A 72,089-nucleotide genomic window follows, 5' to 3' on the forward strand; every position below is an offset into this window, starting at 1 on the left:
CACCTGAGCCATGAACCAGAACACACTAGCAAATCACTAGCTAACACTGCAGATGGAACAGGCGAATTATTTTCTATTTTCCTATGAAATGTGACTTCCAGCTTCGGGCTGAAGGAGGAAGAATTTAAGGAATTCACCTCTCGCAACACTGAATTATACTGATGCTGATTTGGCTCAAAATGCCAGAAGACAAAAGGAGAAATAATGAGCCAGAGGACTTGCAACCAAACACTCATTTAGTCTAAAGGGAAACAGCAGTGGGTGCACAGTGAAAAATGTTAACATCTAATTAGATACCATTTTCCACTGAAAGACCACGAACAAAATCAGTTTATATATCTTTTACAATGGTGAATTGGAGCATAAGGGAAACAAACTTCTCCCTCACCTTCGCTGTAGGGAACTAAAGCTGCCACGTGGCTGTTACCTCCTCATTACACTGAAGTCCAAAGTGGGAGGTGAAAAGGCAGAGGAGGATTTTTCCAAATGTTTCTCAAGTTAAGACATATCACATACTGGTGGCCCAGAGTACAAATGGGAATGTCCAAGCTGGGAGCAATGAAAAGCCACTAATCCCTACGGATCCTACACAGACCCTATTTGCCCCCTTCCTGTTTTTGATACTGTGCTGCCAGGTTTTTGGGAGCTATTCTACACAGCAACAATACCCCAAAACCCCACAAAAAACATAAACCACAGAGTCTCCTGTATAAGGACAAAGTCACCTAATATAACACTAGCTGTTGACAGTGAGCCAGAGCGACTGGATTTTTTTTTTTCATTTGAATGGAAAAAGCTGCAAGCCAGACATAAAATATAATATATTACAGTCATTTACATGTTCCGAAATGTCCTTCACTCATGGTACCTCAAATGCTTCAGAGAAACAGATTCAGATGTAAACCAAAAAAAAGAAATCATAATTTTAAGAACATTAGAAAAGAGAAATAAATCATTTTCTTCCAGCCGAGAGTTCTGGAGACCTAGATTTTCCCTGTAAAACAGTGATCCTCAGGGTGGTACAAATTCTTCAGTTGCTCAAGTGCCTTCAGCAAACAGGGATGAATCCCCCGCCTTGGAGCACTCAGAACAACACCAGGCCATCCCCCGGCCAGGCCACTGTTGTGGTTTCCAGTTTCTGGTAATCTTTGCAATAGTTTCAAGTTTCTGGAAATCTTTCCAATACTGACATTTTCATGGTAGGGAATGGTCTACGGAGGTAAGTATGAGCACATCCTTACGAACTCTGTGCTTTTATCAGGAACTCTTGCTACTGTGCAAATAAATTGGATGTATTTGGACATAAGGTCTAATTTGGTGTTGTTTTGTGAGGGGCTTTGCTTTTGTATGGCACATTCTACATCTGTTTCCCTGGAATGAATAAACTGTCTGTCCTTTCTGCCTTCATCTGCAAACCAAAATCCGTCTGCTGTGTTTCCATTGCATTTAATTTACATTTAATCTGATGAAATTCTGTGAGGCCCTGACCTGCAGAAATCAGCACTGAGCCCTAACACTGAAGTTTCAACAGCTGTGGCAAGGAGAGCTTTCAAAATATCTCCTTTGTGCCCCCTTCCCAACCCTACAGCCCCTCAAACGTCAAAAGGTAACCCACAGAAATGGCTTTGGCAAAAGATACAGGCAGAGACTGAAAGTTGGACTGGGTTTTATGTGCAAAATATCTGGGGTTTATCTGTTTTATCCAACAAAAGATTGTGAATGGGCCTCAAAATGGGTGCAAAAGTAACTCATTTCTACTTAAAGCCGCTATATATTTTTGGAGCAGGGTAAAAAGGTCTCATATAAACAAGAATGAGACCTACCAGGGCAATCTATAATCCTCTATTACAGGAAGGCATACATCCTTTGAAGTCACCAATGTTGCATGCACTTGTGTTGCGACTCTGCTTTCAGAAATTCACTTTCACAGCTGAATCAAATGTTTGGTAAATGTGTTCAGACTGTAAACATTTTGTGTTGACAAAGATAACATAAATTTTCATCAAAGCAGCTCAGTCATGAGCTGTTTGTGAAACCAGATAGTCTAAAACCAACCCTTTTCCAAATTTTTGGTTTCTGGACAACGTTGTTTACAACCTTTTACAGCTGTTCTTTGTTTTTTTTTTAAATTCTGAAGTTTATCACACTACATGCTGTAAAACCCATAATCATATTTTTCTCAGAGTTTTCTCATGGGTCGCCTTCAGCATCTCATATAAATGAACGATGTTTTTCAAGTCTTCTTCCCCTCAACAATCAGATTTAATACATGTGTTTATTGATGCATTTCTGTCCTTGGAAGAGAAATGGGATATACAATAATTGTGCACCATCTGGAAAGTGTACAGCCCGGGTAAACTGGCAACGGATTTCTTTCACTCGCAGCTGCACAACCTAGTGAAATTTAGGCTCCCTCCTTGCAGCCCAGCTCCTCCCAGTGCTTGCCTGAGACTGGACACCCTCAGAAGGGACAAAAGATGGGCAAGGGAAGGCAGCCTGTCTGCAGAGACGTGAGCATGTCTGACGTGTTTTCAGAAAGCTTTTAGGGTGCCTGTGTGTGAAAATTTAGGAACGTGGCAGAGGCCTGGTAAAATACAGGTGTGACGAATACTTCTCATAGCAGATAATGTGTGGAAAACTTTGGAGCTCCAAAGATTTACAAATGTGCATCAGGTCATACCCAGAGGATGCGAACACCAGGAGGACCAGCTTAAGGTCTAAGTCGTCATTTGCATGGGACTTCGGAGGAGTGTGGAGTTTGTCCGTGAAGAGGCGGGGATCGTGGGCTGTCAAGGGGCCCCCTGAGGACCAGACGGAGGACGGGGTGCAGCACAGCAGCACGGGGCTTGTCACTGCAGCCTCGACTGCACCTTATGCTTTTGTCTTGCCTGTTACCTTTTTTCCCAATCCACATGCATAGTGCTGTCTGAACCTCTGCTGTGTCACCAGCAAGTGAATCTCTCTTTGCTGTACATTAAAAAGCCTGTCTATTGTCATGGGTCTGTGTTATGGGGCACACAGAGGAGCAGCAGGTACCCCCAGAGGAGACTTGTCTCAGGAAACAGACACCACAGTGTGGACAGGGAAGCCAAGTACCATCTTCAGAAGTTCCCCAGGTTGCCAAAGATGTGTTTTCATCACATAGCGAACAGGCAGTACTTTATTCCTCTGCTGAAATATTCCCAACACATTAGCATGCCTAATGCTCCCTTTTTGACCTGAAGGTCTTCTAATTATGCCTAACTTCTGTGGAAGTAAAAATTGTAATACCTGCATTTACAATATCTTGACCATGTCTTGGAGGACAAAATAGACAGCCTGTTTGCATTAGCCTGCATAAAATTGTTGGGCAAACAGGATGGTGTTGTGAGCAGCAAACCTCATCCCCAGTAATGTGGGCATACGATCCAGAAAAAAACAGTTCTTGCATTGTCATCTATCCCACCTGCCATGGAAAAAGGCAGCTGGAGCCTTGCACTTCCTAAAAAAACTATATAATGCCATCTGCAGTAAAGTCAGAGTTTGTAAGCAACCTTGCAAGACATCTTGGAGACAGGTCTCAGTCAGTCCTAGTCTCCGGTCCTGGCAACATCCTTGGGTTAAGGGCATTGCGGCAGGACACACACAGCTGTAACCTGTGAGCCTTGATCTTCATCTGCAGGGATTACCGACTACAGTCATGGATCTATCATTCATGAGGGTGCAGAGACTCTTTTTAATAGTAGCACACCCACAAAGGCATTGAGGAAAACAGAAAACAAGATTTAATCAGTGAAAACAGCTGGTTACTTGTGTGGTCAGGGAGGAGGCAGAAGGCGCTTGTTCTGCCTGTAGGGCTGCTCCAAAAAGTACCTACAAAGCTTCCGGCTGAGAGATGCTCAACCAAAACATGTATCTTGTTCTGACGCTTCTAAAGAGCTGCTTATTTGTTAAATAAAACAAAGTAGTTAAACCCTTCCCAATCCACAGTAATGCTTCACGTGCTGCAACTCGAGTGTTGCTGCCTTTCGGCTGGGAAGGGCTGGACCTCATTCAGTGAACTCAGACTACAGCCCTGCTGTTTTTGTGTCTGGCTCTTTGCAAGAGCAGCCTGCCTGTCACTGATGTGTGATGCCCCCGAGCCTTTCACAGTACTGCAAACAGCACACTTGCCACTAATCATCTGAGGAGTCAACCCACCTGCGTGGGGTTAGAGAAATTTTGTAAGGCTGCTCATGAAGGTCTCTGTTGCTCCATTTCCCCCCCGCCCCCCATGCCTAATGTCTCTCCCCACCAGTCTGATCTCTGGACCTGCCCTTGGTGAGGCTACTAAGCTCCACAGTGGAGGCTGCACTGTGAAGTGCTTCACCAATGCACCGACAACACCTGGCCAGGCAATACTCCACCATTTTCTCTATTGCATGTGTAGAGCCTTCCTTACCTCCATGCTTTGATCGGCTATGCCCTGCTCAGCACTTCAAAGAGGGGAGCAAGCAGAAGTACCACTAGCTGCAGAAAAGAGGAAAGGGCATGTAGCCCACCTCCGGTCTTTCCAGTCCTCACTGCTGGGACAGGGCCAAGAGAGCAGCGAAGGCTATGAGATTGCAGCTGGTAATTTTGCTATCAACAGGTGTTGGGGAAACTTGGATGAATGTACTGTTGGTACTAACAAGATACTATTGGAGTGGAAATACGTTGCCCATCGCTTCTTAATCTTGAGCAAGTGACTGATGCCAGAAATGAAGGAAGGAATATGTGACTATGGACAGTGCTGTTAAATCTTTATCTGGACTGGAAACCAGTTTCCTTTAGTGAAGCACTGCACTAGCTCACATGCCTCTTGAAAATGGCATGAGGAAAGAGGCTAAACACTGCAGTTCACTTTGTTATTTTTCATGAAGACAGACAGTAAAGTTGATTTATAATTTACTGATCTGGTTTTGAGGTCCTATGGTACCCCAGGACCCCAGTTTACAGAAGCCAAAAAGCTTGATCTCCCATCTCCTGGGCATACTTTTCTCTAGAGGTAGTAGTCCCTACAGAAATAATCCAGTTGCTTTGTTCTATTTGACAGTTTTACAGCTGCATAAATAACATGAAGTGACCTTAATATGAACCATGCTGGCATCCTGCCCTCTCCTGCCTCAGGTCAGAACGGAGGTGGCATGAAGTTCACAGCTTAGGAAAACATTCCTGTGAACATGCTCGCAGCTTAAAATCAGTCAAGATTAACGGCCCTTTGTTTGTTGGGGGTTCTTTAAAAATGTGTTTTCCAATACAAAAATAGGTTCTTTGTAAGTAAAATCTATTTATGCAACTAAAAAAAAGAAAAAGAAACATATTTTGAAATTGCCCTATATGGACATATTTTAAGAAGAAATTTCTCCTTCCTTTCCTGGAATGACTTTTTCTTTAGAAATTTAAGCTGCCTGCAGTAATACTACACCAAGTGGCTGAAATCCACTCAGAATGCAATGCTTTAATAGTGCAAACATTTTTTTCTTTGATTTTGTTGATTTATGGAATATTTTTAAATTATCTTAATCTGGACTGGCAGTAAGACATTTTCCTAGTACTTTGGATGTTTTTTAGCTGGAGAACTGAAACACAGAAGCACAGAATAGTTGACGCTGGAAGGCACTTCTGGAGGTCCCCCCAGTCCAAACCCTCTGCTCAAAGCAGAGTCAGTTCAAGCAGGTTGCTTAGAACTTTTTTCTTATCTATTGTAAATAACTTTGCTTAGAACACATCTTTTTTATACATATAAAGGTAATTGGGAAAATCAAAATGAATTCATCAAGCCAGAATAGATTCACGTAATAATGAAGTAGAAAGCCAGTCAATACCCTGCTTTCATACACCTGATTTCTCCTTTAAGCACAACGCTGGGCATTTTTTTCTTGTAGACTGCTGTTGCAGTTACAGAAACTTTTCTTTTCTTTGGAGTGCAGACTTAAATACCCAGTAACACCTTGTTCACTGGTCAGCTTTCTCAGACATATGGGCCGCAATTTCAGTAATTTTCTGTGCTGCTAGTGTTGCATAAAAAAAATGATACTAGGCTGTGCATTGCATATAGGTGGCATGTTGAAGGACTAACTCTAGTCAGACATGTAGGGAACCAGGGAGCAGATTTCCACAATCTCTCTGGCCAATGCAGCATTCTACTGGCCACCTTAAACTGTGGGTTCAAAAAATCCCTGTGGCGTGAGGCAACCCAGATACTGCAGAACATGCCAAAATGGGGTAATAGAAAGTCAATTAAGTCTGGTTTTGATTCTGCTCTAGGTTCTGTGGTGTAACCTAGAAGCAGAAGTTTCACAGTATCAAAGTGCTGGTTTTAAACAGATCTGCAGAAAGCTGCCATGCTTATACTCCATTTCAAAGTGTCCTGAAAACACTGGAATTCTGCCACTGACTTCACTAAGAACAGAAACTGTCACTTTAGAGACTGTATTAGAGCCTCTTTGTTTCTCTGATGCTGTCATGAATATTGAAAGGGGAAGTCATTTCTACAAAATCCATTGAAAATTTCATTAAACAGGGAGAGAAGTTATTGTTTGGATAACTGTGAAGATTTTAATTTGTCCAAACAAAACGCAGGGGGCATGCAGAATGTCAGATTGCAGTACTTGGGATCTATCCTTGAAATCCCACCTGCTGAGGTCATAGTTCCAATTCTGTTTATTAAGTCAACCATGCATTATAAAATAGTATTAATTCATTGCTATGCCATATGTCATCTTGTGAGATTTTTGATCCTCCTGCATTTGAGTGTCAGATACATTCCAAAAATACTGAAATAAGAGAAAATAAGATTTCCCAATGTTATTCACTTTCATATGATTTGTTTTATTCTTTTTTCTACTGTCATTACTCTAAGATAGCACACTTTAAAATATTAAGTTTTAAGGACAACTAACATTTTTAGAATGTTGTCAACAACATTTGTCTCTGGAAATAACTAGAAAGAAATCAAAATCATGAAAATTTTGCTTCCATTTAGCATGTAGTCTTTGCCATCTGCATCATTGGTTTTGTACACATTTTTCATATCGTATTTATCTTCAGGAAGGTAAGAAATGGGTTTCTGACATAATCATAATATAGCAACAGACCAGAGCTGGGGCATATTGATATAGCATCTTTTTGCAAATGTAAAATAAATACATTCCCTGTGCTCAGAACATCGGGAGGGAGGCCTAAAGGGAAATAAATCTGCAGAAGTCATAATTTTCCTTTCGATTATTATTTTAGAAGGACAGATTTGGCAGTGCCCTATTCCTTGAAGAAAAGGGACAACCTGAAATTCACACAGATAGCCCCAAATCTGCCTTCAGCCCACAGAAAGAAGCCCACCCTACCTGATGTAGTGCCCTTGAACTCCACCAGGACTGTAGGTCTGAAGCATCACCTCTGGGAGGAAGTTCTATCCACCTGTTGGCTGGCAAAACATGGTCATACCAAAGGGTGATTGTGCCTGGCGTTTGAGTAGGCATAAAACATATAACAGAAAAGTATGAAGGTGAGGTGACAGGTGAGGAAACCTTTGAGGTCCAGGCCACTGATAAAAAAAGCAAGAGAAAAGCCATACATAGATTAAAAGAGGGAAAGAGCACTGTTCTTGTTAGTGAGATCAGTGAACAAATTGCATACCATCTGCAATGCAGAGATACAAATAGCTCACAGAAAATAGCCTGATCTAAGGAATAAGCTTCTGAACAGATTATGGAAGTACAGTTTTACCAATTGTAAACAGGATTTTGCAGGATTGACATAGTGATCTTCCATTTAATACTAAGAGGAATAATAACAGTCAGGGAAGATGGCTGTGCTGTGGTTTGGCTGGCTGCAGAAACAGTGTTGGACACTGTGGGACAGCCAGCCACATCTGTCCCCCTTGTCAGGAGGGAAGCCACAGCTATGCAGATCTTTGTAGCATTCAGTTAGAAGTGGCAAAATGAAAAGTGCCAGGAGAGATGCCTGAAATGTTGCAGGAAAGTCATTATTTACTCCAGTCAGGATCAAATTAAAGGTCACACTGGCAAGAGAAGAAAATGTTTTGTTGAAGCAAATGTTAAAACACAGAAACACCTGGCAGCTTGTCACATTTCACCGAAGCATCTGAGTGGGCAAGTGAGTTCGTAGCATAAGTTGAAAGGATGCCTGCTCTGATAACTGCCTCGATGGCAATAGCAGCGGCTGGATGGGGATGCAGATCCTTGCAGAGAGACTGTGGGCATGCTTACTCCTCACCCTTTCATCCTAGAAAGAAAAAGGAGAATGAAAAATTAAGAAACTGAGTGAGAGATAAAAGAGATGGCAGATAAAGCCTTGAGGTAGCAGATAAACCTCCGAGCAAGAACTGAACAGCTGCACACACGCTTTACACAGAGCCAAATCTAGAATGAAGAAAAAAATGAAGGGAAATAGCCCATATCTTTCAGTGGAAGTTTGTTGGACTGCAAATAACATTTGAGGATAATGCTTAACAGATGGTAACTTAATGGGAAGGGAGGCAGGAGGCAATTTACAGTGTATGAACTGTTCTACGAAATATCAGGGCAAAAGAAAGCGCTGAAGGGGTTAGTGGTAACTAGCAGATGATACAGAAAGTGAAGAAGTAGTGGCCTGCTTGAGGTAACAGGAGCTGTAGTGGCTGGATATGTTCTGGGAAAGTGTGACAGCGTGCTCCCTTCCCAAATGCTCCACCCCAACCTGACCTTTTCCCATAACCCTGCTTAAGCAATAACCACCACAGGTGGTCTTGATGGATGCATCTGGTCAAAGTGGATTTGGGGGAGACAGATAACACCACAATAGACAAGGGCTAATTTGTGATAACACGCTCACCTAACCACAGTGCTGGTCAATGTCCAACTCAAGCCAAATTGGAAGGAACTAACATCTGCAGTCAGTATGCAAATATGACTATGAGTCAATCATCTTACTTCAAAAATAGTGAACAGCCCAAGAGCCCTTTGAGCTCTCCTGCACAGCAGCAGGCTGCATGCCAGGATCTCCTCTTCAGTAGGAATACCTCTCAGTGTTATTCCTCAAGGCTGAGAGATTCCTTGCCGCAACAGATTCTTGGTAAGTGATTAACAGCATGACAACCTTTGAAATCTTAGCTAAGTGATACATAGGATTAATTGCACATACGTAATCCTTCAGACATAAACCATTGACCAAGTCTGGTTTGACCAGTCTGACTTGACCAAGTCAAGTCTGGTCAGACCAAGTCTGACCAGCTGCACCTAGCCTCCTCTCTGAGGAGGAGTTTAGAAAGCAAGGGGGTCCTTTCTGAACCTCGTGAATCAATGGGAAGGTCTCCCTGACAGTTTTGTCTGACCCTGTCCTCTATGCAGAAAATAACCAAGTGTACCTGGCCATCGAATCTTGTTAAACCACTGTTGCATTTACCATTGGACTTTGTTAACTCACTATTTTATATCAAGAAAGCATATTGTTGCTTCTCTCTTGCAAGTGAAGTGCGCTAATCTTTCTGCAACAGCAAGGGATAAGAGAAGATATGCACTGACAATAATGTATATGAGAAAAGGGGCAAGATTTACAGAGGGATAGAGGACATTAACAGAGGTGCAAGGTCAATGCACAGACAACCAGTAAAGCCATAACAGAAGAACTGTCTGTAGGAGAGCTCCAGAGTCCTGTATCTGCATCCCAGCAAAAGGAATGTTAGAAATCAGAAGAACTATATGGGGATGAACCTATGTGTTAAGAAAAGGAAAGAAATCTTATTTCCACTACTTTGAAATTGCCAATGTAAAGGAGCAAATAAGAAAAGGGTGATACTGCAGTCACTGAGAAAGTAAATATACAAAAGGCAGGCAGCTACATGCTACCATTATATCCCTCTGAAACACCTCTAGTCTCCCTTCAGCTGCCCCTTGATACTACGCTGTTTTGGCTGTTGGGCACATACATAACTGCATGAGGCCATCACAGTACTGAGGAACTTGGAGTGTTCGGTCACACTTAACTCATGGCAGGATCAGTAGACCAGGACCTCCACTGGTCTTACCTGTAGATCCAGTCTCCTGAGGGAAGGGGGAAAGGACCATGAATCACAGTCTCTCATTTCCCAGCAAGGTGTTCTCAGCACACAATGATAAGATGTGCTTAGGTAGGGAACTTTGCTATTAGGCCTTCTCCGTTTGTATGAATACATGAACCCCTACTTACTGGACCAGGAAAGGCAAATCTAAGCCATTTGCCAGGGCACTAAATTAGGAGTGAACGTTAGCAAATGAACATTTGAATATAAAACAAAACCAGAAATCTTTCTGGGGTAGCTTAACTCAAGGATTACGCTCTAATAAGAGAAAGTGTACGTACAGGTTTTGAGCTGAAGTGAGCACCACTGTAATGCCTAATGCCTGCAAAGGAAGCCTAAGTACTACTAAACTAGAGTGACAGCGTCCAACCATGAGCAGCCCTCTCCCCGAAATAACTGAGCAGCATCTATGCTCTGTATGCAATACATCAGGAGAACAAGGTAGCGTCCACAGAAACCAGCCTATAGAGTCAATAGACGATGTAGCAAGTATTGAATCTGGATGTGTACCATGCCCAGGTTGAAACAGCAGCAGCTTGAATCCAGGAGTCACAGCTCTGATTCTTCTCCTGGAAGCCCTATTGATGTGTTTTCAGGCCATAGGTGAAGAAGAATAAGGAACTCCCTTTTTAACTCAGAGTCCAGAGATTAAGGTAGTTTATTAAGAGGTGATAGCCTGCCTCACCTTCCTTTCTGCAAGACAGCATTTCAACAATCTGGAGAAGAATGGCTACTATGAAAAAGGAAATGGGTAAAATACAGAATTATTGTGGAAAACAGGCTGGGTTTATTTAACTTTAAAAAATTGAAATAAATATCTGGGAGGCTGTTTATTTGGCAAAGCAAAACATTATGAAATTAATTAGAATGAATTTAAAAGCAGCAAGAACTATCAAGCTGGAGTCAAGCTGAAAAGACAAAAAATGTAAAAAGAAGCATTTCATAAAATTAATTCCTTATGTCTGTAGCTAAGAATATTTTACTGCATCTGTTGTATTCTTTTCAGCAGTTATTTTGCTAAATGTAGAAGGAAAATAGTAAGCCCCAGTGTGTGGTATTAATATGTAACTCATACATTTTAATGGGTCTGTGTTTGTTTCAATGCATCGACAAAACTCCTTCTAATAAGTGCTTGTGTTAATGGGGGTAATGCAAACATATTAAAGGCCCTATAGACCTCCAAGCAATGAAGCCTTGAAAATGACACAATTGAGGTACTAAAGCCTGAGTTTAATGGTGTTAGACTTGTCATATAGATTCTCCTAAAACCCAGAACTAACTTGTCCTTATTAAAATGCCAAATATGGTTGCTAGAGCAGTTTAAGTTATAATGCCAGTCTGAAAATAACTAAAAAGTGGTGTCTATTAACAGAGCTACTTCTCAGTAATGACTTGTAACTATTCACCTGCTTACTGAAAACTTTTTACTATTTTTTTTCTCCTTTGGCTCTGCAGTTCCTGAGCAGCCAAGCAGATTAGGTGGATGCCACTTTGTCATGGGCATATTCAGCAGAATTGTTGTGAGCAAGGAATTCACAGTTGCCACTAATGTCCTAGCCTAGCCTGCTGAAACTTTGTAAATGCTGGAGGTGAGCTGGAACAATGTATAAAAAGGAAGTACAGTCTGTGACTGAGCATGACTATAAATAGCTAAAAAAAAAAAAGGTCTTTAAGCAGCTTGCTTCTATATGTCAACTGCAAAACTAGCTGAACTGTTAAAATGGATTGCTTGTGTTAGAAAGGTTATACTTTCTGGTGAGAAACCCACTTCAATTCACTAACAAAAATCAAGACTTACTATTAAATGCCATCACATGCATGATCTTATTTGTTAACCTAAAGAAGGCCCTATGCATTGTAGCCTGGCAATTTAGCTAGACGGTGACCGTGGACCCATCGTGGAAAAGGTCTTATGGTTTTATAATAGAAAATAAGGCATTGTCAAGTTGTTATGAAAGTGCATACAGTGTCCAAGGTATATTAGACAATTTGTGTAACAAAACTGTAGAACTTTCTCAAAATGGATAAAAGGACAAGCAAGGTAACAGCTTACAGACAGTTTAAATCTGGTAGTCTTTAAAATTAAAGAAAGACTTCTAATAACAAATGAAAAGTTACTCCTCATTTGCACAGAATCACAGAATCACAGAATGGTAGGGTTGGAAGGGACCTCTGGAGATCATCTAGTCCAACCCCCCTGCCAGAGCAGGGTCACCTACAGCAGGTTGCACAGGAATGCCTCCAGGCGGGTTTGGAATGTCTCCAGAGTTGGAGACTCCACCACCTCTCTGGGCAGCCTGTTCCAGTGCTCTGCCACCCGCAAAGTAAAGAAGTTCCTCCTCATGTTTACGTGGAACTTCCTATGCTCAAGTTTGTGCCCATTACCTCTTGTCCTGTCGCTGGGCACCACTGAAAAGAGCCTGGCCTCATCCTCCTGACACCTACCTTTTAAGTATTTAGAAGTGTTGATAACGTCCCCCCCAGCTGTCTTTTTTCCACACTGAAGAGACCCAAATCCCTCAGTCTTTCTTCACAAGAGAGGTGTTCCAGTCCCCTAATCATCTTGGTAGCCCTTTGCTGCACCCTCTCCAGCAGTTCCCCGTCCTTCTTGAACTGGGGAGCCCAGAACTGGACACAGTACTCCAGATCCGGCCTCACCAAGGCAGAGTAGAGGAGGAGGATGACCTCCCTCAACCTGCTGGCCACACTCTTCTTGATGCACCCCAGGATGCCACTGGCCTTCTTGGCCACAAGGGCACATTGTTGGCTCATGGTCATCCTGTTGTCAACCAGGACTCCCAGGTCTCTTTCCACCAAGCTGCTCTCCAGCAGGTCAGCCCCCAACCTGTACTGGTGCATGGGGTTGTTCCTCCCCAGGTGCAGCAGCCTACACTTGCCCTTGTTGAATTTCATAAGGTTTATCTCTGCCCAACTCTCCAGCTTGTCTAGGTCTCTCTGTATTGTATTTGTACTTGTATTTGCAAATAAACATGGGACTACTGTACGTCTCCACACAGGATGTAAGGGAGCAGAAGTGCTGGTGCAGGCTGTGTATACCAAGGGGCGGCTGAAGGTTGGCCAGCCTGGCATAACCCAGCTGCGGACAGGCCACTTCTCCTGGAGTGGAGCCGTCATTTGCCTTTGCTCATTGTGCCACACAACCCTAAGGACTCAGAGACTGACGTCTACCCCCATTACATGTTCCTCTTATGAGTAATTTTCCCCCATTTTTCTTCAATTGCTGTGTTGTTTGTTGTATTTTGTTTTATTCAATGCCAGAAAATTGCTTTAGGTTTTGGGACCTAAAACCACTTGCACGGAAAGAATGGATCGTCATTGCTTTGTATAGTTTTCTCAGACAAATAATCAGTGGTACTATCTTACTTTTCAGAACAGTACCTGAGATAAAAATGACTTTGACACAAATATTGAATAATGAAGTATTCCTATCAATCTTCTTTTATATTTTGAAGAGGCAAATAAATGAAGGTCATATAGTCCTGCATAACAATCAATCAGCAAATAAAGCTGGTAGATAGTGAATGCAGCAAGACTTACTTCCCATTCATGTCAAAAGTCATTTATGACAGCAATATATTATTGGTGTTCTGTCTACCTGTAAGATTCAGATACTCTCGAAAATGGGTGAGCCCATATGTCCCATAAGTAATTTTCCTACTGAACATAATAAAACACAGTGTCCTTGTCAGGCTTTCTGAAATACTGGCTGACTAGCAAAATGGTAGAGTAAAAACATCTGTAAAGTGGAAATCTGTTTAGTCACATTCCTCCCCAATCACATGAAAGAGTTAAAATTTTCAGTTTGTTGGCTATGTCCTGTCCTTTCCAATCACTTTCTCCAGCCAGAATGTACCTTCTTCTGAATTCCTCCTATTGCTTAGATGGCCCCGTAGGCTGGTTTTGCTGCACAAAACCTTCACACATCCAGTATTCTCTCTCATGCTTTGCCCCATCATAGCTGTTTCTAATTTGTTTGTTGCCTTGGGCTGCTGACACTTATAATGTGAAAAATGATGTCCTGGTGTACACATCTAAATGCAGAGCAGATTGCTGAAGCACTGGTGTGGGCACGCTGTTCTGAATTCCCTACCATCCAAGCTCACTTGCTGCCCCATGTCCTACAGGCAGACTTGCTAAACCAGGAGGGCACGGCTGCATGAAGGAGAAGGATAGGAACACTGGTGGCAGGGCGGTAAGCAGAGTGTGAAGAGGGCTCTCTCCCTGCCCCTCCTCCTCTGCCTGTCCCACAGTGCACAACTGCTACTCCAGCCTCCCCAGTTCACCTGCGTCTCACTGGCAGCCTGCTCCTGGGAGGGAGGAGCGGGGACTCTGCATGAGCTGTCTCAGGTGGCCACACAGAAATCAGCAGTAAGGAAAGGGGAACACTTCAGGAAATGGCTCCCATCTCAGCATCCAAAGCATTGGTAGAGCATGAAGCTCTGCCGATTCTGCACTTGGGTCACAATAACTCCATGCAATGCTACAGGCTTGGGGAAGAGTGGCTAGAAAGCTGCCAGGAGGAAAAGGACCTGGGGGTGTTGGTCAACTGCCAGCTGAATATGAACCACCAGTGTGCCCAAGTGGCCAAGAAGGCCAATAACATCCTGGCTTGAATCAAGATCAGCCAGTAGGACTAGGGAAGTGATCATCCCCCTGTACTCAGCACTGGTGAGGCCAAACCTCGAGTACTGTGTTTAGTTTTGGGCCCCTCGCTACAAGAAAGACATTGAGGTGCTGGAGCACGTCCAGAGAAAGGTGCCAAAGCTGGTGAAGGGTCTAGAGCACAAGTCTTATGAGAAGTGGCTGAGGGAACTGGGGTTGCTTAGCCTGGAGAAAAGGAGGCTGAGGGGAGACCTTATCGCTCTCTACAACTACCTGAAAGGAGGTTGTAGTGAGGTGGGGGTTGATCTCTTCTCCCAAGTAATAGGCAATAGGATGTGAGGAAACGGCTTCAAGTTGTGCCAGAGGAGTTTTAGACTGGATATTAGGAAAAATTTCTTCACCAAAAGGGTGTCAATCGCTGGAACAGGCTGCCCAGGGAAGCGGTTGAGTCCCCATCCCTGAAGGGATTTGAAAGACGTGTAGATGTGGTGCTGAGGGATATGGTTTAGTGTTGAACTTGGCGGTGCTAGGTTAATGCTTGGACTTGATGATCTTAAAGATGTTTTCCAACCTAAATGATTCTATGACTCTGTGAGTTAGAGGATACCTGAGGTCTCAGGTATAAGCTATAGTGTTGGTCTGTCCAGTTCTTTTATTAAAAGGCTTTCACGGCAACCAAATGGGTGTGACCAGCCCCCTTCCCTTCCCGGCTCTCCTGGCTATTTCTGGCCAAAGCAGCTGTCAAAATAAGGGGCCTGTATAGAAGAGCCAACCCTGCTCTGTCTCATGCGTTGCAAGTGGATTGGGGTCTGAGATGCTTCTCTCTTCACTCAGTCATATTTAGTACCAATCCATTGCCATAATCTTAGTTATCATTTTAACTTTAATACTGTCATTTCTCTAATACTCATTGACAAGTATTCTCTGAAAAGAGAGAGCTCTCATTATTTCTGTTTCAAGTTCAGATATAGAAGAATGGAGAACTGGAGTGATTTGCCTGTAACCAATTGCCTAGGAATGATGCAATAATAGTTTATGAAGTCATGAGCTGTGGAGAAGGTGGATTATGCACTTCATTCGTGATTATTTACTGGCTCCTATAATTCAGGAACTAGAGGATGTCAAGTGAGGTAATCAGATGGCAAATTCAAAACCAGTGAGGTTTTTCATACAGTCCCCCAGCAAAATTTGAGGCATCACAGCAGGGGTTTTTGGTTGGTGTAAAACTTACCTGACCAAAAGAGACATTAGACAAAACTATGGAAGGAAAAATCCTGGAGGATCCTGAGCTTCAGATTGCTGGAGGCTATGAGAGAACATCAGAAAAGTAATGTTGCCCTTTGTTTGTTCTTAGGTGTCTACTATTGACCAGACTGGGGATAAAACACTTGTCCACACCAAACCTTTGCTCTGACCCAGTACTTATCCCCTAGTGTCACTACATATCCTGAAAATCTGTGCTAGAGCTGTGAATAAAACCTTAGCTGTCCAGCCTTTAGTCTGGTTCTCATGGACCAGTGGTGATGACTTTGCCTGACTCTGTGGGCTGTCTTCTATTTTGCGTGTGTTACTAAAGTAAAGAACATGATAAACTAAATAAATATTCCTGACCCAACTGACAGAAGGTAGAATAAGAAAATAAAATGGTGTCAAACGAGTGAATAAAACAAATAATGCTAACATGGTGAAGTGAATGAAGGTTAGGCTGCAGTGTTGCATACACAGTTTGCTTCCTGCTCTTCTCGGGGCTTCTTGTACATCCTAGGAACATGGCTTATCAGGTTTTGTATTTCATTATTAACTGTGAAAGCCCATTTCCCTTGACATAAAGGATGATAGCATGATACACATTTGAAAGGTAAGTTTTTCAGAGTTCAAAAGAAAGAAGAGAGGCCTTCAAATCCCAAGGACAAAGCTATTAAAATAAAAATATTCAAATTAAGTAAGTAAGTATGAATAAAAGAGAGACAGGAACTGGGCCTTTAGAAGTGTTAGTTTTAATATATATAAAAAAAAGCAGTTTCAGAAAGAGTCTCTGTCTAGGTATTATTTCTCTACGGCATATACCCAAGATTATTGTTGAAAAGCATCTTTCACTCTTCCAGTACATTAAGATAAAGTGCTACAGCTTACATTTCCTATTGGTATTTTTTCATTTTAAAAGCATGAGAGCACCAAGAATGTATTTTAAAATGACGTGCATTGACTTGTATATTGGAACTAGGGTTTTTTCTATACCGCCTGCAAGCAAAAATCACAGAACTATGGTGTTTCCATAGCAACTGCATTTTAATAAGGTGAAATTTCCAGTTTGATAGAGCTGAACAACTAATAATGTCAGCTTCCAATGTTGCAGAATCTCAGATGTCACGAAGGGTCAGCATAAAACACAGGGCTAAAATTGATTCTTTGCAACTTTCATCTTTATTGCTAGTATAATTTTGGGAAAAGCCAATAAAAGATATGATTAAAACAGTAATCTTATTTTCACACACTTCTCATATCATAAAGCATCAGCATTCAAAATACATCAATTTAAAGCTTATTCGTACGTCTCCATAAGAAACATCATGCTCTTACTGCAAGCTCATTTTTCAGCTTTGAGCTTTTACTATACAATATTTTATGGGGAGAGTTCTGGGAATAGTTTTTACGTAGTGAATGTCCACCACTGTATGCTGATGTTTGTTAGAACATAAAAACTCATTAACAATTTTTGCTGTAAAATCACAGTTCCGTTAAGGTCAAGAACAAATTTATCCCTGTGACAGGACATCTCTTTCCTGGGCTAAAGCTGCAGCAGATGGCCAGAGTTAAGTGATCTTACTCAGTTCCAGGATGGTACTGGCTTTCTTCTAAAAAGTGATACTAGAATTAATTCAGGTTGCAGTATGAAGCTGCTCTTTGTAACCCCCCACCACAATACAATAAAAATTAAGATAAAAAGAACCGTCGGGATACTTTTCAAAAGGAAGCTAGTATTTAAATAACTTATTTCCAGAAATTAAGGTTTTAAGTAAAATATCAAACATCAAGGTGCTCAGAATAAAATCAGAGTTGGCAGCATAGGAACTTGTTGTGAAATTTCTGTTTAAGAGATCATTTTTTCCCTGTGTTTCATCATGAACTATACGGCTCCATCTATGTTAGTATGTAATCATGCCACTGCCTGGCTTGGAGGCCAAGCGTCAAGGAAAGGCCTACTTGCATACTGGAGAATCGTCTAAAAAAGAGTGGTCATAGCCAAAGCCCCTATCGGGAGTGACTGGTTTAATTTCCCGAGCTGTGCTTGGGACTGATGGGAACTGCTGGACATCAAATCTGTGCCAGGGATCATCCACATGCCTGCACCAAGTAGGCAATGGACATCTTTCCCTGCAAATGTTCCCCAGCACTTTATTCGTTCATACTCATCTGTTTTATTGCATCAGTGAAAGCAATCAGTAAACATTGGCTAAACCTCTGAATATATTGTTTTGTTAGCAATGTGTTCTGCAGCCTGAAGATCATATAAATCTCCTTATAAACTGTGAAAGAGCAAAATATATCTTAGTATCATTGTAGAGCATATTTAGGACCTACTGAATGCAATTGCTGTGTAGTATTTCCATGAATTTAACACAGCTTTTATTGCAATTGAATTTTAACTTGAACAGAGTTGAGAGTTTTTTAAAATTTTGCCACCTGAAAGTTAGTAAAGTGCAAAATCTCTGTAAATTAATTTTTATGTATGTATATGTCTTTTCATGACAGATAATTTTAGTTTTCTGTATTCAAATGTCTGATTTAAAACCTTATTGGAAATTAAGGAATGTTTATATTTTACATAGATAATATGCTATTGTATGAAAAACAAGCCATCTCAAAATATTGCCCACATACCCCTACGCAGTCATTTCATTTATTTTTTCATTAGTTTCATTTCCTTACCCGCACAGTGACTATTAGCCGTATTACACCAATTCATCAAAGAATTTCATCTTAAGCCATGAATATGAGAAATGACGACAGCACAAACTTATAAAAACTTGTGAACTAAAGTATTAACATAATAAAAGCACACCATCTTGAATAATTAATGGATTTCTTTAAAATTAGATTGTTTTGCATGTGGAGACTCAGATGCCATTAATTCAGTAGGACTGTATGTGGTTTAAGTTATAAATCTGGCCCCAGAGATTCTATTTGTGTTTGCTTTGAAAATCACATGAATGCTGATTTCAGAGTGCTTGTCTTTGCGGCACATCTGCGTGCTGCAGTGGGGTGAGGGGTAAGAGGTGATGTTGGAGATCAGGCTGTGGTGGGGATGGACCATCCAGCAGAAGCCATGGAACATATTTAACTAAGACATCTCGACATCAGCCTCATCCTGCAATCATCTGTCTAGCTGAACAGTTTGTAAAAGAGACGGTGAGCAGGACAACCATCTCCCCATGGTGGTGATAATGCGAGGTATCAGAATGATGGAGCTGGAGACACTGATCCTGTGCCCGTGCACAGGCGCTAGTGCACCTGAGGATCGCACAGTGCCATCTAAGGAGCCACAAACAGGCTTAAATGGACATCCAGCCTTCTGAGATGGCTGAAAGCCCCTGGTCTTCTCTTAGTGTGCTGATAGCCTGCTGCCAACTTCTGTAATGTTTTCGTCATTCAGCCATTAAGCACTGGGAATTACGTTGAGAGTACCAACATTTTGGGAAGGCTGGCAAACAGATTTTACATGGTCATAGCACTCTGGCACTCTAGAAATGATTGTTATCCTTGCTTTTGGAGAAAAAAAAATTAATTTTGTCTTCTTGTTTAAATCTATTAGCAGAAGTGATATATGAGACTTAAGGTTTAGCATCGTCTTCCCCCTCTCCTGCCTCCCCCTCCAAAATAGATCTGCGGGGATGAGAAACATCACCCAAGGGTCCCCTCACAGCACCCTTCATAAAGCTGTGGAGCAGAAGCGTTGCCAGCGCCGTGCAGAGGGATAGTGCAGCTCCTGACAGCCGTGCCTGGGCTCTGCATCCCACCCAGGTACCACCCGGGTACTCCTCTGCATCCTCCCAGCAGGAGCAAGGGGCTGAACAGTCTGCCTTCGCCCCTTTTTCCCCCCTCTGTACTTAGGTACTCTGGGGCTCCTTAATGCCCCAGCCTCAGTGCTAAGGAGCCCTTCTGGTTGCAAAACAGAAATGTTTTTGTGCACCAAAATCATGAGAGGTTTTGTATTCAAACAGGAAATTGTAAATTAGGATGTAACAACCCTCGCCTTAACTGTGATTTAATCTAGATGACTATGCTCTGATTAATGGCATTACTTAACCAAGATGGAAATTTATGACATAGGTGCAGTTAGAAGCAACAAATAAATGGTGTTTAAGTGGTCAATGTGACTTATGAATATATAATATATCAGCCTTCACTGGATTTAGAGAATGCAAAATGCAAGAGAAGGTCCCTGTCCTATAAATCTAATAAACTAAGCACAAGAAGACAAAGCGCCTGATCTGATGGATGGAAAAACAAAGGGTAAAGGTGACATGATTGTGAGCAGCAGCAGCAGTCTTGGACCTGCAGGACATTGACCTCGGTAGAGAAAAATGTTGAAAAGGTAATGCTGAGGAGGAGGGTGGGGGATATATCTCCTAACTAGAACCTTACCTGACATTTACAACTAGGTTGCAAATATCCAGCATATGACACCTTTATAATTTCTGTTTCCTTTGTACACCATACTAAAGCTGCTAAAACAGCCAAACAGGCTGGGCTATAACTTGAAAAATGCTTTAATACCAAACAGAAGATTCAGTTTTAAATCACTTGGCAATATGGAAGTAATTAGAAGTGTTCATGTTCACTGGGCCTACTCCTAATTGTGGTATTTGCATAAAAATATTAGGCAAGCTGCTGGATAGAAAATTATGTGCAATTGTGCTCTGCAGAATGTATTAACTTGCTAAACTTCAAAATACCCAGCAGTACAGACACAGAGAAACCTTACCATTCTGCATATTAACTAACGTAAATAATTTACTTCTCTCAACATTAACTTCTGTGTTATCTGCAGTGATTATCCGAAGAAATATATTTATTACAAGCACTTGAAAATGATGGCTTGTTTTGGTTCATTTTACATCGAAAAACTAATTTTCATTGGAAAAATCTGTAGCATAGCTGAAGAATATGTATTTGCTACTAGCTGTATTACAGCAAACTTTTACCAGCCTGACCAGCAGCAGGACTGTGCGGCTCTCCAATTAGCGGGGTTCCATGGTATTTATTGCTCCCATTAGTGCAGCATGGCAAACCAGGGCATGGTATTTAAATAACCTCCCTAATGATAGGCAATATGTTTGCAGCAACATCGGATGAGCAGTGAGGAGCTGTAAGCTCCTGGCTCTGAGCTTCATCCACTAGATAGCACCGCAATCAAATTTCCAGATGTCATTGAATTTCAGTGACTCACAGACAGACTCATAATGGTATTTTGGCATAAAGGTATTTAGATGGCTGGATAGAAAAACTGTGGGATTCATACACAAAAAAAAAGGAGCTTGGGACTTTGTGTCTTGGGGGTTCTAACTGGCTGTACAAGTTAGACTGTATTCTCCATATCTTCTTTGGAAAGCTGGAAAGCCGTGGTCCACTTGGTTCATTACAAAAAATTACAAAGTATGGGTTAGTTTCCATAATGGAAAATGACACTTAGGTACCTTTCCCCACAAATTTAAGTTCTGTTGTATTTTCCTCTGTAAAGTAGTAACATCGCATACTAATGTTCATATTAATGTAGTGTTCCTGGACGTCTGTGGGCTGACATTAGGATATATATTTCACATAAGAACAGGAAATTTAGCAAGCCCTGGGGAAAAGATCATTACAATGAGGGGCATGGGATCACTGTCACACAATAAGGCACACTGAGAACACCAGGTCTCAGAGGGTGTATTTTATATGACTTTTTTTAGACATGTGGGTTCCAATTCATCATGTCCTGAGCTGCTTGCATCCACAGTGCCTGTGGGGACAGGACTGAGGTTGGAGCCAGCACCCATCGTGCATTTGACTTTCCCCACATGGCACATTGGTTGAGTGGCTGCGGGGTTAAAATCTGAATGAGGATTATTTAGAGAGTTCATTTTCAAGGGTGAGCTCAAACCAAGCTAAAATAACAGTACAAATATATCAACCAGAACATTTCATTTCAGCCCAAGGTTTTTAAAAGCCTATTACCCTCATGTGATTTTCAGAGAAAATGTCTAATGGAGACATGAGATTGAACTCAAAATATATAAGACTGGCAGAAATGACAGGCAGAAGGTCCAGTTTTTCATACTACAGATCCTTGGGTATTCGTATCAGATGTTAGGGAGGCAGAAGACATTCTGGTTTTGTTTGAAATAAATAGGAACAATTTATTATGGATTCTCTCAAGTTGAGATGCAGTTATGCTTATTCTCAGAGTTACATGTATGTCAAACAATATTTTAAGCACACAAATTCAGCAAAAATTTCAAGTGATGCATTTTAGTAATTACAGGTAGGATTGTGAAAAGGTCCATAACCAATGGGACATGAAGTATCTAATAGGCAGTTCAATTTATGGGCCTGTTGTAAGCCAAGCTTATATTTAATTTTTATTGTGATAAATAGTGCTCAAGGGGATGAGACATCTGCACATAGGTGGAGTTTAATTTGGGAGATTAACAGTGTTGAAGAATTATAATCAAAGAATTTTCTGTCTGTTGGAAAGTTTTATACACAGGCTATTGATCAAGCAAGAAGAATGATTTAGCAAACTATGCTGGTTCTTCCTATTTGCCTGAAATCTAAAATGGATAAAAACTCAGCTGGGAAGTCTGCAAGTTGTTTTACTCCATTCAGTTTAGTGTTTAATTATTATTAAGGGTAAGTTTTCTGACAACAAAATCTAAATTTAATCAAAAGGAGAACTGCCTATAAACATAAAAGGCATCTTACTCACAGCAACAAGGAGTAAATCACCGTGTAAATTTCCAGTGCCACAAAGGGAAGAAGTGTCCTCGCTCTAGATAAGTGGTATTTATCTGTTGTGAAAAAAACACATATTTCCATGTAAGGCTGCAAGCGTTCTCCCAGTTTTCTCTTGTGCGATGAGCATTGTAAGGCCTTTTTCCAGGTGAACGCTTCCAGCAATGCTATCAACATACTTTCTCTCCTTTGCCGCAGTTGAAATCTGAGCAGTCCCAACACTGGCTCCTGGTGCAGGGATCACTCAGTGAGCTTCTTCCACCCACTACACAAACACAATATCCTTTGCCAAACAGTAATAAAATGAAACACAGGCGGAAAAAAATCACGTGACTGCTTCACATGACCTGTTGCTGGGACTGTAGAAAAAGTGACTAGTGATGCATTTAAAACCCTACAAGCTTTCAATGCATCAGTAATGTGAAGGAAGCTGCAACTCTTCTTCCTTCTGATTCTAATAAAGAATCATTTCTCAAGTACGCAATAGGCTGCCTGGCCTTAAAAAGCAAAAATGTTCCCCAGATCTCTGAAGCAGAATATTTAAATTATTTACAAAAAAATTCCCCAGACCCAGAAATGTGTGCTGTGGTACAAATTCAATACAAGTAGAGATTGCACAATTCTCTAAAGCCAAGACAAGCATATCTCAAGGCAAAAGTCAGAAGCTAAAACTCATGTGGTACAGATTTTTGGGTACAGAGTAGCCTGTTCTCAGAAAAGCTCTTGATTGATAAACAAGAATGTCTCCAGCTTCAGCACAGTACCAGTTTACTAAGCTATTTCCTTGTACAAAGAAGAGTGTAGATTTAGGACAGCAGAGAGTGGCAGTAGTGGTGATTTTCCTACCTACCCAGGAAAACAATTTCTAAGTTTTTTAAGAAGTATAAAAACTCTGACCTGACCAAAAAGAAAGGCTTAGTATCCCTAAATATTTAAGGCACGATTCAGGTTCTTTAAGGATGACTTTTTTTCAGAATGATCATGTGGATTGCTGTAGATGCATAATATGTTACAGAAATTTTGAAGATGTTGGGATGGAGCAATTTTCTGATCCACATTAAGTTCTACATATACAAAAATGTTCCTACTTCATACCATAAAAATCCAATGTCTTAAAAAAAATAAGTTTAAAAGTGAGAATAACTTTCTGACCCCCCACAGTCAAAACTCCACACTTTCAAAATATTAGGGCAATCAGCTAGAAAACAGGACCAGACTGATTCAGTAGAAGCACAGAATCATAAGAAAGTATGTTGGAAGGGACCTCTGGAGGTGACCCACTTCAACCCCTCACTCAAAGCTGGGGCAACTTCAAAGTTGGTTCAGGTTGGACCGGGCTCATCGAGTCCAGTTTTGAAAGTTTCCAAGGATGAGGGTTCCCAAACCTCTGGGCAATTTCTCCTGGTGCTCTCACAGCATGGCATATACCCACTGGAGTATCCCTTGCTGCAAGATGCAGCCATTGCCTCTTCTCAATTCCCTGCATATATCTGAAAAGAGCTCCATCTTCTCTACAGTCCCCTTTAGATAGTGGAGTAGAGCAAGAGGAAAACTTCTCTTCTTCTGGCTGAAAAAACTGTATTCCTTCAGCCTCTCCTTGCACGTGGTGCTCTCCAACCCTTGGCCATCCCTGTTGCCTTCTTCTGACTTCCCTCAAGCTTGTTGACCATGTCTTGTTGTCCGTTCAGGGGAACCCAAAACTCGACACAGTATTTCAGGTGGGGACTCTCCTGTGCCGAGCAGAGGGAAATAAACATGTCCCTCAAGCTCTCAGTTTTTCTATGCAGATGCGCATGTAGCCATTGCTACCAAAGGGACACACTGACATGTGTTCAACTTGTGGCCTATCAGGACTTGCAGTGCTGTCCCTAGGCATCTGAGGCTTTTTGTTAACAGTACAGGACTTGACTTTGTTTGTCTTTGCTGGACTTCAGGATGCTCCTGTCAAGCTCCCTATGAATGGCAGCCTTCCCCTTTAAGCATATCAATACCAGGCATTTTCTCACCACCCCAGTTTTGTGTCAACTATAAACTCAGTGAGTGTGCAGGGTAGATGATGGAGATATTGAACAGGATGGGGACTGAAGATACTGATAGATCAAGAGATCACTTGTAACTGACTGTTATTGGAGTCACTCTTGAAGCTCAGCAGCCCAGCTATGTCTTCCACGCACCTTTCAGACTATCTATTTACGCCATTTTGCCTCTTTTTTGTTATCAGTAGGAGCGTTTGTGCTTAAAACCCTGCTATTTTTGAGGTATACAAAATCCACTCCTCTCCCCTCTTGCAGTGAGCTAGACATCACAGAAGTCAATCAGATTGCTCAGTCATGATTTGTGCTCAGTGAACGTTCTAGTTCACCTTCTTTGTCTTCATTTATGTGTCTGAGGACATGCAAACATGCTCCACAGTCTTTCCAAGGATAGAGGTGAGGCTATCCACCCTGTATTTTCCCAGATTCTTGTTGCTTTTTTTGAAGTTGGGAATGACATTTGCTTTTTTTCTCCAGTTATTCGAAACCTCCCAGGATCATCACACTTTTTCTAAGATTAACAAACCACAGCTTTGCTATGTCACCTATCAGTTGCCTTGGCACCCTTGAATCCCATCTGATCCCATGGACTTTTGTGTGTCCAGCTTATCTAAGTGGTCACCAACTTTATTGTTTTCTGCTGTGGACAGTACTCTTCCCAAACTTTGCTGCTTGTCATGGAGGAACCTGAGAGCAAACTATGCCAGCAAGGACTGAGGCAAAGGAGACACTAGCACCTAATCCTTTTTTGCGTGCTTTTTCCCTAAGGCCTCCATACCATCCATGCCTGGATAATTTTTTCATATTTGTCATTGGTCGCCTATACTTTTCCATAAGCTTCCTTTCGGCATTTGAGCTCAGGAGTAATCTGTTGAGTCAAGTTGGCCTCCTACTAAGACTGCCTGTTTGCTTTTCCAGTAGGTCAGACTGCTTTTATGCCTTGAGGAGATTGTCCTTGAAAATTTATCTCACTTGTCTCCTTTGCCCTTTTGGACAGCCTCTTGAGGCTCTTGATCCTGCCTATCAAGGTCCTGAAGTAGCCAAGACTGCCCTCCTGAAACCTAGTGTCTTTGCTGCTTGTCTGCTTTACTTCCTTCAGGCACTTAAACTCAACTTGTGGTCACTGCAGTCATAGCTCACAATAACTGTCACTAGGTGGAAAATGAGTTTTTCTTTGTTCATGAGTAGCACGTTCAACAGAGCATCCTTCCCAGTCAGCCCGTCTCACAACTACACCAAAAAATCATTGCGTATGCTCTGTTTCATTGCCCTCTCAGCAAAGAGTGGAGTGATTAAAGTTCCCCATGATAGCCAGAGCTTTCAACTGGGACATTTCTTCTAGTTCTTAAAGGTTTGGCCACCTTCTCCCCTTTCTGTTTGTGCAATCTGTAGAACATGCTAGCTACAGCATCCCCTTGTTGGCTACTGCTCTGATCTTGACCTCTAAGTTTTCAACTGGTCTGTGCACAAGAGCTACTCCTTTCTGTAGAGTGCAATCCCTCAGCTCTCATCTTCACAGCCTGTCTTTCCTAAAAAGCCTCTACTTATCCAGTGCAGTGGCCCAGGTGTGAGCTACCTACAACATTTTCATAATCCCGATTATCCCATACTTCTATGTTTATACAGGATTTTTTAATCCCCCCTGTCTGTTTCCCATGCAGCGGGCATTATTTATAGGCACTTGAGATGGGGAACCCCTTTTGCTCAAATCTCTCGGGAGAGTGTAGGAACCTCTCCCGTCATGATGTGCTAGGCACACTCATTCCCTTTTTCTCCCCTTAAAAAGGCAAGGAGAGAAATTCCTTATGGAAACTAGTATAAGGATAACAAACCTGGTAGTAAGGGTCCTTCTGCACCACTTTGCCAGATGTATTCCATCTCTCCATAATAACTCTTCCTTGTTCCTTGAAGAAAGAGTTCCCAAGGTCATAGAAATTTACTCCCTGCGAGCAGAACCAACCCCACCAGCAGACAGCAACCTGCAGGCTGCATCCGCTGCTGCCTAAGGTATTCCCTCCATCAGCTAGCTGCAAGGCTACACAAGGGCACATCTCTTTAATGAATAACTGATATTTATCAATCCAGAAAGAGAGAAGTGTGACATATGTGCGGGCACTATAACAACAGGCTAAACTAAAAAAACCTAAAACTAACCTCAGAAATAATTTGATTTTCATCTGGTAAAGATCAAAATTTCCTTTGAAGTTACCAAAATAAATGACACCTGATTTGGCTATGGCTATATTAGCCATTAGTTCAGGAGAATAGGCTACAGGCAATAAAGGCTACAGGCAATAAAGTTTTTATGGTTTTATTGTTTTTACATAATTGTGTCATAACTTTTTAATTTTCTTTCATGTGAACTGTGGCAAAAGTCCATAGCTAATACTTTCAGAAAATTTTCCTCCAAATTGTGCCAAAGGAAAGGAGCAGAAAGTTATACATGAGGTCTTGTATTTTTTCTGACACCAGTAAAAGAATTTATACTGATTCTGTAAATGATCCGAACTTAGATCCAGTCTGACTCCTCACAATAATTGCATATGGAAAGAGAAAAACTTTATATGAGTTATTCTCCAAAGAAATCACAAGTGGAATATATAAGCCTTGGAAGTCCTTTAAGGAAAATAGTTCCACTGCCAGACTGGGAAGGGTACAAATGAATTTGTTTAATTTGTGGTTTCTGAATTCAGTCATGACAGATTTATTTCAGGGCTGTTTTTTTTGAAGAAGAATTCTAAAAACGTAAAAGCATGTGAAAAATAAAGATAAGCACAGCAAAATTTTTCAAAAAGTAGCTCTTTGTAAACAGTTTATTACCGAAATCTTTTGGGAAGGTGTGGCACTGGGGAGTTTCAACCTGGAGTTTCAAGTATGTACTTCAAGACCTTATTGAATACTAGAAGCTTTTGAGATCGTGAGAAAACACTGGAAAACAGTCCTGTTTCCCTTGATCACTGCAGGAGCAGTGTCCGCTTAACCCAGGCAGGCAGCTGTTCGATACTTGTTGTGGAGTTGTGGAAGGATGTACTGGCTCCTTGAGGAGGTTATTAGATTCATCACCGTTTTGATTATTAGACTCAGCCCCGCGTATTTGTTACTTTTAGGTATACTTAAGCTAAGTTAAGTCATACCTAACCCAAGCCAGGTTTACTTGGTTGCTTCTTAAATTTTTTGGTAGTTTTTTGCTATTTCCTGATGACGCCTATGCACTCATCTATCATCTCTTTCTAACAGCCGCTGTTCACCACTACTTTGTTCATACCTTATTCTCATAACAGAGGCACACATCCACTATATGCTGAGCTTATGTTTTATTCCTAGTGAGCCTTGGCTCTTGTCATACTCTCCAATTTCTTATTGTATTTTTGCATTGAATCAGGCTGGATTCAAAGTTGTTCTTTTTATTTGATGAAGAATTACAGTGTCAGAAGCTTCTTTCGTACAGTACAACCACATCCATCTTTCCCAAACCTACTGAAATCCATGTAAGCTACGATTTATAACTTGTATGACCCGTTTATTTCTGGCTATGTAACTCCAAATTGAAAACATTGCATATTAAAAATGCAGTCCTACTATTGTGTGACTTGTGTGTCTTAAAGTTCAACTTGCACCGTGGAGCATGGATGTATTTTGCCAGCAAAGATCCAAACACGTGTCATGGTTGTATCCCAACTTTAATTCAAAGCCACACCTGAACACAGCCCTTTCATGTAAAGCAAATGCGTTCATGGTCTGGAAGGGAATTTTGTGGTATTCTGGACAGGTCCCTGAACCTGACACTTGGGAGTCCAGGAGGCAGTGTACATCATAAAGCTTACGTCCTCCACAGACACACTAGACAGCTCTTTCTGGCACCAGGTCTGGGTTCTCATTAATTAGTACATTAACCCTTAAACATTCTCAAAAAGGAAGCTTTGTCAAAGGACATTATTTTTATCCTGCAAACACATCCTGAAGAATTTATAATCGGAGGGCAGTGTGGTAGTCAGGTTGAGGTTTGAAAAAATGCACTGAGTACCATTGTTGGCAATTTTATATGTTGCATAAGTGAAGTTTGGAAGTTATCACTTTTTCCAGATATTGCCTCCTCCTGCTGTCATTACTGAATTTTTTTTTTCTTGTATTCATTTGAAACCAGCTGGTGACTGGCTGTACTTCAGTCACCCGTAAGCACAGCTCTGCCTGTATGATAGTGAGCGCTGAGTGGCTGATTGATGCCTAGAAATGCAAGACTCCATTAGGAGAGGCATTTCAGTACAGCAACTTGAACAAGCAAATATTTAAATATTAAGAGAGGATGCACTGAGATAAGTTTTGGTAAGCTAAGGCTAGGATAAAAAGGTTAGCTTTAAGAAAAAATAATCTGTTAGCTGAACAGATTTCCGACCCATGCAAAAAGCCCTAAAATTAATAATCATATGAAAATCCTTGTAGCAAAATGAAATTCATTGCCTTTGTAAAAGTTCAGTTCTTGCTCAAGCTTTCCTTCAGTTTCTTTTTTTCTCTTTGTAGAAGATAAGAATACATGCCAGAAAACTAGCAATTTTCAAAAGCCTTGAAAACACTGCTTTTAATGTGATACTGCTATTGCTAATTTTGTTCTGATCTAATACTGCTAGAAATACTTTTTCCTCTTTTTTAAAGAGAAATTATCAAGATACTTGTTCTCAATTAACCCCTGCACAAAGCTCTGGGGATTTCTGTAAACTATATTTGTTCTCCAAATGGCTACACTTTTTTCCTTATTCAATCTGGTGATAAATTTTAAAAAAAAATAATGAGGTTACAGGCATTTGGTATGTGGCTCATTATCTGTGGCTCACTACTAGTGGAGGCAAAGCCATTGGGTGCACAGAGCCAGTAAGTGCACAAAATCATTAGTCTGAAGGCCTATTTTTTTGCATTTCCAATAAGTCTTTCTGAGTTTGCTAGCTATTCAGTATAGCTATAGGTTAAATGGTAATATGTTAATGAAGAAAAGTGAAAATTTACCAGACTCAGGCTGCCACCTCCGAGAAGCTTTGGCAAACCCACGTAGAAAGTGGAGGGTGGTTACTTTCTCCACATTTCATGAGGACACTGAAACTTTCCAGACCATTGCTGTCTTGCAATACACCCTTGAGGTATGTATTTGTCCATTCTAAGTTTTTAGGAGAGCAGAAGAAAGACAGAATTCAGTTTGATGGTCTCAAATGATTAAAGGTCTGAAATGATCTCCTGAGTCCAGCCCTGTGTTAAAACAAATCCCATGTTACAGTCTGGTAGGTGGCAACTTCATGTTGATCTGTGTGTTTGAAATCTTCCTGTAACATCCACACATTTATTCATAGCTAGTTTATACCCACTTGGTTTTGTACCAACATTTTATGCAGCTGGTTGTGCTGTTTTGACTATTAGTTTCTGACATGCACAGATGAAGTATTCAATGGCAACTGGGTGATCTGAGACCGTGAGGACCATTGTGTTCCCGTGCTAATAAAGGTGCATTTGCAAATTTCTCTTCAGATTTCTTCATCTTCTTAAACAAGGACTGAATACAAAAAAGTTTAGACCTAAAACTCCACTAGAGCTGGTGGAGCTACCTTCTGGGTAGTGAAGGCAAAGGAGAAAAGAGAGCCCATTATTTGAACAGCAGGCAAGTACATAATGCAATAGAAATGATGATAGTTTTAAGGAGATATTAAAACCGTCTTTGTGCTGATACATGATAAGGCTCTAATCGCTAAATTAAGTGACACTAATTACAAATACTGATACTTATTATCATAGGTCCAGAATAATTCTTTGAGACTTGAGAAATAGAAATATTTTTGGGATGAAAACATCATCAAAATACTGGGGGGGGAGGGGGGGGAGCAGCGGGGAGTGGGGGGAAGCTCAATTTACTATGCAAGTTCAGCTGCTCAAATACTCAAAATAAAAAGTAAGTTTCAGTATTTTATTATGAAAAGAAATTTTGCCTTAGGTGGTGATGGTAATTTTACTGTAATGTGGTAATGAATCAAATCTAGGACTCATATTCTTGCTACATTATTTCAATCTGCTGAGAGTCTCCCAAACTCTACTGTGGTTGTACTAATGGATTTTTAACAAAGTATGTTATACCAGATATGAACAGTGTAATACTTGGATGCAGTCTTGCATATAGTTAATTTATTGTGCACCATGGACTTTGTGTCATGAAGAATTCCATTCTAGCTAGGTAGGCAACAGTAGCAGCAATCTAACCATCTTTATGTTTAAAAAACATTTTCAAGTCCTCCCAGCAACTTGATGTCCTTCCACTGTCACTCATTCACAACAGCAATTCAGATAGTGTTCCTATCTTAGAGCTGCTGTCTTTGATAAATAGAATGAAAGAATGAAAAAGATTATTTCTTCTTCTGAGGCACGTCTGGGTATTTGGCCACTTACACATCAAGTCAAGTGTATGGCTGATATATTGAACCTTAAGTTAGTGAAGTTTGTTAACAGTTGATTGCTGATAGATTCTTAAACTTCCAATATTTGTGGATATTTCCATGCTGTAAAGAAGTTCTCCATACACACAATATTTAACGAGCATATCTGAATTTCTAGAAGCATTAAAAAAGCCTATTTTTCAAAGTATAAATAGCAGTGGTAATTCCTGAGCACTGAAAAAGTAATTCTAACAAAAATTGAAGGTAACATTCTGAAATCAGCTACCTATTACAAAGAGTATTAATATTCCTGTCTTGCTATTGCAATTAAACTTCTATTGTCCAGCTTGTCCAACCTGTTAATTTCAGCTCCTTGCACTACCATAGCAGATGGTTTCTAGTACATGGAAACCATGTACATGGTTTCTATGTACATATATATACTCATACATATATTCATATATATATTCATACATATATCTACATAGTACATAGTTTCTAGGTTGTTTATTTAAGCTCTGAATGTGGTAAGTGTAGCAACATTACAAACAAGTGGCATGTTCTATGATCACATAGGCATTATTTTTGGGTAATCAAAGAATGACACAGGAAGACAATCAGTTGTGAAATAGCAGCAGTATTCATGCTCCCTGCCTCGACCCCATTCACTACTAACTTAGAAACAGAAATTGCAGAGCAACACTAGGTCTTGGCCATCTTGAATGCCATCAAGCAGAAAGGACAGTGTTTGCTCTAAAAATGAGCTGTCGTTTACTCTAAATATTGTCACGACAACATTTACAATGTGAAAAGAGTAATGCACCAGCTGTCATATCCAGGTATTGTTTTGATAAAGTATGGATTTTTACATGGCAATCGCTGCACCCCTATGCCATTCCCACTATCCCTTCTAATATCTGCTTTGTGACTTTGTCTTTTTAAAAATAACATCTATGAAATGGGCTTTTGAGGCTGTAGTAAAAACAAACCAAAACACCAGATTGGCAGGACTAATGTAATAGAATAATATTTAAGTTGAAATAACACACAAAAATCACATTCTCAAATGTAAAGGTTTGGATAATTTAGAATGACTTCTTAAATTCACAGCCTACTTCTGTCCATTGTTACTGTCTGTTGTATAGCATTGAACATGCTACGTTCACTTGTAACATGGAAACAGTAGAAAAATCTATAGTCGATGTAAAAAAAAAATAATAAAACATTGAAGTTAATCTGTCTGGAGCTCAGAGCAAGGTTTGCCTTCCTCTAAGAGCCTAGCTGACCAGTTGAATTCTTCCTTGTGCTCCTCTGAGATGATGAGGGGCCTAGGATGCTCCATCGAGGTGTCTTGTAGCACCTGTGACACCACAGAGCTCTCCAGGACATCCATACGGCACACATGGCACAAGATTTAGGGATACTCATGTCCTGCAGGGCAGATGACTAGAGGCCAAATGTGATATCTGACATTTTTTTCAGAGCCCTAAACAAAGGCATCTAATGTCCCTTGATGTGCTCCAGGGTATCTGAGACATCAATATGGGGCCAGCTAGTATGGCACCTACAAGGGAACTGTGTGCTTCTACACCAGCAGCTGGAGGTAGGCTACCCTACAGCATCTAAAATTTCATTGCATGCTTAGGTTACTTATAGTCCATACTGTAATACTTTTTCATGGGGATCTAACAGTAGACATATAATTTACAATGAATAATTAACATGGACAGTTTAAGCATGTTCTTCTCACATCTATGAGCAGATTAGGCTTTATTTGAATCTGTCCATTATTTAAAATTATTAGCTTTTTTTTTCTTGTTGTAGTTTTTATAGTCTATTGGTTGACTGCACTTAATTCTCTACATATTATTAATATTTGATGTTCCAGTTTTACTGTTTGTTGGTGAGAAATAGCACAGGGCAGAAATGCATATATCTTATGTTGAAGGACAGTCTTAGCCTTTGGTGTCCCTGGCACTTCTCACTGCTTTTCCTGAGAATAGCATCCTATGTAGGTGAAACAAGGTATCTAAATTCCATAACTGGGATAGTGAGAAAGTTCTCTAGTTGGCTGTTTATTGGTTTTAAGGGTAAATTGTTTGCTTTACTCTTGCAACTCACACAGTCAGTTGTAGCTTACCTACTGCTGAGGGCAGGTGAATGTTTAGCTAACCAATAAAGGCATCAGCCACCTCTCCAGATCATTGTCTCTCTCCAGCTAGAAGGTTGCCTTGAGATGACCACCCTGTAGCACTCTCTGCAATCTGGTGGCGCCTTATGCCACAACAAAAGCCACAGGAAATCAGCTATATTTCAAGAAAACATTTGAGTCACAAAAACAAAAAGGGAGATGAAAATGAACAGCAATGTTTAATGCTCTGAGATGTAGAAAGATAGATTGTTCTGAAATTGCAATTTCAGTAGGAGGAAATTAGTCCAGTTGCAAAGCACAGCAAACAGACTGAAACGTATCTGCCCCCAAGCCTCTTTGCTTTACCTGATGGCTTAATAGAAAAACTAAAACTCAAGAAATTAGCAAAAACCTCCAATGCGAACAATGTCATCTTGCATTTCTGAGGTTATCTAGGCATTTCAGAACATTTCGGAAGCTTTTGCTGTTAACATCTCTGTGGGTCATCAAAAGCAAGTTAAGAATATGCCTGATTAAATTATGTCTTCTGTCCAAATAAATCATGGAGACTTGCAGGTTTTTTAGTGGTGTAGTACTGGCACCATTATGTAGAAATATAGGTTACTTTTGAGCTGCAGAAGGAATAATACTTTCTCCTAGAATTGATTTCTTAATGAAATTTATGTTACTGATAAGACCAATCTCACTTAGTAGGAAAGAAATTGGTTGGGCCTCGGCTAGAAGCGCTATAAATTACTACATGACTACCACTGCAGAGGCTTAATTACAGAATCACACAGAATCACAGAATCATAGGGTTGGAAGGGACCTCTGGAGATCATCTAGTCCAACCCCCCTGCCAGAGCAGGGTCACCTAGAGCAGGTGGCACAGGAACACGTCCAGGTGGGTTTTGAATGTCTCCAGAGACGGAGACTCCACCACTTCTCTGGGCAGCCTGTTCCAGTGCTCTGCAACCCTCAAAGTAAAGAAGTTCCTCCTCATGTTTACGTGGAACTCCCTATGTTGAAGTTTGTGTCCATTACGTCTTGTCCTGTTGCTGGGCACCACTGAAAAGAGCCTGGCCCCATCCTCCTGACACCCACCCTTTAGATATTTATAAGCATTGCTAAGGTCCCCCCTCTGTCATCTTTTTTCCAGACTAAAAAGAAATTGAATGCTTCCGAAGTTGAATACAAAAAAGGAGAGATAACAAGCCTTACCATGGATTTGATCGGAGGGTAACCCAACACGATGTATGGCACATTGGGTTTTCTTCCCAAATTAGTACGGTAAGGCAGCAAATGTGTTGAATTGCAATGTTCACTGGCTTAATCAGCCTTCAAGATTAACTGCTATGCAATCAACATGTTGATGAGCAGAGGCGCAGGACATCCAGGGCTAGTTCTCAAGTGGGAATTCAATGCTTGGGACTTCTTCCCATTTATACTAACAGCAAAGCTAACTCCTAAGATCATAGGACCCATAACTGAGCAGTTTAAAGGACAGAACAACAACTGTGATGAAAGAAGAGCTACCTGAATCACGCAAACTCTCAGCTACTGTCTTAAAAGGATAACACAGCTGCCTTTGTATAGTGCTGCCTGAAACGTCAGTCACTAGCTGTCTGCTTCCCTCAAGGTTTGCTGCTACAGGACAAATCCTCCTCAATCAGCAAAATGCGACTTATAAAAACAGGATTGCAATGCTTAGAAAAACAAAAACTCATTAAACACTCACTGAACATGGATGTGTATTTAAAGCTATTGCAGCAAAATGCTGCTGATGCAAAACGGCTTAACTGTTTTCAGTGTGAGACTGCCAAACAACAAGATTTAACAGCAGGAAAGCTGAAATGCATGGCAGTTTATAAGAAGAGAAGCCAAAATGAATGTCATGGGGATAGCTGTAAAACACATGAATCTACAAATTTGTACAAGAAAGCACAAGTAGGAAGCTATCATGGAGAAGACAATTGCCCAGGGACAGAACTTTTCAGCTGTAGAGCAGATTAGGAGAAACTAAAATGTTATTTGAAAATTAAATTAAATTAAAATGTTATTTTCATCTCAAATAAATATTCTAAACCAAATGGTTGTTTTATGAAATTTCTAATGATGGGAAACTTTATGGAATGGAATCAAAAAGGAACGTCAAGGGGAATCATCATAAAATTAAACAACGACAAATGAAATGACATCTTTAGACAAACAACTTCAACGAATCCAAGAAAACAATATGTTGGGCAGACCAGTGGGATTTGGAAGGCTGGAGAGAGTTTTTGGTTTGCTTTGCCAGGGTTTGGGATTAAGCAGCAGATATGGAAAACAATTTCCTTCATAAAAAATAAGGATGGTGGAGAGTTTTCCACAAGTTATAAGGGCTCGTTTGCATAGGCCTGACAAGTGAAGCTGCAAGTCCTGCAGGGTGGCTGGAGAGCAGAGACGCTTGGAGGAAATAAGCCTTGAGAAAAACAGGGTATGTAACTTCTGCTGTTTTAATCCCCGCTTTGGTTACCAGATACAGACTTGCCAAAAAAGACTTATTAGTAAGAGCAACAAGTGGAGGCTTGCTATTGATTATATTGTGGGTGACTTTGATTTCAAAAGCCTGTGATATTACACCTTTTTCATTTATTTTTAAGACATCAGTTACTATCCCCGCCTCCCCCCCACCACCCCTGCTCAATAGATACATTTTTTAGTGGGCCACCATTCTCTCCAGTGGCCCCATAACAATAAGAACTGGGTCTTATAATGCCCTTGTGAAGCTCAAGGTTTTATATATGCTGGGGAATCATTGTCAGACAGTGGAAGCAGGAAAACAGAGGGGAAAAAAGCTTATAATAGACCTTCTATTCCCTTCTCTCACCAACCCACTCAATCAGTTTAAAAATGCGAGAAAGAGCTCATTTCAGCTTCAGTTCAACATACCCATTTTCATCATAGCCTAGGACCAGAGACTATTATAAAAATGCTTTGCACTCTATTTATAACATCACACTTTCGGATGTCATCCCTGCCCTCGGAAGTGACAAGTCTAGTGGCACGATGCAATGGAGGTGATTAAAATTTTCGTCTGGGAGATTTTGTCTGAAAATCCTTTGCAAACTGAATGAGTGTTACTCTGACAGGTCTGGCCTTGTAATAAAATGTACCTTCATCTCCTCAGCAGTGGTGGTAAGCTGGGGGCACAGATGTGAAAAATTGGATTCTTAGAGCCGAAAAATTCTCCCAATTACAATTTTTATCACCTGTTAGACAAATCGTGCTAAAACTAATGTGGCAGCAAAGATTCAAGCCCTCATTGTATTCAATTAGCTTTATCTGTTCAGTTTGGAAAAGAATGTGTACATTTTGTCTTAAAAACACAAAGTTATGCCAAATTGTATATTTTTTTTTAGTTGAGACAAACCTATATAGAGTAACAGATCTACAGCTGGGCAAAAATTGTCAGGTCAAGATCATATGCCTTTCATCTACCAAGGAAAAAAAAGAAAGGATTTTGCAAAATTTCAGGATATTTCAAATCAATTAAGCAAAATGTAAATGTTCACTTTTGCAAATGCCAAAAATATTAAATTTAATATTATTTGGTACTAAATTTATTTTTCATTTTAAAGTGACAGTTTGGTCTAAAAAAATTATCAAATTTTCCTTTTGAAAAGGCAAAAATTATTGAATAACTCAGAAATGAGGATAAGCTAAAATGTTGCACTTTTGAACCAAATTTGAACCAAAATCATCCCACTTTGGTTTAAAGAAATATTTGTTTTCCTAGTGGCAGGAGGCAAATGCATACGTACATTTAATTTCCTGGTAACAGGCTTGCGTTTAAGAATAACACTAAAACACATAATTTCTTGTTTGATGTTTTAAGTCGTTATTTTTTTGCTCTGTCTTTCTACTTTGGGAATGCATTTTGAGATTCAGCGCCTTGCGCTTGATTTTGAAACGTGGGAGCCATCGTATGTGGGAGCACAAAGTCTGTTATTCTGTCTCTGTCTGATTGGCACCAGAGGTTACAGAAGCGCTTTCTGTTTTTGCACCTAAACAGTTAATAAAATGCCAGTAGATGGCACTCAAGAATGCGTAGCATTGATCCTAAGAAGTAGCAACCTTGTCATGCTCAGCAAATGGCTTCCTCCGCCTTCCCTGCATGTGAGATCTTAACGCCAGAGGCATGAAAGGAAGCTGAAAGAAACACGTCACTGCGGATTTCACTGTTTTGCCTGTTCTTCCCTGTGATGTAGGCAGATCTGGATTTTGTATGCCTAATAAAGGTAATTAGAATTAGCTGCTGAATGCAGTAAAAATAAATCATAAACCTGTAGGGAATATTTTTCCTTCTTTTTGGGCTTCAGCTGGTTAACGCAAACTATTGGATTTTCTTCAAGAACAATATGTTATGGTGCTGTTTGATATTTTTCACAAGACAGGGTTTATTCTTTTAAAATAGGCATTGTAACATTCTCTTTTAACCTAATATAAAAGGTTCACTGGAACAGAAGCAAAACAATCAGGTGAAGGGTGTTTCTTGCTTTTGTTGGGGATTCCCCAGTCACCATTTTGGAGCCTGGGAGGCTCTGACCTTAGCTGGGAAGGTGGGAATACAAAGATCACCCTTCCAAATAACCACCGTCATAGAGGCAGAAAAGAAAGTCTGGGGCCAGCGGTCTGTGATCTGAACAGCTTCCAGCTCTGTCCCTGCTGCTCGTGCCTGGGCACAAAGATCCGTCTGATGTGGGAAATATTTATAAAGACAGACAAATACCTGGACATTTGTGCAGACCTATTCTTCAGCTCTCAGGGCTGCTGCTGGGCAAACATTTTTATTCCTGTTTTTTGTGGGCTCTTGTAAAACTAATGGCCAAATTTAACATAGCTCAAAGCTGTGTGATTTCGGCCAACATAACTGCCTGTCTGAAACATTTCTCCTAGCCCTGTGTGAAGCTGGCATCATTAAGTTGTAGGTTGCCAGTTACAATTAATAAAATTAAGAAAAGACAGTCAACAATTTTGGCTATGTTACAACTACCAGAATAAAATCCAGCTGGGAGAAGCGAGAGTAGAGTCAGTTCTAAATTTCTTTTTGTGCAACCAAGATAAATCTCCCCTCCGGGTATGAGGGGCATGGGCTACTCTGCTGCGGGAAGGAGAAGAGAGGAAGGAAACTGGAAGGAGAAGAGGAAAGAAACAGAGATAAAAGAAAAAAAATCTCTGGAGAGTTCAGTTTCCTGCAGCGTAAAGGGGTGCAGTTCAACCACTGCTGCTGGCCGGGACACCCTACCTCTCCATCCCCACCAGCAGCTTCTCCCCACCACAGCCTGGCTGCCCATGATGCTGCTCTGCTTGTTCCTGAACTGGCCCTGGAAAAGCAACAGGTCACACACTGTCTCATAGAAAGCAAACCTGAGCATGGCCATAGCAGAAGGCATCCTTGTCACCTAGGTTTGCAGGGAAGATCTGACAGCCTGTGTGACCTCCATAGCCACAAGACCATAGCTGGGCTTCTGTGGAGATTTTGTAACAGAGGCACAAAAGTTAATTTCTACTGTAGGATACAGAAACACTGAGCCATGCTTGTGCCATTCTTATGGACCTGAGAGCTGAGAAACCTCATCTCATGCTAGTGTAACATGAGACTCTTGTGAAAGAAAGTGGTGTTGAAAAATGGTCTTTTTAGTGTTATGGCTTAGAAGGTATATGTTTTCCTTACTCCCAACTTTCCTAACTCCTTTTCCTAACCATCACAAGCATGGTCCCTCCATCTTCTGAAAGCTAAGCAGGCTTCAAGGATCCTTCCAGTTCTTATGACAGATATTGCCTCCACCTTCAGGTCTTTCTGTTTTGACAGGTTAGTGCATTTCTAACCTAGGTCTTGCTCATTCTTCTCTCCATCTTTCTCCCAAGTTGCTTCATGCTTCCTTTTTCTGTATCAGTTATGTCAGCCTTTCCAAATCCTCGTCATTCCCTCACTCACTAACCTGACCTAAACACCTTCCTCTGTTGGCAAGAAACCTCCTAATTGTATTTTAGAGAATAAAAGCATACAGATGAGGAGTAAGACAAGGAAGATTATGAATGATTGTAACCGAGCAGACCCTTAAGGTGCTAATTGACCCTGCTCAGTAGCACAGAGTTTGAAAGCCTGAGCAATGGAGGTTTTACAAGCAGCCTTACAGATGTTTCTAACCCATCTCAAAGCAGCAGCAGTTTTGGTTGACAGGGAACATGTACTGAGGGGTGATTTGGTAATTCTGATATCAAAGAAAGAAAAATGAATAAAAATGAAGTATTAACGGTTTATCAGATGTACTGCTTTATACCAGGAAGCAGTGTACCAAGCACCTTTCTAGCACTAGAACAGAAACACAAGGGACTTCTATTCACACAAGAAAAAACATATCCTAGAACAGTTTCAGTTGGAAGAGTCCCCTGCTCAGCCCTCAAAAACCACGACCACCATTAAGAGTGCTTCCTTCTCTCTAGTCAGTGTCTCCCTTGCTACAGCTTGCATCAGGAGCCTCTTTTGTGTTCACAGACGCCTCTGAGAGGAGTCTGGCTCTGCCTTCTCTATTACCAGCCATTAGGTAGCCAAATGATTAGTGATTAGATGCCTCCTGCATCCTTTTTCTTTAGAGTGAACAAACCCAGCTCCTTCAGCCTCTCATCATATATCATCTTCTCCAGACTCCTAACCATGTCCCTCCTACTGGATTTACACCAGCTTGACAATGCCTTTCCTTACAGTGTCAATGTCTCTTTCTATTTTACGTACCGATAGCATCACAGCCTGTGCAGTTCTGTATGCTAATACAATGTAAACTGTCATAATCACTATTGGTAAAACATTGTTATGTTCCATAACAGTGAAATATTAGCTAATCCAGTGAGTTGCATTCTCAATGAAGTGCGCTTCAAAGAAACACTAAGATGCATTTGTTCTTTCAAGAGTTTGCCTCTTTGCAGGAGAGTAGATTATAGATATATGATTCCTATTTTTGCTTTTTTGTCCACCTCAGACTGGGTTACCATAGAAGAGTTTCCCATCACAAAATAGTTAACCAATATTCAAGTCAGACACCTAGCTGTGGAAAACAGGATTTCCTGTGGCCACGAAGGAGATTAGCTTCTCCGAACTTGCACAACTCTGACCCCGAGAAACTGTAATCTTCCACTCTCAGAAACCATATTTCTGGAAAGGCAATATTGAGAAGATTCTCTGCAGCAGGGTATATAAAAACTGAACAGATTGACAATAAAGGTCTTCAGTTTACCACTTTCCCCTATCTTCTCGCTGACATGATCAGTTCAATTTAACACGGCATGTGATTGGAAACATCCAAAGCAGCAAAGAGCAGTGCAGGCAGGAAAGAGTTTTGAGGTGCTCTGAAAATAACAATACTCTGTGTTCACTGTATTTAAACTGAGCTAAACTGAGCATCTTTCCACTCTTTTCTCTGGATATTTTTCAGTCTTGGCAACTGTTATTGAATCACAAAATCATAGAATCATTTAGGTTGGAAAAGACCTTTAAGATCATTGAGTCCAACCGTTATGCCCTGGATTTTCTTCCTATCACTAATTCCTACTAACTACCAAGATCCCCAGGTTTGGTCAGTGGGATGTGGGACATGATTGTGGCAAAGACAGACACTTCTTCCTGCAAAAGATTGCCTAGTATACTGGAATATATACCCTTCTTAGGTACCATTTCCTTCCAGATGGAGCACAGAAGAAAGGAAAGAGCAAGTTTTTTTCTGGCAACACCGACAGCAGCTCTTGGTGAACGGTTCTGCACATCAGTGTCTTTGCAGCAAGCCTTCCTGGGTGGAGCAGAGGAGGTATGGTAAAGGCCTCCCAGCACTTCAATAAAAGCCATTTTGCCTGCTCACAGGAACTGAAAGAAAGATGCAAGATCCTGTCAGAGATTTTTTTAGAACAGTGCAAGTTCATGCTGCCTTCTGTGCGTCTGTTTTTTCCTTTCTTGGGGTGTGTTAAAAATACCAAATGTGGAAAATATTTGCCATATTCTCCTGATTTCCACTCTGTTTTTTTGGTAGCCCTCCTGCCCCTGGGCTCCTCAAACCTATCTGACACCGGAGTGATGCACTAACGTTAGGGGCCCTCATACTGACAGGAGTTTACCAACCTGGCTGTATCCTGGCCCAGCTTTGTTAGCTCCTCACAGAGCAAAGCAGTCTGACATAAAACATGGGTCTTGATTTGAAGCCATATTCTTCTTGCCAACTGGACTTATTTTCGGAAAGAGCACAGTCATTTGAAAGGTCAGATACTGTAACTGTAGCCATACCACGTACACTATTTTAATCAAAAAAAGGTGAGGACTTGAAAATAAAATATTGCAATATATTATAAACCGGTATCAGGGCGTTATTTAATGCTAAAAACTGTGGGAAAGTGTCAAAACCTAAACTGAACTGCCTGCAGAAAAAAAAAATGAAAGAAGCACAAAATCCAGTTTTGTAATTTACTTAGGTCTAAAAACCTTGCATATGATAGATAGATTTTGTTTCTACAATGGGACATAATTTTTACAAATGGTTTCTCTGGTATGATTTATCTTATTTGTTAGAGAAAGAGGTTTTTACTGTACACTCATCACTAGTTTTTGCTTTTTTCCAATGGTACACAAAGTAAATCACACATGGGCTAGCTTTAAGAGTATGCCATTATCTAAACATGAAGTGGCTCTGAAGAACACAGCTGATGTGAAATCAGTAGAAAATTTGGTAGAATGAATGCACACAAGAGGACTGAAAGAGATCATGGAGAATTTTCTTATATCTAAAAAAAATTCAGATCATAGAAACATACAATAGTTTGGGTTAGAAGTGACCTATAATGGTCATCTAGTCCAACCCCCCTGCAATAAGCAGGGACATCTTCAACTAGATCGGATTGCTCAGAGCCCTGTCCAACCTGAACCTGAATGTTTCCAGGGATGGAGCATCTGCCACCTCTCTGGGAAACCTGTTCCAGTGCCTCACCACCTGTAGGGTAAAGAATTTCTTACGAATATGTAATCTAAATCTACCCTCTTTCAGCTTAAAATCATTACCCCTGATCCTATAGCTCCACTCCCTGATAAAAAAGTCCCTCCCCATCTGTAGGCCCCCTTTAGGTACTGGAAGGCTGCTCTAAGGTCTCCCTGGAGCCTTCTTTTCTCCAGGCTGAACAACCCCAACTCTCTCAGCCTGTCCTCATAGGAGAGCTGCTCCAGCCCTCTGATCATCCTCATGGCCCTCCTCTGGACATGCTCCAACAGGTCCATGTCCTTCTTATGTTGGGGGCTCCAGAGCTGGATGCAGTACTCCAGGCAGGGTCTCACCAGAGCAGAGTAGAGGGACAGAATCACCTCCTAGCTTGTGTCATTTGAAAAGGTATCCTCACTTCTGCTGTGGCACATACCCACTCTCACTCAGCAAACTGGCAGGTTTGTAGCATGAACTTTTCTCCTCAGCTGAGAGGCAGTGATTCCAGCTGTCTGTCCCAGTTTTATGTATTGTACAGTCCTTTCATAACAAAAAAACAAAACAAAAAACAAACCTAAAATTGGAGAGAATAAAAAGACCATACAATTTAAACTGCTTGATATTGAGGTCAGATATGGTTCCATCCCAAGACTCACAAGGGAACAGAACACAAAGCTGCTGTACATAAACCTCCACAAAAAGCAAGAACTACATATTAAAGATTTTTATTAGATGATGTTTTAAAGTGTCCCTAGGTGCAATAAAAGCTTTTATTTTTTTTATGTGTTCAAACAGCACAATTCGAAGAAAATGCAGCCGTAATATGCCATGTGTCAGTAACTCAAAAAATAGAGAGCTCATAAAAATTAACAATCAGAAAATAACAAGCAGCTATACATCAAGAGCTGCATTATTAAAACAAAAAGCAACTCTACTGCCTGCATATGATGAATATCACAAAATAATAAGGCAAGAGTCATTAGGCTGTTTGAGCAGCTTACACTTTTATTAGCTTATTAGCCTTGAAGCATCAATGGAGGCAATGACTAGCCTCTGAACATCAATGGAGGTAGCACTGTTACCTCCATAAGCTCTTGCTCATTATGTGTTTTTGCCATATTTTACAGTGTATTCTTAACTGTTGCAAGCTAGGAATAAAATAGTTGACAACAGCTCAGCTTCTTGCCAACACAGGTTATCATATAGCCCAAGATTAGCCACGACACATATTCATTACGATTGCTAATCCCTCCTCCAAAAGCCATAACTCAAGATATTGTAATAAAACACAGTAGACTCACAGAAAGACAAAATGGTAACATCATCTCCTGTTTATTTTTTCTACAACTCATTCCATAGAGAATCTGATTCCAAAGTACTTAAAATTCCAATTTCCCTCCATAATTATGACCTTGAAGAAATACTCCAAATATGGAGCTTCAATTTAGTGCATTATTTTTTCTTACACTAATCACATTGCAGGTGCTTGCTAGGCTGTTCAGGACTCTGTGACTAAAACCATTTCTGTCCTGGGTTTCAGTCAGGGTTATGAAGGTTCATGCAGCAAACACTCCTGTTTGCTCGTGTTTTAGAAGAAGGATTTCATGGCTGCAAGGTCAAATGTGATCAGTGAAGGTTGCCGTGGTAACTATATATTGATTCATTAAATATCAGAGAGTGTTCTGAAGCTTGTCCAAAGCAGGATATTGTCCTACCATAATTATGTTTTTCTACTCTTAGTCTTTCATGTTTTGTGCCATGGCTAACTGATTCTGAATGCAAAGAGAACTAAAGCACAGTGATGTCTCAGTTATGCAAGGAAAAATGAAAAAGGGAGGGGAAGGAAGCCCAGAGAAAGAACAAAAATAAGGAAATAAGGCTGAAGGGTGCACAGTGCACACAATACAGAGGAGAAGAGAAAAAAGTGGGAAAAAAAGATGTTCTGATGTTGACTATGGCGCCCTGAGTCAATAAATTCACTTTAGAATGGCTTGAGCATGAATGTGCTCCTTCCCAATCCGAGCTGGAACCAATACAGTTATGACATGATGAATCCATAATCACAACAGTTGGCTACGGAAAACAGGAGACAAATATATGTTCTTCCAAGCTGCTGGCAGCAGAAATGTTTTTTTAGAAAAGCTACAGCCTAGAAGGATAAGTCTACAGGCTCCCTGAACAATATAGTATCGCCATTCTGACCTCTCTGTTTATGCGGTATTTGAAGAACAGTGGAGTGAGCATTGTTTATAGCTGCAGAAGCACCCTGTTAGTATGCACACATCCACAAACATTTCTGGATTTCTGTTTGCCTTCTCAGATAAATATGGAAAAATGCGTGGTAAGATCTCACAACATAAAATCAGACTTTGCTTTCTGATTTCATATGCGCTGAGTTACATAGGCTTCAATATACAGGATATTAATTTAGTTTATGTTGGTATTTACATTAGTACACCTCTGATTGGAACCAAATCTATGTACATCCATGCTATAATATGAAATGTACATACCATGATCATTAACTGTACCGGTTTTCTTCAACTGTAAGTCAGATTGTTTCTGTGGTAATTGGTAACAGCAAGGTAATTGGAAAAAGGAAATAAAACAAGGAATAAAGTATAGCACTGAAGCTGTGGTATCTCTGCCATTTTTTTTCTATTCCTTTAAGCAGAGGAAGGTCCTCCTTCTCCTTTCTTCAGATCACCAGCCTTATTTCCATTTCAAATTCACATTCAGCTTGCTGGTGAAAGGGGACCCTTCTGTGAGGTCTTGCATTATTCATTCAAAAGAATTTGTCTATAACATCGAAAACATGGTATATAGAAAAGGATGAGCATTATGGGGTTTTTTTTTTTGTTTTCTGATAAGCTCTTAATTCTGTCTTTCATTCTGGAAGTTAGTAAATGTCCATCACAGACCAGATAACCAAGCAAAGCTTGCCGCCACCTCTGAACTTTGATGAATTGCAAAAGTGACATCTTTTTGCATGGAATAAGCAAATGACCTTCAGGAGGCTGCACCCAAACCAGACTTCACATTCTTCACAGCAGACATGCCATCCAAACAAATCTGATTCTCCAGTCAGTCACAAAAATCAGTCTACTGACTCCTGCCTGTCAGCAGAGCAGGAGAATTCAGTTTTAACAAATATTATGACAAATTTACTATTGCACGGATAGTAACAGGTATCTATATATCCCCATTCTTGCTTCAGTGCAGAACTTAAAAAACTGACATGAAAATTGAGCATTGCAACTGGTTGACAAACAGAGCACTGTAATTTTCTCAACTTTGTCTAAAAATTGATAGGTCTTAAAGAAAAAGTTAAATATGAAATATTATAAGTCTGTTATTTAATCATCATTGCTTCAAAGGGTTCCTGGTTTTCTACTAGTGATAGTCAGAAATTGAGTGATTTACCTCTTCTTCATGTGTACCCAGCACCAGATACAAGCAAAATTGTCATAAATTTTATGTTTTATTCTCAAAAGCCTGTGTTCACCTCTATATGATCAGTGAAGCGTAGTCTCACATCACAGAAAAGAAAGATAAGACCAACTGCTACAGCTATGTTTTAATGTTATCCACTTCCTCAGAAGCCTTTTCATTAAATATATGGTTTGGGTTTTTTTCTCTTTTACTGTCATTTGGTTTGCTGGATCACCTTTTTTCATATAAAGACTAGTCTGTTCCATTTTTTGCCATTAGTAAAGGGAAATCCAGTCACCAGCATCTCTCTGTGGAATATCCCTATAAAGTATCTATACTTACATGTGGTATTATACAAATATAGAGTGAAGATATTCATGCATGTTGCCAACAAACCCTTTTTTGTGTTTTTTAGTGTCATCATAGGGGTTCTCTGGGAAAGACAGTTGCCAGTTTTTATGAGCATCTTAGTCAAATAAAACTCAACTATACATACAAGCACACCGCTTTATCAGCTAAATAGGATCAGTCCTGGCCTGTAAGTGGATGCGAAATATTAGGAATATTGGGAAAAGAGTTTTACTGGAAATGGGATTCCCTGACAAACACAAGGCACTAGATCTGTTGATTTTAACTGACTTTGTAAGTGCTTTTAATTCTTAGACATCCGACACTGCTGAGTTTAAGCTTTTGTTTGGTGACTATGTTTAAGTACAGGCAACTGCACTGTATGTTCTGCCTTATAGTGCTACGCAAGAGTATGTCCTTGAGGAGGTATGGTGGAGTGCCCTGCATCTCCACAGCAGAGGAGCAATGGACTTCTGTGCCTGGCCCTGTACAACTTATCTGAGCCGGTGAAGACTGTGTGGAGGTAAGCTCTCTTATGATGCTTGATAGGCAGGAGGAGACTGTGTGAGATGCCTGTCCTTCCGTGACAGCAAACACCATGAAGACTTGTGTTTGCTTTACTTGCCCTCTGTCCTCTTCCCCATCAGGGCGACTTGACCTTTTCAGGCACAAAATGGAACGTGGAGACAGAACTTCCCTGATTTGTTATGTGGCCACTCAGATGCCTTTCCCTCAGATTTCCTGTGACACCAGGTCTTCACAGCTGAAAATCCTGCAGGGGCTGGGTAGAGTAGCCATGACGGACCTCACTTAAAAGCCATCTGCGGAACTCCACTGGATAAGGTATATCGGACGGAGTTTCCAGGGGGCATTGAGTGGGGTGATAGCTTGTGAATGGTGCTCCCACAACCCCCCAGACACTGAAAAACAGAATATATCTTCCTACCCCAAAAATGTCCCCCCTGGTGGTGCCTTGTGTGGGTTAGGGTGCTCTGGGGGTGTCTGTGGAGCAGTGGTGATTTGCCATACAAATATCAGTGATGCCACATTGACAGAGCGCAAGCGCTTCTCCACAGTCCTCAGCAAGACAGGTCCTGTGGGACCCAACAGCAACAGAGGGAGTGATTTTAGGACCACAGCCCCACCTGCATGTCCCTCTTAGGCAGATGATTGCTATGACTAGATTCCTATGTAACATAAGTTCTCCGATTTGCTTGGATGGCTTATCTTTTTTGGTAAATTTTCTTTTACATTTGTAAAAAAACCTTTAAAATTTCTGTAGTTGGTCTTATGAAAAATATCAGAGAAGGTGCAGAACTGAATTTGTGCAGTGAGGAGTGAATACAAAATGTTCTGAGAAAGCCTGAGCACAGACCCTTCTTAATGGTGAAGAGGGCAGAAGGGAAAGATCAGTGATACAAATGTGAATACCAGCCTACCTTAGTGTGCACCAACAGCTTATTTAGAAACTTTTGACAAAATGCTAAAGAGGAAAAACAGTACACAAGCTTACTCATTTCTGTGTTTGCAAGGATAGATTGTACTCATTTTTTCACATGTTGGTAAGTAGCTGGTCATTTTCTAGGCCTGATCTGCTATCTTCCTGTCAGCTACTTTTCATGTGTTCTCACTGGAAGACATCTTTCAATAACACAAGAAAAATAAGGAATTTGCATTCAAAGGTTAAGGAACGATCTTTGAAAATCTGATCTGTATGTTTCAGCATAAAGGGAACACTGCTGAGGGCCAAGAGATGAAACTCGGTAATGATTTTATTCAGGAGCTGGGTGGCACGGCCAGAAATAGAATCGTAGAACCATAGAATGGTTTGGGTTGGAAGGGACCTTAAAGATCATCTAGTTCCAACCCCCTGCCATGGGCAGGTACACCTCCTACTAGAAGGTATCACTCTTCTGAAAAACATAGTCTAAAACACCAGGGAAGAAACAGAACTACAATTAAGTCTTGCTTAACAACGAGTTGTATTTCTTAAACATCCTTATTTTTTTACCCACCTGATCTGTAGTATTGATCACAGGGCTGAATTTAGGTCAGCTCTCCCCACAGTCATTCATCACTCTTGTCTCGTATCTTAAATATGCTGGTGTACAAAATAGCCTGTAATTTTATTACTACTCACAAACACTGTCACTGAAAGGATCAAAGAACATGAATATGCGAGAGACCGTGGAAATGAGATTTAGAGGTTCCTGTCACTGATCTCAGGGTACCAGCATTCAGGGTTATGAACAAGAACCATTTAAGCATTGTTTTAAATGGGGTTTTGATTATTATTTTTTCCCCAGAATACTGACCCAACAATTGGCATAGATTAAGAAGAGGTCAAAGGACCTTCAGGAAGACTTTTGTCTCAATAGCCTTAATTCCAGGATGCAATGCAAACAACCCCTGCTGCATTCTGGGTGCTAATACACCTACATAATATTTCAGAATGATAGATGCTGAGTGATGAATGATGGCTACATGTATCAAGAGAATATTTTAATCACTATATTTCTTTATCTGTATTTTTTCCAATATATTTCTGGACTTATCTTCAAACAAATGACGAAAAAGCAGACCAGAAATCAATGTAATCAGCAATCAAGATGAAAGGCTATTCCCATAACATTTGAAAATATATCTTAATGCTTTGGGGGCCGTCTTCCTCAGAACTGTATTTAACATTTGTTGCCTCACAATGAACCAGCACCAGCCCATTCAAAACAAACATTTTAGACATAAAAATGCTATTTCTATACTTTATTCGGCATCCTTAGATAGAAATATTTTCCACTGTGATCATTTTGATAGTAGCAGGATGAAATGATGAGATAGAAATAATATCTACTACTGACCATTTGAACAAAAGGAGAAGCTGTAAATTAATTCTTACAGGATCAAATAGTTGAACATGTTTAAAATTTCTGCCATCGCCACCAGGAATAATATGTGCTTTGGAAATATTCTGTCACATCATAGCAGTTGTATAGGAGTAAAATTTATTTATCAATCAAGTTGTTTATCAAATTTTATGAAAAAAAAAAAAGTCTCCTACTGCAACTAATAAATACTCCAAGCTTAGAAAACCATTTCCAAAATATTCTCTTCCAACACAATGTTATGGACTTTCACTGAATCACAAATGTACACAGGCAAACACACAGAGCCTCCCAGACTGTTTCTTTAGAGAAATAAAGATAACGGATGAAGGTTGTTGCTGTGCTTAATGCAATTTGTTGCCGTTTTAACCCATAAGTGAATAAAGCCTAGGCAGCAATAACCAGAAATATTTTGATCTTTCAAATGTGAAGGTCAAAAATATAATTAATCTTTTTAGATAGGTCCTACTTTGAATAAAAACACTACTTACAATAATTCTAAACTATCTCTTGGTACATATGACAGGCAAAGTGCATAAAACAGTGAAAAAATATTGTTGTCTAATTGCGACTTGGAGATGCAAACTGAAGGTGAGGTAATACAAAGAGAAGAACAAAGAGAGATGAGATGACAACATATTAAATGAAATAAGGGGTTATTGAAGTGAATAGAGAAATAAGGGGTCTTAAATATGGAGCTTTACATTTGATTAATTACACTGTATCCTGAATTTGCTAATTGGATGCTTTCGTGATATGTTGTTGTGGGACACTGACAGATGGCATTGCACTCACGGCAATTAATCCTACTAGCACTTTTAAAACAAGGCAAAAAAGTATCTGGTTATCTCTGTTTCTGCAGTCATTTCTCTGAAAACCTAGGATGGAAATAGCTATGAGCCTCAGTACGAGGAAGAGAAAAATGATGAGTATTCAACCGGCTCTAAATAGCATTTAATTGCTTGTTCCGGGGTAATAGCTTTTAAGTAAAGACATTTTGTGACATTTACGGATAGTGTCTACCTTTTAGTTAACACCTTTAGTCAGGATAGAAATCCATGCTTACGTTTACATGTTTTTATTGTACCCTGTACAAGGGAAAGATGTGAAATTGTAATACTTGACAGTGCAAAGTCACTAAAGAAGAAGCAGGAAAAGCTCCAATACACCCATGACAGGGGAACGACATTTCTGTTGGTTCTTGTTGTTTTTTTCCTCTCTATTTTTAGTATCACAAGAGTGCATGTGCAGGAGCAGGTGTCTTTTTGAACTGACAGTGGTATAAATGAAGAAACATTTGACTGCTACTATGAGTTTGCAGGGAATTTGCATTTTATGATATGCCAAAGTATGAAATGTGTGTTGATTTATTGTACTGAAAGAATCTAGGTGAGAACTTTGCTAAAATCTTACTGCACTATTCCATGAGAAAGAATTTGATAGTCACTGTGATTTAGGTCACTTAAAAATAGACACAAGGAAAGTCAAGGTTCAGTGTTGTGCGTGCTGACTCGCCCTTTTTATCTCACTCGGTAGCTTAAATTGATGGAAAAGTCCAGGTGGTTGGCTTCCATCACTTGTAAGTCACATATGAAAACAAATTTACACATTGACATAGTAAGAAAAAAGATTTTGCTAAGTTTACTTTTCACATTTGCCCCCTCCCCTTACTTTTTTTACAGGCAATCAATGGTTATTTCAGTCAAAAAACATAAAGAATGTCATGGAAATTACCCTGATCATAAAGTTTGGTTCTGCCACAGTCTTCCTCAAGGTTTGGGCAAACCCAGGAAGCGCTCTGCAAAATAGAGACAAAAATAATAACCCTTTCCTTTGTATTTCTTAGCCTGTGAGGTAACCCTGCAACAAGTACTGAGACAAAGAGTAAGTAGGCTGTATAAGATCTTAGTCCAGGTCCTTAAGAATGCTGGGACACATCTCTTAAAACAAGTATGTCCAATATCTAGAATTACCTCAGCTCAGTTAATGCCTATTGAAGTTAGAGTAATTGAAAAAACAGATTTATTTATGTTTTATGAGGTGAAATCTCTAGGTCAGAGTAGTCTGTGCAACTGAATGAGGAACGCATGTTGCAAAATAGAGAGGAGAAAAAAATTTTTCATCTTGCTTTTTAAACAGAAGATGTACTTATAATAGATCAAGGTTTCTTCAAATAAGAGGCTGCATTCTTCATTCTTTGACACTGTTTACAGTCCCACTGAAGTCTCATGAATCCATACATACAAATTGGATTTATGGCACAGAATTAAGAGCACAGATGAATATAGGATGATAAGCATAGAACATAACAGTAACATTGTCTGCCCTCAGAGCATTCATAAAAAAAGAATGAAAAGACATTCTTTTCTTTAGTTTTATAAGGCCCAGAGTCATAAGGTTCCAACATTATTCCAACCACCTAATTTATTAAGTAGTCACCAATGCCAAAAGGTCTGAATTATCATTTCTAGAGCAATATTGTGAAATAATTCTGGTAGATAATGAAAGGGGAAGATTGTTTTTAACCTGACCATGAAAAACACTGGCTCAAATCTGCATTTTAATTAGCACTTCTTCATTTGAAATACCAAATACTTTACTTCTTAAAAGGTAATAGTGAATCCCATATAAAATAATTCAGTGTCCTTTAGCACTTTTTCTTTCTTATCAACACTACTTCTTCTAGAGGATGGTAGAATTACAGCAAATTGGCAGGGTATTAACCCTTTTTTGATCTCATGCATTGTAAATTCAGCTCATATGTAGGGGTTTGCACTAGAAGTCTCTTATCACCATATTGATTAGTAACATTTTATAGTCTTCTACATTGTTCTATGTGGTACCTCTGAAAACAATTGTGGTACCTCTGAAAACAATATAATCCAGGTGATAATAATAAATTAATGTATTATGCAAGCAGCTGGGATAAATCTGCCTGAGAAGCCTGGAACAGCAGGATTTGGACATAGAGAGGAAGATAGTGCCAACTCTCAAACTGAACTGAGATCTTATAGTGCCTAGTTAATCTTTGCCACTTTCCCTGGTGAATTTCTGACCACCACGTTGTGGTATAGAAAGTATACATTTATTTCAAAAGAAACTTAGAAAGTAAAGTTATCATTATTATCAGAACCAAAAAGCACCCTTCTAAAACAAAACATTACCAGCAGTTTGCTATTCTGTCCATAGTGAAACGCCTTTGGACTTGTAAAACAAAATTACCAACCTCTTCTAAAGGTATCGTCTTGGATAAACCTGTGAAGCATTTTCCTCCAACAGTCTCCTTTATAGCCCCAAAATTTCAATTTACTTGTTTGCTTACGTGTACTTAATGGTGTGTTTAAGATACCTTATTCCACTGAGTAGATCTATAATAAATTTGGAATTACCTCAATTCCACCTTTACAGCATCTTTATGGACACAGTGACTTTAACAGTATCTTATAAAAACCTTTGGTGACAAATCAGCAAAAGCCAACAAATATCTTGATAAAGTATACCTTATGCCCCAGATCATCTATCTAAACACATTCCACCCCAATGTAACACATTAACATATTGTATGGCTGTATTACTTAACAAACAAAACCAAATACACTCTGAATTGCAGAAAACACTTTAAATTTCCATTATTCCAACCATTATTGCTAAAGCAATAAGCTAGGTTTTTCCGGAGCATGGATTTTTATTTACACCTATACAGTTATCAAACCCTTTGAGACTCTTAATATCATTCATATTGATAGTCACTTGCCAATGGAAAGAACAAGCTGTATTTCTCTCACCCAGCCACCAAGGGTAAAAAAAAAATAATAAAAAAAAACCCCAACAACCGAAAAACCTATGGTAGCAAAGGTAAGGCTATCCAGTTTAAGATCGAGAAATTTGATCTAACCTAATATTTCATGGATAATCAAAGCTGCGGGAGAGGAAATGCAGCTCTTTACATGCAATCTCTAAATGAAAGCAGTAAATACTTGTGACGTTATGCAAAAGCTTTCAGTGAAAGAACACTAGTAGAAGTAAAGAGAGTTTCATATCACTGCAGTAAATTAGAAAATAACAAGTCAAATTAAGCATAACCGGGTTGGAGGTGTAACTTTATCTGTGGTCACATTGTGTTGATACCTTTTAATAGTTTACCTGCCCAGCAGTTAAAAAAGATTTTATTAAACTAAGCGGTGAGATGTTATATGAGATGAGGACTAATGATGCAGTTCTTTCTGGAGGCCTTTGAACACTGAAAAACTTTGTTCCAGCTGTATGATAGGGGAGAAAAATTTCAGCTAAAGTAACTGTAGGGAAGGGGATTCCTTGTGCATAGTTGGGGCAAACAATCTGGAACAATAAGCCTTCTCGCCACAACTTTATCAACCACAATAAGTACTACTATTTTGGACAGAAAAATAAATTATGAAGAGTATAAAATAAAAATATGTTAATCTTACTATATACTAATACTATTATATTAAATACTTATATTAATAATTATATTTATAAATTACATTATGCCATACAAAATTTTATATTCATTTTATATTTTAAAATATTATACTCATATGTAATTATATTAAAATCTTTGTTTATAAAAGTTTCTATATTAAAGTGGAATACATTAAATATAAAAACTGTAAAATATGACCCGCAAGAAGACTTAGAATTGCATAGATGTGAAGATTCATGAGATTTCCCTCATTAAGGAAAATGTTGGCAACACTATCACACCTTGTGAAATTGTGAAATACCTGAAAATACAGCAGTTGTTACCAAACACAATATGAGGACAGCCAGCTTTGGTTACTAACTATTCAGCAAGCTGAGAAGGTCTATGCACCAAAAAATTACACAAGCAGAATCTATGAACTAGTTAAGCGCAAAATGGAGGAAAATACTTTGCCCTTCAACCAAGATGAGTTTAAAAGAAATTTCCTATAAACATTTTAAATCTATTTTCCGTATATTTCCTTAAAGTTTTCCTTTGCTAAATGTACCTTTCATCACCTATACTTCCCTGGTATTTTTTTGTCATTGTACATTAATTTGCACTACTACCATCTGATCCTATAATGATATATCTCTATGCAGTAGGTGTTTGGTTGTGAAGGTAGAAGATGTGAGACGCATCACTGACTTTTACTCCCTATAGAATTCATTGAAGCTGCAGGAAGCTGCACAAATCCAAACAACATCCTAATGGAGTGGAAATTATATTGTGCTTCCCAAGAATCCTAACCTGAGGTAAGCAAGGCCTTCAAATCAGGGAACTTTTCACTTTCCTGTCAAGGGCAGAAACAGAGACGTGAGTAGAGAATATTTGTAGCACAACTCTAGATTTTTTCATAGCAGTGGAGTGGGAAAATGCATGTTCTGTTGATCCAGAACTCCAGAAAAGATAAATGTAACACACCTTGCCATCTAGTTATTATTGATGCTTGGTATTAGTTATGTATTAATGACAGGATGTTTGCATCCGTAACCCATGAGATCATGAGAATTTACTCATATTTAAAAAATGGTTATTCAGGTTTTGAACAAATAAGCTGAATCCTGCATTAACTAATATCAGTGCCTCAATTTCGTACATAACCAGGGTAATTTTATAGTTGTACAATGTAGGCCTTCAGTGTAAAATATGCTTCCCAAAGTGTAATGATTTGATGATTCAAAAGTTTGGTAAGCTGACACCTGAAAATAATAGCAGTGCTTAATTTTTATTGTCTGACCCCAGGATTTCCACTATAATCAAGCTTACGTCTCTCATTACATTCTATTTCCTAAGCACATAAATTGTATATAGGAAAAGAGAAATGATAGCTTGACCAGGTAATTGGTATTTATGATGTCTAGCAAATGTACAGATAGAACTGCTGCCTCTACTCTTGGATATGTCCAAGGTTTTGGAAGTACTTGTTTTACTATTGCATTCATATATCTCAAAGACTTTACAGCCTCCTGTATAAAGATGGTCCTCTGAGGGTTCGATGTGGATTAAATGTGGACTGGCTGGAGAGGGTCCAGAGAAGGCCACAAAGATGATCAAAAGACTGGAAAGCCTGCCATGGAAAGCCCGAGACAACTGGGTTTGTTCAGCCTTGAGAAAAGAAAGCTTAGGGGAGACCCTATCACTATGTTCCAGTATTTAAAGGCTGGCTACAAAGTCACATGGAAAAGACAAGAGGTAATGGGTACAAGTTGCTCCTGGGGAGATTCCGATTGGACACAGGAGGAAAATTTTTCACAGTGAGAACAATCAACCACTGGAATAATCTCCCCAGGGAAGTGGTCCAACATTGGACACTTTTAAGATTCAGCTGGACAGGATGCTGGGCCATCTTGTCTAGACCGCCATTTTGCCAGGAAAGGTTGTACTAGATGATTCTTGAGGTCCCTTCCAACCTGGTATCCTATGACTGAAATCTTCCATTCTTTTCAGCGCAGTAGCCTAAAGGAAGGGTAAAAATGATGGACTGTTTGGCTTTGCCCCGGGTCTGGGCTGCTCAGCTGGCAGAAGGAGCTGGGGCTGCTGCAGGGGTGCAGGGCTGGGGCCACGCACTCCCAGGGAGCACCCTGGAGATGTTGTTTGAGAGAGGAACCTACTGCTCAGTCCCCGTTAGCAGCCAAGGGATGCTGATGGGATGTAGGCATCTTACACTGAGCTTGAGAGGGCACTGAGCCACCTTAAGAAGGTGCCTTGTCTCCCCTTTCCTATTAACTCTTTGGAACTGAATTACTTTTATGGGCCATTTTTTAGATATTATTTTGTCTAAATAGGCAGTTCATAACGTTTTATTGGCCATTGACTGTTCACTATCCTCAAACAAACATTTAGTTCAACTGCATATAGCACCCAGGAAGTGCCTCACACCCTGTAAAATACAACCCGGTGCTGGGGTGTAGCCTGTTGTGTGCACCAGGGCTGTATTCTGCTAGGCTGTCTAGCTTTCTACTGAGAAAAGGTAATCGATTAAGGTCCTGGGGCTATCCCAAGTGTTACAGAGAATCGTGATTAATGAGCAGCTTACTGAAAAATAGACTCTTCCCAAGGAGCTGTCAAGCCCTGAAGAATTGTGCCAGCACTCCCTAGCTGTGCCCTCCACACCTCAGTGAGCCTGAATTGTTCAATTACTCTTGTAGCTTTTTGGAGGTATGGGAGTTTTCTTCATCTTTCACAGTGGATCTGTCAAGGTGTTTGTCAAAAAAATAAAGCCTTTCCCTATCCCAGGGTATTTATTTTTTCAGATAAAGTTATATAAGAAATGGCCTTCCTTTCCATTTTGGGTCATACCTGCTGGCTGTGTGTTGAACACGGACTGTGATAAGGAGCGCACATCCAGAGTCTGGTACAGGCGTCCAGCTAAGCATACCTGGAACAAGATTGCAATGGAGGAAAAAGTAATTTTTCTTTCTCATTCTTTCTCCAGTCTGGTAGAAGGTGGAGGGAGAGCCATTTTCCCTTCCCCATAGATTGTAATGATGCCAAGCCTGCTTTTGTCTATATTAGCTGGCAGAACTTCTTTGGGGTGATTATATTGGTGAAGAACAGGTGAGCTGTAATAAAATCCATTGCTTCTAGTGTGCCTCTTCGTTAACGTACAGAGTTGACTAAAGCCAAAGTTTTCCTAGGGCCAAGGAAAATCCTAGTGTCCTTTAGGATTTTTTTAGGACTCATTGTAGAAGTCATTGCACAGGCTAAAGACAAGTCAGAGCTTTATGGGACTTCTTTATATCAGCAGCAGTCAGCCTTCATGACCATACAAGTCCTGTGTCAAAAATCTTCCCAACGCCAAGATCCAAAACACAAAACCTTGTTCCTCAGATAACAGAGAGGAACTGCCGTGGGATAATGCTCATCCAGGAATTCACAGAAATGCAACCCTGCCCTGTCCTGCGGTGCAGCATGGAAACAGGAAAGTTAATGAGAGATACTGCTTTGGCCTTTTTCTCTCTCAGAGTAGGAGGGGTTGCCTGCTAACACAGTGAAATGATAAATGTGAAGTGTATATACTCTAAACTACTCAGATTGCATAGTAACTAATGAGTTTGCACATTGACTACCAGTTTAAAAAAAAATTAATGATGGGGTAGTGCAAGTAGCCCAAGCTATTATTATACTAATAATTAAAAAAAAAATAAAAAATCAGGGTTCATTTGATTTTGGTCTTTATTTCAACTGCTGTTACCCTCATTTAGCCTCTCGACAGGGGTGCTGGCCCGAGACTTCCTTCTGAAATTAATGGCCTATGGCCATAGGCTTCAGAAGATGAAAAATTTGTCTTCCACTGTGCCTGAGCACTCAATTCGACTCTCAGTTACACCTGTACAATTCAATTAGCATGGGGATAATCAAGAAAAAAGCATCAACAATGCCTCTACAACCTTCAGTCTTTTTGCTTTTAATGTACTGTACTGAAATTACTTCAACATAGGAGAAACAAGAGACCCGTGTAAACATTAATTAACGATTTTGAGGTAGGCAGTGAACTGAATACTTGATATATCTACAGCAGATAGTGCATTTTTCCACAGATTTTGAAGAATTTCTAAGCTACATGAATGTTTTTATGTACAACTATCCTGTGAAGGCAGCTCAAACGAGTTTCTGTAAGATGATCTTCATAATCACTCAAAGGAATCAATTAATTATTCCAGTGTCCTCTCGCATTTTCGGCGTACTTTGCAATAAAGAAAAATCTAAGGTCAGGACAAGAGTGAGTCTCAACTTATAAACAGCCCATGGTATTTTGAAAATCAGGTTTAGTAGCAAGGAGCCTTGCTACTGAAATTGGCTGTTTTCACTGTCCAGCATCTCTGTCTCTGGTGGGCCCAGCCATTTCATGCAGAAGTCAAACAGAGCATTCAAATATCTAACACAACACTGGAAGATTTTTTCTTAAAAGAGAAGAGAGAGAGAACAAGAGAGAGTAAAAATATATAGGCAATATACTCATGATACTACATTTGAAGGAAAATAATGCAATCACATTAAATTCATCAGAGGCATCAAGATTAACACATACTTCTATGATAACGGTAGTAAAATATGCTCCTTATGCTGACAAAAAACATATGGTTTCCATTTCATTCCGCAGCTTTCTGATTAAAATAATGGTCTCAGGAAGCCTCTGGGTTTAATCTTAGTTGAGTTTTAGCTGTCTGCTTCTCCTCTCCTGTTGTCCTTTTTTGGTTAGGTAACCAAATTTAAAACCAAAACAGATAGTTTATTTGGACCCCATATTGGCTCTGAAGACACAGGGAGGAAAAACACTCCACGCATACTGAGTCAGTGCTTTCTCATGTACAACAGAATAATCCTAAAAATGCTGTTTTATAATAGGAAACCAAATTATTTTTAAGCTACCACCCACAATTAAATTATAAAATTCAAGAAGGTTAAAAGAATGGCAAAACAAAGAAGCCGTGTACGCTTTTCACTGTCTGCGTTTTCTACCAGACCACGATAATTGTGCAGCCCTGTGAGCACAGTTAATATAACCTCTGCTCGGAAGCTATGCTCCATGGCTACAGGCTGCGATTGCTCTATAATTAAACATTAGGTCCGTCACTTGATACTGGAAAACAATAATTGTATCAGCACATTTGAAGTTTCTTTCTCTTCATAAAGCTACCTTTCTTTAAAGGATTGTCCTGACAGACAACACACCCATCTTTTTAAAGAAGCAATATAATTATCTTCCTCCCACCCTGCTGCTACTTGTTTCTCTTATCTCTGGGTTGATCTGAGAAATAAGAGCAGTGGAAATGTTTGCTCCAAGTTAGCACAATGGCAGCAGAAGCAAAACTGCTGCCCTGATTTAGTGGGTCAGGAGGGTCCCTGCGGATGCAGGAACCCCTGGCACGTAGCCCTGTTGCTAGGGAACGGTATCGATCCTTTCCAGCATCTTCACTGACACCCTCTCTGCTCCACTGTGATTGAACATCATCCTTTACAGGAGTGGCAGAGTTAGAAGCTTTGCCTTGGCTTTAATATTTATGAAGTAAACGTTTTAACCGTTGAAGCTTTAAATGTCTAATGCTGTTTTCTTTTTCCAGAGCAGTAGCTTACCCTTGGGAATATCTCAATCACTCTAGTAGGGCAAATTACTTCACGTTGGAGGCAGATAGTTTATTTTCTCTGAGCTAAATGCAACAGTAGGAGGTTTAACATGCACACAAAAATAATTAAAGTATATTTTTCCTCATTCACCTTAATCGTTTTATTATTTCAAGATAATTTACACTTAAAATACATCATGCTTACATCATGTTAAAATACATCAGGTTTAACTGAAAATCATCAAAGTCAAATTGAGAGGTAGATCAGGATATTTTTAATATTTTTATATAGGCTAGAAAAATAAGGCATATGTATAAAGATGTAGTGTGTACATACAGAGAATGTTATTGCACAGGAAGTGATAGTATAGCCCAGTGGGGTGTTGTGGGAAATGCCCACTACCCTTACCCAGAGGGATGAGGATTGCAGGTTATATATCTTTAGCTAGCTAATTTGGAGGTTCGTCTCTGTGCATATACAAGGGGAGAGTTTTAACATCAAGGTTTTTAAGAAGGTTCCACAATGGGTCTCCTCAGCTGGTGCTGCAGCCCCACCGCCCTGGTCAGCACCTATGATAGCTGACTTGTAGCTTTCTTCCTCCATGTCTGGCCCATCCTCAGCCTGGAGGCACCATCCTCAGCCTCGAGGCACCATCCTCAGACATCAGTCCTCTCTTGGGGAAGGGTGGCCCATGCAGATACCTCAGCTGTTGCAGGCAGTGCACCAACATACCGTATCAAATGATATAATTGAAGGAGAGAGAGCACCTGAGTCCTGCCCCAGTAGATTCCCAGGGAATATGTATTTACAAAAAGGTGATGCCATGAAGCCTCACAGATTAGAAGGGTTATCAGATGATATGAAATCAAAATGAGACAATATTAAGCCTTTCCATACCACCTCTCCTACAGTAGGGAGCAGAAGCTGAAGAGCTGATAGTTTTCCAGTTTAAATATGGAAAATTCTCCATTTGAATTTTAAAAGTTGCCATTAGAAGTGAATAAAAACTATATACTTAAATGAACTTCTGTTGATTTTACTTCTATATAAAAATCAATAATTTAAAATGTATGTGAGATGATTAAGCCCTTGGGATCCGTCTTATAAGTACTCAATGCTGGCAGAAAATGTCTAGCAGTAGCCTTAGAAATTGAAATAATGGCTTTAATCAGACACCAGATGCCTGATATGGACCTGCATGTCAGATCCCACAGTGACCCAGGGGAAGTAAATGTAGCACAAGGAGAAGGTATCTTTGTGAGCAGGAACAAATTTATCAGAAGAGCTATGGGGAGAGTAGCTCCCTGTTAGCATTATCCTGTGTGGCACATACTCTAGTCACATGATAGGAAATGCTGCTTTGTGCTGGTTTGCTGTTCTCCTAATTATTGGGAAGGCCACATCTGGCCCTTCATCCAGTCCTGTCTATTAGGAAGCCCACACTGACAACATCCCCCGCTGAAGTCCCTGGACCATAATGCAGAAAGTCAGGCTTGTAAAAGACGCAATGGTTCCCTGCAAAGCAGCCAGCAGCTCACACCACTTTAGCACATGCAAAAATATTTGGGTATTGATGTCATGTGAATGGGCACAATTGGGTCTGGATTATAAATAAAACTCTGTATTTTTAATCTGAATCATGCTGCGTATCCTATAGTCAACCAATTTTTTTTCTGATTGAAATACAAAATTAATAAACACATGAGTCAATTTATTTAAAAATTAAAATAAAAATATTCAGACTTGTGCTTTGTCAAAACGTCAGCAAGTTCTAGAGGATCTGTCTTCAGTCTTTCTACAGACTTCCTTCTCCATCTAAAATAAACTCTCATTCTTTCCCATTTCAAAGCTAATCTTCTACCACTCACTCTAATATTCAGTGTTATTACGCTAGAGACCATGAATTAGGACAATGGCTGCTAATATAGTACTGAAGTTCTTTTTTCTTATGCCCTTACAAGTAACAATGTTATATCATTTTCTATAGCATACAACATAATGGTCTTTAAAGAAACCCTTCTAACTAAACTGCTACCAGCACTCAAACTAGCATTCTTTCCTAATACAGCACTGACATGATAATAGCATGAAATACCTCAGGCCATTAAGCGTATTGAAAGCAAATTATTACCATCAGACATGGTAAAACCTAGTTGGATGCATTAACAACCTTACATTCTGTCTTGATAACACTACTAAAATAGTGATTGCCTCTGTTTAGCCTTGCATAATATTTGTTATCCGTTTCTTCTTGGAATGCATTAGAGAAATGTCCTGCCTGAGTCACCGCTCACAAAACGTTTAGGGAGAAAGGCAGCGGTACGATACCGTGGGTCCTGATCTAAAGTTCGGGGAACCCAATGGGGAGACCGTTATTAGCTGCAATGTCTTCAGCTCTCTACATGCTATCTCATGTAACTAATAACAGAGATATTAAAAATCCCCTTTCCCCTAAAAGCCGCTGATTTATGCATAAATATTATATATATATGCGCATGTATATACGCATGTACGTGTATTATACAGACAGAGAGACATGCATTTGTTTTACTTATTATCCTACAAATAACATGAATTCCCATGAATCCCCTCTAAAGACTAAAAACTGTTTACCCACTGTTGTTGGTTTTTGGTTTTTTTTAATTCTCTAGTGGCTTATTTAGACAAATGTTATAAAAAACATTGTTAGAAGTACCTGAGAAACATGTACAAGGTTGAAAGACTGCCAGTGAGACATGTCTCTCTTTCATTGCTGAGAATTTTACCGTTCATTTTTAACTTGAGTTGGGTATAAGTGAGCAAAGTTATTGCATCTTCTACAAGTGGCTATTTCCCAGCTTTTTTTAATATCTATTTTCTGAGCAGAACATGCAAGTTGTCACAGGTATCTAAGTAGTATCATTTACTTGTAGAAGCACGAAAAGCCATAACAAAAAATAAGTTTAAAATTTACCAGGTTTTTATCTAAGGCTTTGGACCAAGGAACGGCAGACTTGTCTCTGATGTGTCAACCTAGGCAGCACTTCACCTTGGGTAGAGAATTAACACCAAAAGAGATCACTTTCAGTAACTGTGAACTCTGTTCCCAGGACACAATCAATTAAGCAAATGGTAACTGTATAGTCTGTGGACATTTACTCACCAGTAGATTTGACAAGACCCACGACTTACTTGTGGAGGTTGATAAATCCATCTTAGCAAACACATCGAGGTCCCGCTTAGCTCTGGCTGCTGCAAAAACTTCAGTCACAGATACCTGCCGGGGTCACGCACAGCTGGTGTGCATGCAATAAACTAAAGGCAGTTTCCCGCCTCCAATACTGTGTCGGACTTTGCAGCTGTCCCTGTAAATAAATAGATTCTTTCTTGATCAAAGCAATTAACTGAGCGGTTGTCCACATCCGTCTACTACTTAATTCTTATTCAAAGCTGCATGGTTTCACTGGGGATGTCAGTGTCGAATGCACTGCAGAGTGATGGTGCTCGCTGCTTAGCATTCAGCTCTGAAGCCTCTCAGAGTGGAAGTGTGAAGGTATCTGGCTGCCTGTCAGAAACACTGGCCTGGATGAATTGCAACTGCCTGGAACCGTATGGTAAATAAGACCAAAAGCTTCTACCGAGGGTTTACAGGCTCTGGGCAAACATGTTCACTCATAGTCATCACATCTGACAGCTTGTAGCCCTCAAGTGATCCCTGTGATTTTTAACAAAACTTCAACTTATTTCCTCTCAATGAGTTTAGCTATGTTAAATCTTTTTCAGGAAGATGGGGTTTCTTTTTCGTGAAGATTTTTTCTGTATGCATTTATGGGGAGGAGGTGGTGACAGCAATCCAACCTCTCACACATGGTTTCCCTTGACCAGGTAGCCAACTTTTTTTTTGTTGCCTTTTCCCTCCAAATACCATAGTTTACTAGCCAGACAGGGGATCAGAAATAGCACAGCCTCTGCAGCTTCCTGCAGCCGTGAGGCTGGGTAGAAGATCAAGTTAAGCAGTGTGTGGGTAGAAGGAACATGACGCACAAGACAGCCTCTGCTTGGGGCCCTCAGGAGTCAGCGCTGGCAGTAGGGCATATCTGACAGCAAAAACCCAATGTCAGTCATGCTTTAAATCTCTACTCACCTGTTATCCCATTTTACCCATTTGTGCAGATCTCTGATTTTAAGTATTTGGAGTTACAAACCCTTAAGTGTCATTAACATAATTACTGATTTTATCATTTGCCCACTGGATAGGTTCAACATAGTCTTATTATTTGTATTGTGTATGGAATTAGTTGGGTGTTGCACATCACAAATGCACTTCAGGAGCAAAGAATTTAGTATGTGATAGAAAAGAGGGAACTATTTAAAGATATTCCTTTATTCAACTCATGACTAAGTGCACAGGGAACTTAATAGCATTGGGATATTAAAGGCTGAAGATGAGCATCTTCTAAGTATGCCCTGTGTGTACAAACAACCGCTGGTAAAAGCTTTTGCAAATCATTTAAGATGACATTGACCCCCATTTTCTGACAAACTGGAAGCATTACATACAACTTAATAAGAAAAAAAGGGGGAAAACTAATAGAAACATAGAAAGGTCAAAGTGAAGTAAATGGGATGTTTTCATGATGGGAAATATCTTCACGGCTGAAAAAGAAATGAGGCGGGTTATTACAGATATTAATATTAAAAAAGCATGCTGTTAACATTAACATCTGATTTGCCTAATATAGAGTTCATTACTATGCAACATTTCATCTAAATCATTTTCTTATTAATGCTCACCAATACCAAATAACTCCCCAGCGCTTGCCTCAGACATCTCTATGAATACTGAGCAAATTTATTATACTTGGTCCTGTTGTAATGAAGCTCCAGTGGGTTCATAATGATCAGACACTTAGAATAAGCAGTGAGCATTGAGAAGACTCTTCTTTCTGCTTGTGTGAGCACAGTAAAATACCAGAGGTGCATTGGAGACCTCCCCGAAGCTGGACAGATAGTAAGGCTGGGGGAAAAAGATCTACTTTTTCTAGTTGTAAAGAGACACAATTGCGAACATGTGCAGAAATGCTAACTTGGATTCATCTCGCTGCTCCAGAGGATTGTACCAGGACTTATTTGGAGTACCAACTATTCAGCCAGTGTTTAGCTGGGGAGACGGTAGCTGCGGACTATTTAACATGCTATTTACTATGTAACACGCTGAACTGCATCCTTCACCATGGGTGCAGAAAACTTTTAAGAACTCCCTCCCCAACTTGGCTTTTTCATTTCAAAACTTTAGCCACTGGAAAAAAAAATAATTAATAAAGTTCAAGAGCTCTAATAGTTCAGACTCTAAGAAATAAAGCAATCAGTGCCTCACAAAGGGAAGAGGTATGTCATGACAAACTGTGTATAATATCTAAATACTGACAGCAGTCTTTAGAAGATGTTATTCTTGACAAAACTTAATGGGAAAAGATCACTAGTGATTGATTTAACTGTTATCGTCAGAGTGTCTGTATTGTAATTAACACACAAGAAAATATGCATACCTAACTTTGAAAGAAAACTGCATTACAGCAACTTTCTCTGAGCACACATTGTAGTTAGAAGCTGTATCATTAGAAAACTGTATATTACCTACACTGAAAAGAAAGGCAGATGGCAACATGCATTTTTTACTGTGGCATTTTCTAACTTTAGTGTTCAGCTGACTGCACTGCATTCCAAGTATAATATTTGTTTGGAATTTAATTGATTCAATATTTTATAACAGCAAATCTCAATGTCATGGACAGTAGCTGAAATGGCTTCTATAATGTGACACACGATATGTCACAGGTGAGAATCTGTGTACTGAGGACTCACCCTGGGCCATTTAAAATGCTGGTCACAGCAAATACTGATGTACAGTAGATGGTAGCCATGGAAACCAGTCAGAGCTTACCTTCATAATATTAAAAAAAAAACCAACTTAGATTCCAAAGGGTGATTTTTCTCTTACTTTGGGGGCACAGCATGCTATAGTATCTAGCAAATTATCCATTAGATGTTTTTAAAAGCAATTCAGTCTTAAAATCCCTTGCAGGTGTTGTGCAGCACTCATTTCTGAACGCTAAAGACCAGGTGTGTTATTAAAGCATGCTAAAGGCTCCAAAGCCTCCCTGGAGAATGCAGCAAATGTGAGGAGCAGAATCAGAGCACACCACAGGCGGCACCAGGAGGAGGCAGGTCCACTGCTCCCACCTTCTCCTCATTTCCAGCCACTCCTGGAGAGAACAAATGATTGAGTGGGACGTGCAAAGCAAGAGGGAAGAGAAGCAGTCAGGCAGCTGGGGAACGCATGCAAGGCAGGAGATGAGGGGTGGAGTCCTGGCTTTTGTAAAAGCAAGATGCGAGGTGAGATTTAATGCTTGGACTCTGGAAATAGGGCAGACAGAAGCTCTTGGTAAATAGAAGCTTTGCTGTGAGACTTGCAGTGGCAAAAGTGAAGTTTTCCAGGAGGAAATAATAATTTAGAAGAAACCTTTCATTGGAAGGAAAAATCTTTTTGACAGGACATTAAAATCAGGTATTGAAGGGTTCCCCAGGTAGAGGATAGCTGGCTGGTTGGTTGGGGTCCCTCAGGAGGTGTGTTGTCCAACTCGAGTTCTCTGATGACAAAGACTTGGCAGTTCCCTTGGCTGCAAAAAGCGAGCACGGAATACAAGCCCTATAGCTTTGGGAAGCCTAAAGATGGAGAGATGATAGGAGAAAAACTTGCCCTTCCTTTAGCAGGGAGCTTCTCCCACATCTGTGAGACAGCGCACCTCCTCTCCGGTGAAAAGCTTTGAGCCAGATCTCCAGGTATGGAGAGGTAGAAAAAGCAAGGGACAGGGTATCAAATGTACAGAAGGGGAAATCAAACGAAGAACAAAAGCAGAGCATAAGACATTTTCCACTGCTTTGCAAGCACAAGACACCTATCAGTGGGCTACAAACTACACTTAGCTGTGTTATGACCTAATGAGTGTTTCCTTATTGGAAGTTCCTGTAACTCGTACTGAGTTATTGAATTTTTCAAAGTCAAGATGGCAGATGAGAAGTTTGGAGAGGCTGGCTTGCCTCCCAGTCACTAGGCACTACACAGATCCAGGTTTATGGCGTGGGAAAACCTGAAAACATCCCCACAGCGCAGCAATGAGCTCACATGACATGCTGGTTTGTCCGTAGCTTTATTTAAAGAAGAGTTAGAGCTGGAGATACTACAAAGGCTTGAGAAAATCAAACCTCTGTCTAACCCACTGATTGAACTGAAATCAAGAGTAACCTGAAATATGCAGGGGACAGACACCCCAATTAACAGTAAAATGAATGCAAGATGGAAGTATTTGTAAGAGCAAAATCAGTTTCCACGATGCATGCAAAAATACCATTCACTATTTTGGATCCCAAGGCCCTGCCAGAGAAATGTGTGAAAAAGCAGTGGTGCCTTTTCTAGGCTATACGTTGAGTAGATGAAGATATGAGGTTGCATTACCACTCTTCTATCTGACGTGATGTGGTGAATCCAGTATCTTCTACCCCGCAAAGTACAAAATTCAGTTATTTGGGCTTTTAGAGTGTGGAAGGCAGCATGGGTAATTCAAGCCAACACAAGTACAACATTTTGAGCTTTAACTACTGATTGGTGAAGGCATAGATCTGTTTCATCTGGAGAAAGAGTCTAAATATTATGCTTTATCAAAAAATTCTTGTGTATGGACCTTGTGTAATACACAATGCTACAGTTTGCTCTGACCAGTGTGGGACAGATGTACTTGGCTCATACACAAGTGAAAACCACTTCAGAGTTATCAAAAGAGTCTTCTTATACAACTCATAACATGAAAACATGTAACTATTGCATGGAAAGAAGACAAAAAACTGTAATTTCACTAGATAAGTGAATAATAAAAATCAATTTAATCACTGAACGGTGATAGACAAATCTCTTCAAGGACTTGACACACAGTTTTGCAGTTCAGCTGTTGAAGACACAGCGTTTATCAAGAGGAGCTGAAAAGAGAGTTTGCCAATAACAGCAGGAAGAAAATATATAGAAATAAGATGGATTTCTTTAACTCCTTAAGATTTCTGTACATTCAAGTTTGCCCATGAATGTTCACTTTGATACAATTTCCCAGTCCTATGAACTGTGATTTGGTAAGAGCACATGACCTCTGCAACAGGCATTTGCATTAGAAGTCCTTACTGGACTTCTGTGGACAAGTTAACAAAAAATATTATCTAAGTGAGGGCTCGAATTCACCCTTGTCACATTTTTCATGACTTTCCATGACAGAAGAAAACCCTTATGAACTCTAGATACCTGCCACGCTAGTTAGAAAATAGCACCATTAGATAAAAATGTCACTGCCTTGTGGTGTACCAGGCATCCACAGTATTAATTTCAATTCACCCTCAAATTTAGCAGGGGGACAAGCAACACCCTGCAAAGTTTGAGTGAATCTGTAGTTGAAACAGGATCGAAGTCCAAACTTCATAGTAGACTAAACAGCAGTTTACTGTAAAGAGATGATAGATTACTATGCAGGCTTCCTCATAACCCAAATATAAAGCTGACTTACTACAAAATTATTTCCTAGGAAATTAAGAACCATTTTTTTCCTGTCTGGTTTACAGTTGTAGAATACTTAACATGACAAGTTAGCCGTCTGATCTCAAATTAAATCATCATATTTGTGACATTATAAAATGTCTCAAAAATTCTAGTGCATGGATAGGACAGGAAAAGCAACAGCAATGAATTTAATGAGATTTTCCATCTAGACCCTGAAACTATTCCTAGTACTAGTTTGCCTATACTTGAATAAAATGAAAACATAACAGATGCCATCAGGTTACCAGAGACAGCCCTGCAGAGAGAGTTGAAAAGCAAGAGCTTGAATAACACTCATATTCCTCAAAGAATTAACTTACCATTGAATTGCTATGAAAATATGACTCATGATAACCAAAACCACAGATGACTGTCTTACAGTTCCAAGAACATGTCCTCTGCTGTTAAATATCAATCACAGAATGGAGCATAGCCATTAATATTTAGACCATCACCAGCGGGAAACATAGAGCCACTTGAATACCCTTGCTTAAAAATGATTGTCACTTTTCAAAATGATAAATGAGATATTTTCTGAAGTTTCATTTTATGGAGTTGTTTTTATTGTCTTCTGAAGTGCATGAAATAATGCACTCTAAGACAGAAGCTTTCTGACGCTAAGAAAAAAAAAACAGATCTACACTTATGAAAGAGCTTTTTTATCCCCCTCTGTGCCAATATGCAGGAATCAAATTCATGAGGCCTTTGAATCCAGCACAGAAAGAAACATCTCAATGCGTCACTGTGGTCACTTTTCCCATGTGTCCGATTTCACCTGTCCCCATGAATAAGAATTCTTTCCGTTGCTCACCGAAAGTGTCTTAAGTGATGGTCCCAACTTTTGGCGTTTCCTGTGTTCTTGTTTATTCAACATGAGCTTCTTCCCGTTGTATGCATGATGCAATTGAAATAAAGCTGTAGGTTAACTGCAAAATTGTACAGTTTTGATTTTTTGCTGTTAATTGGGTGTTACTTCTACAAAGGCACCGCCTTTCCTTCTGCAACTCTCTTCTGGTAAACTTATTTAATGCAGAGAACTTTTCATGACTTTCCGTAGCAAATGTTAATCATATTTATTGAGAAATTACAGGAGAGCAATTATTCACAATCTGTGTAATTTAAGTATTATCATATTGATTTACGGGGACTCTCGGAATGAAATGAAGGTTTATAATGAAGGTACCATCCCTTCTCTCCCTTCCCCTTCTTTCCATTCAAGGAGCTAAGACCCAGAAACCTACCGGGGAATTCAAAATTTACCAAGGAGTAAGCAAGATCTAAAGAGCCTATGGCTTCGTGAAAGCACAATAACTGACACTTAAAAGGTCACAATTCAGTAATATTATGCTGAACTTGAAAAAGAATGATCTGTATTCATTTCAAATCCCAAAATAAAACTCGGCACAGGTCCTTCCTTAATATGTAAGTGTGACATTTCTCTTAAAAATGCAGTTTAGGCTGCATTTTAGATGTATATTTGAGAATTTGAATTGGATTTTAAAGCGCACAGCCCTTTTTATTATGAAGCAGACCGTGATTTCAGAAGATTGGGAAAAGCTGTTAGAGCTGTTGAAATGGCTGAGTAAGGAAGAATTCTTATCTAGAAGAAAACAGTATGCTCCAATAAATCACATTAAAGTTGTTAAGACAATTGTCATCTTCTGATCTAGTTTAGCATAGAGATAGGGGTAACCAAATACTAAAAAACAGAAGAAGCCTATTTTGCTTTTCTAAGAAGAAGTATGTGTATACTGGAAGCTCTAGTGTTGTTAAAAGAAAATTAGAAACAAAATGAAAATACCACCTACACATACCATAAATCCAGACTGAATAATACATTGACTCTAAGCATGGTATTTAAAACTAACTTTTTGACATCTTCTGGCAAATGCAAATAAATAATGTATAAAAATGCCAAGTATTCCTTTCAACAGAACTAACAGGAAAATGGGCTTAGTCATTCAGCCAGGACCAACTTGTGCACAACCTTTCTCTTCTCTCAACACTTGGAATTTGTTGCAGGCTTCTCAGGCCGTTGCATTTTATTCCTTCCCTCCACCATCCAATTCAACTTTCTCTTTTTTACAAGCCAGAGTAGCACAGTTTATTGCATATAAAATCAATCAGTCAATCAATCTCCTTGGGATTCCCATCATTTCACAAAAGATCTTTTTTTGCAGCTTCCCCTGCAGTCTGTTCTATGGCATTTCAGCAAATGTTACTGTCAAATACCCTAATTAGTATGCTCATGACAGGTGACATAAACGAGCATTAGTATTAATTAGCCGATACCATTCAGTTTTCTTGTCAAATGAGCTGTGCTACTTCTCCTGGCAAATCTCTTTTTTCTTGTATCTTAAGCAGTAGATGTAATCCCATCATACTATGGTTGGTGTATTCTGCACAATGTCATCAGGACACTCTGCATTTAATAGTACGTCTCCATCTTCCTTTGGCAGAGTATTTGGTTTTGTGGTTGCTATGATCTAACTTGTTGGCCTATGAAGTATACTGTAGATTTTATACAGTTCTGAGTACATGCAACCAGAAACTTCAAACCTTCTTAAGCAAGAAGAAAAGATCCCTATAAATAGGCAAATATGCCCGCTGAGTCATACTAGTCACAGCTGCACCACCACTTTTTCCAGAATATTTTATTTGACTCTCATTGTTACAATCCAATTGGGGATAAATAAGCTTTACTCCCAGTTAGAGAACACCACCAAAATAGCAGACAAAGACTTCATGTATAGTTCTCACAGTAGCACATGTTATGTGTAGCATTCATGTGTGCAAATACATTGGGGGTCAGAAGGAGGAACAGTTTACGTGCTAGATGCCAAGGGCAGAAAAAATCAAATTCAGTCTGTGAGAGTAAACTTTTTCAGAATAAATAAAAGAATTATTCAGATCCTCACTGAGCCTAGTATCTCTGAACCTGAAAAACTAAATTTGAACCTTTCTAAACATTTTCTTTTTCGCTTACCAGTCAGCAACCCCATGAAAACTGGAAAACCTGGGCAACTATACGTTGAGAAAGAGGGAATAGAAAGAGAGAGAGAGGACTATACACCTAAGACTCTGATCCCAGGCCAAGCTAGGCTCGGAAAGTCATACTTTTTCCATCCACGTATCCTTCAGTCAAGAGAATTCCATGTTAAGAAGTGACGTTTAGATGTGCACCTAACCTGCCATCCCGTCCAAGGTTGTCCGCGTTATGGAAGCCATAAATGACATTCTTCTTTGCTACAAAATCCATTCTGTTCTACTCATTGCAGATATTACTCTTGTAACATCATTGCCCATCTGCCCTGGCTGCAGATCGCATCATCTTTGGGCTACGACTTATCCCATCCAATTCCACTCATAAAATCACTGCACATAAGACTCAGACTTCTCAGGTGGAGAAAAAATTATCTATTTTGCACAGTTCTATTTTTTAGACTATTCTGTCCTTGCTATCACTCTTGATCTATAGGATATAAGCTTAAACTTCCCTTTGTTGCATTTAAATCCTAGGGTCTACTATGCTTTGAAATGTCAGGATAACTCACTTATTCCAGAGTATGTATTGCATAATACTTAGATCTATTTTTTAATACAGTGGTAGTAATAATCTATTCCTCACATAAATGTAAACAAATTATAATTAAAGCAATAAAAAAAATGGTGTCCTAATTCATGTACATAAGACTGGCCACAGATATTTTTATCATCTAGTGATTTTACAGCTAAGGTTCTGAGCTTGAAGCTTGCACTCCCTGCTCAGACAAGAATTTGAACCTCAGGCAACCATAGAAATGAATACATTTATTATCCACGTAGTTTGGTGTAATCCTTGCACACTCTCTTTGTATCTTCTTAGTAAGCTCTGGCATGTTATGAAATAGTTGCTCTCCTGTATGTCTCAATTCTCCTGATCTACAGTATAAGTTTTGTCATGGAAAGATTCCTCTGCCTTTTGGACTATCTTCTCCCATCTTCAGATGTGGTAGAGCTTTCTGTTTAGACCTGCAAAGTCACATACTGCCCACTGACATATTCTGGAGATAAAAGTATATATTTGTTCTTGTAACTCTAGGCCATTACCCTCTCTGCCACTTAGATGAAGAAGAACAGCCCCCTGGGACGGCTTTCTCAACACAAGTACCAGGAAACCATCCATCTCCTCTTCTCAGCAACTGTTGCGTTTCATCCCACAGAGGCAGGGACAGCAGCAGAAAGGCCTTAGAAGCTTTTACAAGTGAGTTGTGCTGGGTGTGTGGGAGAGCAGGGCCTGCTGCTTTGGCAAACACACACACACACACACAGTTGCCCTTTTTGTATTTCCTTGAGAAGCGTTTTTTGCAGTTAATGTTGTACTGAGCTGCCTGGGGCATGTTGTCAATGTCAGGGCTAATATTTCAGTCTCTGTGGACTCAGGCAAGTGACATCCCATTTATTATGCTTGATTCACATTTTCAAACATTTCTTTGAAAAATGAAGAGTGGAAATGTGCCTCTTTTTAATGAAAA

General features: G+C 39.9%; 1 long non-coding RNA gene across 1 annotated transcript; it reads right to left on the reverse strand.

The window, feature by feature from the left end:
* Positions 1–6,725: 6,725 nt before the first annotated feature.
* LOC134512068 (uncharacterized) lies at positions 6,726–22,939 on the reverse strand. The gene is made up of 3 exons (XR_010070032.1): positions 22,855–22,939; positions 22,650–22,731; positions 6,726–8,244 (listed from the first exon to the last, which is right to left on the reverse strand). It is a non-coding gene; the product is annotated as an uncharacterized LOC134512068 (long non-coding RNA).
* Between the last annotated feature and the right edge of the window lie 49,150 nt (positions 22,940–72,089).

This window comes from Chroicocephalus ridibundus, chromosome 2 (genome assembly GCF_963924245.1).
Source record: "Chroicocephalus ridibundus chromosome 2, bChrRid1.1, whole genome shotgun sequence".
NCBI lineage: Eukaryota > Metazoa > Chordata > Aves > Charadriiformes > Laridae > Chroicocephalus > Chroicocephalus ridibundus.